Source organism: Cucurbita maxima, unplaced genomic scaffold, assembly GCF_002738345.1.
Source record: "Cucurbita maxima cultivar Rimu unplaced genomic scaffold, Cmax_1.0 Cma_Scf00031, whole genome shotgun sequence".
In the NCBI taxonomy this organism is placed as follows: domain Eukaryota; kingdom Viridiplantae; phylum Streptophyta; class Magnoliopsida; order Cucurbitales; family Cucurbitaceae; genus Cucurbita; species Cucurbita maxima.
Window position 1 is genome coordinate 1829524 of NW_019272047.1, and position 70925 is coordinate 1900448.

Here is a 70925-nt window from a genome sequence, read left to right on the forward strand (position 1 = left end):
TCTATTTGCATGGTTAAGTTTAGGGCTTGACTCTGATACCATATTAGAAATCACCGATTTACACAATGGTATTATATTGTCCACTTTCAGCATAAGCTCTCATAGGGTTGTTTTTGGCCTCCCCAAAAGGCATCATACGAATGGAGATAGTATTTCTTGATTATAAACCCATGATCATTGTCTAAATTAACATGGGACTTTCATCCAACCGTATATAAATAAGAACTGAATATGTTAGAACGATTTGTGTTGGTTCGTGGAGATACTAAAGCGTAATTGAGATGAGCATATATTACGAACAAAGTCCAAACCCAAAGGGTTAGATCAAAAACTAATGAAAGCCCAAGCTCAATGGGTTAGGTCCAAAGTCAACTAAATCTAAGCCCACACCACTTGGTCTATAAATAGAAGAGCTACCCTCCTTTCCAATGGATTTAGAAGTTGAAAATGAGAACAAAGATCAATCACTATTAAGTCACTTTTGTTCTCTAATGTTTTTTTCAACTGTAGCTTCCAAACGTTATTTCACAACGGGCCGTTAGCGAAAAAAAATGTAGAATGGGGTGAGTATAAAAATCTTAGTAAGCAGCCTACTTGGGCCTTTCTCTAAGCTCTAAGACTATTGACCTAATTCTGGAGCTACTTATCACAAACTTTGTCGGAGCCTAAGAGTTGTTCGTCAGGTTCTAGCGTTGTAAATCTACTAGATGATGTATCTCAGCTCGGGAGTACACTAATGTTTATGCTCTCATACTTGGTAAGCTTCAAAAACAATATAGTAACTCTGTGTGAACACATCTGCGTAGGTTAACTAGCAACTCTTCCACAAGAATTACCATATAGTCAACATCTAGGAGATAGGCATGCAGTTTATCCATGAGGTGCCTCACCCCCCTTTTAGAGTGAATTTACAATATAGCGAGCTTGTTTAGGGGACCCTTGACCATTTCCACACATGTTAGTGGTACTCATCATGAACTAAACTACTTATGTAATCCCTCATTCTCTATCGGGACGAGTTTCTAAAATCATTACCTAGACTCTCAACTCGTCTCAACTCACAATACTAACTCATCTAGTCGTCACGATGCTCAATCTTATTTGACCTTAGTCAAGCTGACAGTACAAGTTCCTAGAAGCCTATTGCTTGATAAGAGCACTACTGATCTGACTTAAGTCATTGACTAGTGCTGCTAAGGTACCGAAGAAAATAGGAGGTGATCGAGTTCTGTTGATATCATTCACGCTACTAGTGGCCTCATAAGCCTTCTTAAATTTCCTTGTATGTCGTAGAAGTTTACTAGGTTATTAAGATATCTATGCAATTTAAATCTCGAACTCATATTTCTAGGACACTTAGAACTAGCTCCTCGAGGCTTATCTAATTTCTAGAAACATTATAGCCTCAACCATAGATTGTCACTCACGATCATAAGGTATTTAGTATGTTGGAAAATGTTCTAAACTATGTCAACATCGAACCAGCCTAACTCTAGTACCCCGTACTTAACTTAGTGCATTCATGCATATTTCGTTAGAAGATAATCCTATCAATCACCGAAAGAAGTCTTTCAAAATGATAGGCATATTAAATCAGCTACAAATACATTCTCATCCATATAAATCAAAGAAAAAATCACACGAAAGCGTTCATAGCTCACTGAGGATTAAGATCGTCTATGATAATTTTGTGAACAAGTTTAGAAAGATTAAATATTTCGTAGTCCAATATTATCTAAACTCATTGTATAAGATACTCTCACTCATATGTCTCTACATGAATGATTTGCATCAAATCATTTTGTAACAATTAAAAAGTGTGTTGTGCCAATTTGTTATCAAATGAGACACTTAACCTTATCCATATACAATAGACCCTTTAAGTTATTACTCGAACATGATTCTCTTATATGTCAACCACGTATTGTTTGTATTGTTTAACGTTACACTAATAATTTAATTATTTATACCATGAATAATATAAAATTGCAAATAAATAATCAACATTATTAATAAAAATCAAATAATTAATTACGAGATTTTATAACATAAATTCCAACAATAGAGTAGCTCCAAATTGAGCTTATTGGAAAGTATGTTTTATTTAGAGTGCTTGGAGTGACACTTAATATGGAGCCGGTTAGAAACCATCGAGAGAGAAACTGATTAGTGAACCATATGAAACCTATTAGGGAGACTGCCATATCTATTAGATCAACCTTAGAGACGAAGACTTGATGAGGGCCCCTATTCCTCTCAACCGATTGTGCAAAGACTTAGATGAACCAATGAAATTAGTAACCAATTAGTTAAGTGTACCTAGAACCTCGAGTAACCCTGATGGATGAAGTACACTCGTAGGTTTGGAGTGACAAGGTTCAATAGATTGGACGAGTGTGATAGGGCTAGGATGACAATACCATGGAATTAGTAAACCTTAGTTCATGATATAGACACATAGCATTAAGAACAATACTTGACGAGAGCCTACAAATAAGTTGCATACTAAGCATTCTTATAATCATCTTTACTATTCTTTATTTTTCAAATGCACGGCGTTTAGATCCATGTCCTATTTATGTCTTGTATTTTGGTTGTGCATTTTTTATCAATGTTTTTAATTACACTCTTATGTCACCCCATTTTTAAAATGAAAATTTTTCCCTCAAATTAGTAAGTGATGATCCATGACACAAAGGCTTGAAAGTAGATATTGCTGGAAGTATCAATGGGACCAAATAATTCAATCGGAGTAGTTGCTGAACCATACTACATAGTTCTAGCAACAACAAACTACTTGAAAGGACGGTTTCAATATTTCCCATACGTAATCCTTTGTATAGACGTTGGGGCAGACGAACACTAAGATAGAATAGGCCCGATAATATGCCCAATGTACCTGCTGCAATATGATGAGAGGCTATTCCGCCCTGAACAAAAGGATCAAACCCTTCGACACCCCACGCAGGATTTAGTGAACCAATTCAATGGAAAGGAAAAACACATAACCTTAACCAAACCCAAACAGTGCTAAATCGACTTAAATCGGCTAAAATTGCACTGAATTATTTATAATGCCTCAAATAACTGCATTTATTTCTGAGAATTACATATAAATAAGTATAATTTTACATAATTAATTATGATTAAGATTAATTTTTATTCCTAATTTCAGCTTCTTTTTTAAGTAGTAAATCTTAATAATTATTGCCAAATAAATTATTTTAATGTAAATATTTAGTCCAAACTTATATTTCATATTATTAAATATGGTATGTGGTAGAGTAAATTATATTAAATGAAATATAATATAAATCTTAATAATAATAAGTCTAATGCTTAAATGTTACGAGATCTTAGGTTTAAAATGAATAGGTCGGAGATTTTGACATTTAACTATGAAATTGAGATATTTAATATTTAATATTTAATTTTTAATTTTTATGAAATAAGTGTATAATATTTATGGTAAATTTTGAATTGGTTAATTTCGTAAATTGTGATTGCTACACGACCACACCTTGGATTGGCAGTTAGTTTAATCATATTCCCATTTCCACCAACAAATCACACCGTTTCTTCGTAAATCCAACTGAATATTGCGTATTTTGAAATTTGAGGCGACGCAACCTGCAGATTCAAAATTTGAACGCTGCAAATTCACTGCCTGTTCATGGAGCATAATCATGAAGTCAAGGCGTAGTCGATCATGGTTCTGAATCTCCATTTTCCAACAAATCTTCATCAAACCCTTGGATTCTCGTGTCGTCTCTCTGTTGCTTCTCCGCTCAATCACCGCTACAATGTCGGAGATCCAATTCCCTTGTTCGTGAACAAGGTCGGACCTCTGAGCAATCACAGGTCGTTCGTTCGTATCCTCATTGTTTATTAATTGATTTGTACTAATCATAAACCCTTAAACTCTGAAGTAGTGATGTGTGAAGTTTGAACTGCGTTGGAGATTACGTTGATGAGTTCTTGACGATGTTCATATCCATGTGTACACTAGATTGTCCAAGTTTTAGATGAACATACGATATGGAAGTTTGGAAAAACTATTAAACTGAAGTGAGATTTTTCCTCTAGTTGTCTTATTGGATAATCATTTGAACTAGATTATCCAATAAACACGATTCTTCGATGTAAGATCTTTGTAGCTCTACCGGCGTTTCTCATTGGAACAATTTTCAAATGTTATTGGATCAAGAATTCCGTTTTGAATTTGCTCTCTCTTTTGTACCTTGCTTCCGCTCCAATCTTATTGTTTACTTCGTTTCTCATTTTTCTTGCAGCGAGACCTAACCAATACTATGAATTACCATTCTGCCGTCCAGGTTAGCCTTTTTAAAGTAACCTAAATGAAGGACTTACATGTTTCAATAGATATTAAATCTATGTGAATATAGAACACCCGAGCTAATGGTGGTCACTTTCCAATATATGCTCGTTAATTGCTATAGTTGCATCATGATTTATTCTTATTCTTTCATTAGCCCATTTAGAATTTTGAATTGTAAGAGCTTCCTATGTGGGTATTCAATTGTTTTTAAATAGATCATCATGATTTGTCTGTATCAAATAATATGTTTGAAGGTCTTCTCCTTAGCTTGCAGATCCATTAGTCCAAAAGAAAGCAACCTTAGGGGAGGCTTTAAACGGTGATAGTCTGACTGGTGCCTTGCATGTGATGAGATTTAGGGAAGATAAACATTTGGTGACTCTGTGTGAGAAGAAGCTAAATGGTGCTGAAGTTTCACTGTTCAGGGATGCCATCAGGAATGATTTTTACTTTGAAATGTACTGTGACGATCTTCCGGTGTGGGGTTTTGTTGGAAAATTTGATGAACAGAGTTAGATCTTAGACAAGCAGGGTCCAAAATATTATCTCTTCACCCATATTCGGTTTGATGCTTCCTTCAATGGGAACCAAATTGTTGAATTTAATGCTTTTAGCGACCCAAATCATGTCATTGATATAACAGATGATGTTGAACTTGATGTTAGGTTCACTTATTCCATTTTTTGGAATGAAACTTCAGCAGAGTATGGAAATAGGATGAATAAATATTCAAGGGCTTCTCTACTGCCCATCAGTCAGAAAATCCACTGGTTTTCATTCCTTAATTCAGTTGCTATAATCATTCTGTTGATGGGATTACTTACTTTACTTTTTATGCGCCGTCTGAAGAATGATTTGAGGAAGAATGTCTTGTAACTAAATTTACTTGAGTTGTACAATAAAGTTAGTTTTGTATTTCAGCTTACCTAATTTTGTTTTCATTTTAGGAGCTCTGGCGGTGATGGAGAGGATGAACGAGAGGTTGTTTGGAAATATCTTCATGGAGATGTGTTTAGATGTCCTCCAAATTTGCCCCTCTTTTCTGCGGTTTTAGGTGTCGGTACACAGCTGCTGATTATGTAAGTTAATTTGAACTATTTCTTCTATAAGCTGTTTATTTATCATGAAGTAACGGTATGCTTTAACAGAGATATTAGCTTCTTTATTATACTTTTTGATTAGACAAGGAATTTCGTCCATATTATCATCCTGGGAAGTACAATCAATTATTAGTTGCCTGTTTTGACACTCCAATGCAACTTTAGACCAATGTAATGAATAATAAAACCAACGCTGTCTTTCTAGGAAAAGTTATAGACACTAGTTTGTATAGAGCATCGATGCCGAGGACGTAATGTCGCCAAAAATGCATCAATTTTAAATAAACTTGAAGCATACATGCATTGGATGATTCAATTTGCAGTGTGAAGAGCAGATCAAGGGGTATAGAATAGGTTCAATATTGTACTCTGTTTATTTGAGATTCAAGTAGTGGCATCTTGGATACATAATATATTAGAATCAATGAAAAAACATGGCACTAAATGACTGCTGGAAAGTGGAATATAGTTCTTAAGATAACCTAAACGAGCTAGAAATTGAGGGATAATGTTAGAAACATTTTGAATTCATCCATGTTATTGAATTGCAAATGTCAACACGTGACCTAATTTTATGGTAGGAAGCTTGTCCTTCTTTAGTAACAAAGACTTGTCAACATGGTTGTTGACAATAACACGTGGGAAAGCGATATGCTGCCTTCTCATGTCATTATTGAGTTGTACATAAACTTAAACATGTCATTGACATTGTTGGTGATGAGGTCGAGATTGTTTTACCATAGGTACCGTTACACATTTAATAGAAAACAATGAAAAGGTAAATACTCAACTTTTTCTGTATGTCTTCAAATACTTAAACATTCCATCACTTATGTTGCAGTTGAAGAAAAGATTTTATGATCTCTAACTTCAAAGTTTGATTATATTGTATGTTCTATTGAATAAGCAAACAATATCTAAGAGATGCAGATCGATAAACTCCAAAGCTCCCTTCTAGTGCACGAGCAGAAGCTTAATCGTACGAGTGCGATTGAGGAGATGACAACCTTAAAGATATCCACACAGGTGAAGCTTCAAGCTCGAAAGGTAGAGGGTGAGGTAGAAGTAGAGGTTATGGAAGAGGCGGTTCAGAAAGAAGTACAGATGTTGACATATCATTAGATTTAGTCAAAGGCGATAATGGCAACAAAGGCAAGGGGCATTTTGACAAGTCTAAGGTGGAATGCTACAGATGTGGACGCCTTGGACATTACAAGAATAAATGTTATACCAGGCTGAAAAAAAGGGAAAGGAGATCAATCCAACTTTGTTGAAAAAAGAGATGAAGAAACTTTGTTGATGTCATTTAATGCAATGAAGGTTGTAGATCAAGGTGTGTGGGTCGTTGGCTCTAGATGCAGCAATCATATGACGGGTTGTAGGGAATTCTTCTTAACTCTTAATGAAAGTTTTCGTACTACTGTTTGTCTTGGCAACAATGCATGACAATGCAACAGTTCAAGTAATGTTAAAAGGAGTCGTAGATCTCAAGACTAGACATGGCTTGTAGAGTCAATTTCTAATGTGTTTTAGATTCTTGATTTGAAGGTCAATTTTCTTGGTATCGGTCCGTTGCAAAAAAAGGGTTATGTGATCACATTTCAAAATAGTGATAGGTGAGATTTATGACTCTAGAAGATGATCGAGGGCTAAGATGAAGATGACCACCAACGGTTATATCCATTGACATTAAATATCGTTACCAGAAGTTTGATGGCGAAGAAAGGAGATACCAACTGGCTTTGGCGTTTTAGGTATGGTCATCTACACTTTGAGGGGTTAAAGGCATTATCTTCAAAGAATATGGTGACTGGTTTACCAGACATCACTTCTCTCTCAGAAATATGTGAGAGCTACATGGTAGTAAAGCATGAAAGATAATCATTTCCATTCGGAAAATCAAGAAAAGCTCAAGCAATTTTGGAGTTGGTTTATTCAAACCTATGTGGTTCGATCTCTCCAGCATCAAATAGTAACAAGAAAAATTTCATGACCCTCATTGATGATTTTAGTACAAAAACATGGATTTATTTCTTGCACACCAAATCAGAAGCTCCCATGGCTTTGCTTTGGTGTTCATGAATTACAAACCTCCTCAAGAATTTTTGAAACTGAAAGAACAGTTAAGCTTTAAGAACTAATAGGGGTGGAGAGTTCTACTTGAACGAGTTTATTAAGTTTTGTGAAGAGAAGGGCATAAGGAGGCACTTGACAGCAGCATATACACCATAACAAAATGGTGTGATAGAAAGAAAGAATAGGACCATTCTTAACATTGATTCGAAGTTTGCTAAATAAAGAAGAAGTTTTGAAGGAATTCTGGCCAGAAGTTGCTATATATGGTTTGTTTACATTCTCAACCGAAGCCTTACTTTCTCTGTTAGGGATATGACTCCACAAGAAGCATGAAGCGGGAGGAAGCTTGCAGTGGATCAATTTAGATTCTTTGGTTGTATTCATATGCACATATTCTTGACGAGGGAAGAAAGAAACTTGAGGACAAAAGTTTAAAATGTGTGTTCCTTGGAGTAAGTGAGACTTTTAAAGCATATAAGCTCTATGATCCATTGACAAAGAAGGGGGTGGTGAGCCCGCAATGTGATCTTCAATGTAAAGAAGACATGGAAATGGGAAGAAAAAGTCACTGTGGATCTTGAAGAAGAACAAGTTGAAACACATATTCAACCCACTATGAGCATGGAGAGAGCTCATCACAAGCTCAACCAGAAGAATCAACCGAAGAAGAAGATCATGATTACAATCAAAGAAATTCAAGAACAAAAACGAGACTTGCTTGGATGATTGATTATGAGATGGATTATGACTCAAGTTCTGAGAGTGCTTATTTTGTATTATTTATGGATAATGATCCAATTGTCTATAAAGAAGCGGTAAAGGAGAAGAAATGGAGAGAAGCCATGGACAATGAAATAAAAAAAAATTGGAGTAAAATGGGTTTTCAAATTAAGTTGAATGAACATGGTAAGGTGGATAAATACCAGGAAAAATTACCTATATATACATATGTTGGCATTGGTCGAAGATGTAATAATATAAAATTCTCTTCTCCCAAAAGTTCTACCAAATTTCTCTACTGTCACCAATCATTGAGGTCTTTTGGGGAAGCCCAAAGCAAAGCCATGGGAGCTTATGCTCAAAGGGACAATATCGTACCTTGTGGAGGTTTGTAATTCCTAACAATGTTGGTGACAGCAAAGAAATTTGGTAGAACTTTTGAGAGAAGAGAACTTTGTATTACTAGGAGAGGATGTTAAATTGTTTTTCTACATCTTTCACCAATGTCAACGTATGTATATATATATATATATATATAGGTAATTTGGGACATTCTCCAATACCATTCCTGCTCCAACAATCATGCACCTTATTAAGTATGATTTATGTAGACACTAAAATCATGCATCTAATAAATATGAACTCATGAACCTTCATGTACATGCCAAGTCTTATTTTTTCTCCATGGATTTGATTTAACTGTCCATGACTTCTCTCCATTTCTTATTTTTTACTGCTTTTTCATAGACAATTGGGATCATTATCCATAAATAATGCTAAATAAACACTATCAGAACTTGAGTCATAATAAATCATCCAAGCGGGTCTCTTTCTTGTTCTTGAATTTCTTTGATTGTAATCCTGATCTTCTTCTTATATTGAGTCTACTTGTTGAGCTTGTGGTGAGCTCTCTCCATGCTCATAATGAAGTTGAATAGGGGTTTCTACTTGTTCTTCTTCAAGATCCACGTGAATCTGTTGATTCACAGTGACCTTTTCTTTCCATTTCGATGACATCGCGACTTACCACCACCTTTTTTGTCAATGGATCATAGAGTTTGTATGTCTTTGGAAGTCTCATTTACTCCAAGGAACATACATTTCAAACTCTTGTCCTCGAGTTTCTTCCTTCTTTCGTTATGAACCTGGGCATATGCAATGCATCCAAAGATTCTAAAATGATCCACCGTAGGCTTCCTTTCACTCCATGTTTCTTTTGGAGTCATATCTCTAACAGAGAAAGTAGGGCTCGGTTGAAAATATGAGCGGACCCATACAACAACTTCTGACCATAATTCCTTTGGAACTCTTCCCCTATTTAGCAAACTTCGAACCATGTTGAGAATGGTCTTATTCTTTCTTTAGGCCACACCATTTTGTTGTGGTGTATATGTTGTTATCAACTGCCTCTTTATGCCCTTCTCTTCACCAAACTTAGTAAACTCGTTAGAACGAGCAAAACTCTCCACCTCTATTAGTTCTTAAAGCTTTTAACTCTTCTTCCAGTTTCAGTTTTCATTATTGCACAAATATTCTTGAAGCAATTAGAAGCTTCTAATTTGGTGTGCAAGAAATAAATCCATATTTTTCTCCTAAAATCATCAATGAGAGTCTTGAAATATTTCTTGTTACCATTTGATGCTGAAGAGATCGGACCACATAAGTCTGAATGAACTGAACTCCAAAATTGTTTGAGCTCTTCTTGATTTCCCGAATTGAAATGAATCTCTTTCATACTTTGCTACCACACAACTCTCACAAGTTTTTGAAGAAGGAGTGATGTCTATAGACTAATCACCATATTTTTTGAAGACAACGTCTTTAACCCTTTAAAGTGAAGATGACCCTACCTAAAATGTCAAAGCCAGTTAGTATCTTCTTTCTTCACCTCGACAATGCTATTTAATGTCAATAGATATTACCGATTAGTGGTCATCTTCATCTTAGCAATCGATCCTCTTGAAGTTTTATATCTCACATTCATTATTTTGAAATGTGATCACGTAACCCTTTTCTGGCAACTGGCCAATACTAAGTAAGTTGACCTTCAAATCAGGAATCTAAAACATATTAGAAATCGACTCTACAAAGCCATTTCTAGTCTTGATATCTACTGCTCCTTTCCCCATCACTTGGACGGTTGCATTGTTGCCAAGACAAACAGTAGTACAAAAACTTTCATCAAGAGTTGAGAAGAATTTCCTACAACCTGTCATATGGTTGCTACATCCAGAGTCTACGACCCACACATCTTGATCTGCAACCTTCATTGCATGGAATGACATCAACTAAGTTTCCTCTCTCTTTTCTCTGCAAAGTTGGATTGATCTCCTTTGTCCTTTTTCAGCCTGGTATAACATTCGTTCTTGTAATGTCCAAGGTGTCTACATTTATAATATTTCACCATAGACTTGTCAAAATGTCCCTTGTCTTTGTTGTCATAATCGTGTCTGACTAGATTTGCTGACCTGATAACATCTCTACTTCTTTCTCGATAGCTTCTTCCACGACCTCTATTGCTTCCTTGCCCTCCACCTCTGGAGCTTGAAGCTTCACTTGGTGTGGATATCCTGATAATATCTCTACTTCTTTCTTGACCGCCTCTTCCATGACCTCTGCTTCTTCCTTACCCTCCACCTTTGGAGCTTGACGCTTCACCTGTAGATATCTTTAAGGTTGTCATCTTCTCTATTGCACTCGTGCAATTAAGCTTCTGCTCATGCACTAGCAAAGAGCTTTGAAGTTCATCAATGTGCATATCTTCAACATTGTTGGCTTCTTCAATAGAACATACAATATAACCAAACTTTGGAATAAAACATACAATATAATCTAACTTTGGAGTTAGAGATCGCAAAATTTTTTCTACAACTACAACATCAGTGATTGAATCACCATGCATCCTCATTTTATTTGCAAGACTCATAACCTTGTCAATATAATCATTCACGGTTTCTCCCTCTTGCATTTGGAGAATTTTAAATATAATCATTCACTGTTTCTCTCTCTTGCATTTGGAGAATTTTAAAGTTTCTTCTAATTGCTTGAAGTTGGTCCTGCTTTACTTTCATTGAGCCTTGTTACTTCCTCTTCATTTAATCCCAAATCTCCTTGACGTCTTCTTTTGAAGCATTGTTTCCAAGATAGTCCGATGAATGGACTGGAATAAGTAGTTCTTGACCTTAGTGATTATCAAATATTGGGATGACGGATTGAATAAAATTATCAACTTGTCTCTCTGCTGCTATTTTTACTGTTGCAAGATCGCTCTGATACCAATTGTTGGTGATAGCAGAGAAATTTGGCAAGATCGCTTTGATAACAATTGTTGGTGACAACAGAGAAATTTAGTAGAACTTTATATTACTAGGAAATGATTCTAAATTGTTTTTCTATGTCTTCTACCAATGTCAACATATGTATATATAGGTAATTTAGGATATTCTCCAATATCATTCCTAATCCAAAACCATGCACCTAATTAAGTGTGATTCATGTATAAACTAAAATCATGCCCCTAATAAATATGAACTAATTAACATGTACATGTATCTATTGATACATAGTGGCCAAAAATTAGCAGACTGAAGAAAAATAAGTTGAAAATAAGTTGGTAGTCCAGAATTACAACAGATTGCATATACAAAAAGTTTCTGGTGGACTCAGAATACCGACATATTATGTTATGTAGACTGGTAATTGTATCAGTTTCACTGTGATCATCATCTATTCTTATGATTTTATTTCACTCATTTTGTATGTAATTTTCTTCAATAGGCTTTGCAGTTTATTTCTCCTGTCGTCTCTGAGAATCCTTTATCCGTACAATCGAGGGACACTATTCACTTCTATTATTTTGATCTATTCTCTTACATCTGTGGTATCTGGATATACATCTGCTTCTTTCTACTGCCAGTTTAACGAAAATGGATGGGTAAATTTTGCTCTCTTCGTGTTAATTCTGTGATATATATTTATTTGCCATGTTCTTTCAGTTGCACATGATCTCTTAAATCCTTCTCCTTTGATATGGGGTTCCTTATTTTCAGGAGAAAAGTGTTACACTATCAGGGATTCTGTATTTGGGGCCATCATTGGTCATAGTTTCTATCCTTAATATTGTTTCTATATCTAATGGAACTACTGCAGCACTTCCTTTTGGTACCATTAGAGTGCTTTTTATGATATATACTTTTATCAGTCTCCCATTGCTTGCATTTGGTGGGATAATTGGATATTGTTTGAGATTCGAGTTTCAAGCGCCCTGTGCCACCAAGCGGAACGTTCAAGACATTCCTCCATTGGCTTGGTTCAGAAAACTCCCTTGTCAATTGTTCATTAGTGGTCTGTTGTCGTTCAGTGCCGTTGTTCTTGAACTACACCACTTGTATGCAAGCATGTGGGGGTTCAAAATTTTCACTCTTCCGAGCACTTTGTTCATCACATTCATCATCCTTATCATACTCACTGCTATCTTGAGCGTTGGTTTGACTTACATTCAGCTGTCTGCTGTCTGTTGAAGATCACCAATGGTGGTGGAGGTATCTACTATGTCCGACCTTCATGATGCATGTTTGTTCCTTTTCGAATGTTATCCGTTTTCCTCTATAAGATTCTGCCTTCTCGACTGTGCAGATCGGTGTTCTCCGGGGGCTCAACGGCCATCTTTATGTTTGGATATTGCATATACTTCTATGCCAGGTTGAATATGAATGGTTTCTTGCAGCTTTGCTTCTTTGTAGGCTACAATGCTTGTATATGTTACGCATTCTTCCTGATGCTGGGAGTTGTAAGTTTTCGCGTCGCCTTGATTTTCGTTCGTCGTATCTATGATGCTGTCAAAAGCGAATGAGTTCATCAGCCCCCATGTAACTCGAAGTTCTTCCTTTCTTGAATTGTATGGAACAAGGGAAAACAAGATTTTGCATAACTTTAGATTCATTGATATGTATATTGATATTGGTTTTGTGATATGTATATTCAATTTTGAGTTTGGTAGATATCTAACTTTTAAAATTTGAATAAATTTTAAAAACTTGCTGGTATAAGGAAAACACGTTTTATTTTGAAGTTCTTATAATTTAGTTTATTGAAAACGAAAATGCACTTGGTTGGGTAGCAACTTTCAATTATTTTAAACTAATTTTAGTCATCTTATTTTCAGAATCGCTCTCATTCAGATGTAATCTCAGTTCATTCATGTACTCTCATTTACTCGGATGTCACGTGCTAAACAGCTTTCGCCAAGATTCATTCTTGAACTACATCTCTACTGAGAGATGTACCGCTCTGATACTATTTATAATACCTCAGGCCCAGAATTTGGATCAATTGTTGAATCCGACTTCCAAATCGTAGGCACATTGGGCTGCAAAATCCTTGATATATATTCCCCTTCAAAGTTGCCAAGATGTAATTATAATCTTTTTCTTATTAGTAATTTATCATTTTATTTGTTAATTATTTTTATTTTTATAAGGGTCTAGAAAATAGTTAAATGGGCTTCTAGGCCCATGAAGGTATCCAAGCAAATTGGACGGCCCAGTTTCAACGCTCTATCTCTCACTTAGGCACGTATATATTTTCCTTTCTCTAAACCCTAATTTCTTCATCTCTTTCTTTTCCTCCGGTAAGCCGTCGCTTCTCATACTTTCCCTCTTCAAGTCACAACCTTTTAGCATTACAATAATTCTCAGTTCATGCTTTTTTGAGTTTTCCGCATTTATTCTCTGTTAGTGCTTTCTTTTTGGTCCGATTTGCAGTTTTGTTTCGTTTACTGCTCATGTTCATGTTAGTTTCTCGATTGTTTTTTGCTTTTGGTCAAGGATCTTACGTTTTTTGAACTCTGTTTGTGCACAGGACTTAAGTGTAGAGCATCTTTGCAAAGGCGAAGATTCGAATATGAGGTATTTTTTACAGCATTTTCTTTCGTTTGGATATCTGTTTTGATTTCTGATTTATGCTTGTATATGAATTTAGCTGGTTATGATGGATGGACACACGTTATTTACTTTCTTCGATTATACTGTTTTGAGTTTTTTGGTGGCTGTTCTTTGGAATAATCGATTCTGGTTAATTTAATCTACCATCTCGAGTATTGTGATGTTTTGAGAATGTTATGGATGGATCATATTTAGGAAGTAGGTTTGCATTCATGTGCTTCTTTTAAAATTTCAGCGTAGCATCGTTTTGATTATACCTAGTGTTTGGGGGTCTTATTTTGTCATCATTTCTTTCTACAGTAAGCTTCAGAGTGAGGCATTGAGAGAAGCTATCTCATCTATCTTCACTGATAGCAATGACAAAAAGAGAAATTTTACTGAGACCATTGAGCTTCAGATCGGGCTGAAGAACTATGACCCTCAAAAGGACAAGCGTTTCAGTGGTTCTGTGAAGTTGCCGCACATTCCCCGTCCCAAGATGAAGCTTTGCATGCTTGGAGATGCCTTGCACGTTGAGGAGGTAATTTTACTTCCTAAATCTTTAACAATTCTTTTTGCTACCCATAGTAATTTATTTTCTAATGTTCATAATTTGTAACTTGGCATATTTATGGTTGTCTAATCAAATTTAATTTTATCCTATCTGTTAATATGTTCTCTGTTCCTGTACTCCTACTGTTTAAGGATTTCTGGTGCGTATGAGCCTAAATACTAACGTTTCAAATGATTTGATATCAGTTCATGACCACTTTCTGTATTGTGGTTGTTTATTAAGTGGATAATTTGACGCGTATCAATTCACCGGTTCTACCTGTATTTAGTTTTCCATATGCTTAGTGTCCCTATCCTGACAGTGTTTCATTAAAATATATTTCAGGCCGAAAAGATTGGTCTAGACTATATGGATGTGGAAGGCTTGAAGAAGCTAAACAAGAACAAGAAATTGGTGAAGAAGCTTGCCAAGAAATACCATGCCTTTTTGGCATCTGAGGCTGTAATTAAGCAGATCCCACGTCTTCTGGGCCCTGGTCTCAACAAAGCAGGCAAGAACATTCCTTAAACATACTGTTTTACTGTTTTTCTTCACCAAATTCTATAATTGATAACCTCCTGAAACCTCGATCCTTGTTTATGTTTCACAGAAAGGAAGGTAGTCAAAGCTAGAACTTTTATCGGATCGTATTATATGCTAAGTCTGTTTCCTCCACCCTTTTTGCCATTCCAGGAAAGTTCCCAACATTGGTGACACACCAAGAATCGCTGGAATCGAAAGTTAACGAGACCAAGGCAATGGTCAAATTTCAACTTAAGAAGGTTCTTTGCATGGGGGTTGCCGTTGGGAATGTTGCCATGGAGGAGAAGCAAGTCTTCCAAAACGTGCAAATGAGCGTTAATTTCCTGGTTTCGTTGTTGAAAAAGAACTGGCAGAACGTAAGTTCCATCTCGGTTCTTGCATTAAACTTGAACTTGATCTGTTTCATCATTTTCACTCATGGGTTATTGCTCGTTTCTTGCAGGTTAGGTGCCTGTATCTGAAGAGCACAATGGGGAAGTCATACAGGGTTTTCTAAGCTCTGTTAGGAAACTTGTCAATCCTGTGTTCGTTCCTTTTATTGTTGAAGTTATTTTCTCGAAGAGCAGTTTTGTGAATTGAGCGTTTTTGGATATGATTCTTGAATTAAGAAACAAGGATGCGTTTTCTCCTTTAAATAGTGAACTATTGATAATGAAACTTCTATTCATACTAACCCAACCCACATCATCACGTTTGTTTACATGATTTGTTACATTTACTGCGGCTGGTGGTATTACAAGTTTTGGTATCTCTTCTGAAATCACTGACACTTTACAACAGAGTAAGGCTAGTCCCTCTTCATAATAGAGGAGTTTTAAAACTATAAGACTGACAACAATACACAACCTAGGGTGGATTGAGCGCTTCCAAATAATTGATATGAAATACAGAAGAGATACCAAAACTTGTAATACCCGTATTACAAGTTTTGGTATCTCTTCTGTATTTCATATCAATTATTTGGAAGCGCTCAATCCACCCTAGGTTGTGTATTGTTGTCAGTCTTATAGTTTTAAAACTCCTCTATTATGAAGAGGGACTAGCCTTACTCTGTTGTAAAGTGTCAGTGATTTGGTTTTGATACAAACAGTATAACAGTTTAAATTTATTGTTAGAAGATATTGTCCTTGGGTGTAGACTTATTCTTCATACTATTGATAACCGTCTAAATTTATTGCTAGTGGATATTGTCGTGTAAGCTTGAAGTAGGTTTTCATATTTAGAAAAAGAATGTAATCAAACCGTTCTAACCCACAGTACAATGGTTTCAACAAACACCATTTGAGATGAGTTCTCCAATTTTGTCACTTATTATGCAATTTGTAACTTGTAAAGTGGTATCTTCAGCAGCCACCAGTGATGACTCAACTCCAAAATAATATTCATCCTTAACTTTTTAAAAATATTATTGTTATTAGTTGGAAATCAATTTGAATTCGACTACTAAAAACTTAAAATATTCAAAAATGGTTGATGAAACGGGCCACAATATCATATAATATTGAGATACAATTTGGGGCATATGGCTATAAGTAGAAAATCTCTATATAGCCATAAGTAAAGAAACCACCCTGACTTAAACTCGAGGTAGAAAAAATTAACGATTAGTCGCATCTCTCAATAGTATATTTTGAGACATTTTAGCTTTGACGGGTGTAGATATGATTTTGGTGAACGGTCATACACACTCATATTAATAAAGACCTATCAAAGACAAAAGCATGTAAAAAAGGTTTGAAACGAGTATGCAATCATGGACAAGCATGACTGGGATATCCAACATAGCAACACACCTTAAATAAGCACGGTGACATTCAACAACCTCTAATAGACTCTGAGTACCTCAAAACAAAATATCTTCAGAATTGGTTGATGAAACGGGCCACATGGAATGATTGTCTTCAAAAGTCAGAGATGGGTAACCACGTTTATAGTTTATAGAGCGAAGGGAGGTTGATCGGTGCCTGAATTGGCTCTTGGAAGCTTGCAAATGGCACAATCTCCACTCCCTTCGCCTCCTCTTGGCCTTTCTGCACATCCCAAAAGCCAGTTTCTCTCCCTTTCTCTCCTCTTTATTTATATGCTCTTCCACATTGCCCTAATCGTCGCATCATTCAACCTCTAGGGCTGCGTTTCGTTTTGTACCTTCGCTTTCTCCGCCGCCTCCACCGCCTCCCTCTCTCTCTCCCTCTCTCTCTCCCTCTCCGTAAGCTTCTCTTTCCGTTTTCCCCCTTTTCTCTTGTTTCTTTCGCATTTTTCTCGATCATGAAATTTGTTATGTTTTTATTTGATCTCTGTGTTTTTGTTTGATAATCTATTTCTACTTTATCCCTTGCAAATCGACTAATTGCTTGCTTGAAAAGAAAGAATGAGTTTGATAGATTGGAAAGCGTATTATGTAACACCAGTAGCTTGATTGTTGTTTCGATTTTTTTAAATGTTATGAAATAGAATTTTGGAATGATTCTGAACAAATGGAGGTGAGATGTAATTACTTTATGGAGCTTCGAGTGAAGAGCAGAGAAGGCATTAGGCTGCATCTTCTCATAATGCTCCATACATCAATTTCCTCCATAAACAATGAATAGCTATACCTTTACTGCTACTCATGTTCTGTGTTTCAGAGGCATACAAAATACCAAAAAGTTTGCTGTACTGGTCACCATTTTCTTAATTTGAATAGTGGATGCCCAATTTTCAGACCATACGGTTAGAGATCCGGCTCTCGAAAATGGTATGATATTGTCCACTTTGAGAATAAGTTCTCATGGCTTTGCTTTGAGCTTTCTTGGCATCATACCAATGGAGATGTTCTCCCCTTGATTCCTTTCTCGGAGTTCTCAAACAAAGTACACCCTTTGTTTGACACTTGTTAAGTTAAGGGCATGACTTTGATATCGTTTGTTTGACACTTGAGGATTCGATTATTATGGTTAAGTTAAGGGCATGACTCTGATAACGTGTTAGGAATCACGACCCTCCACAATGTGTGATATTGTCCACTTTGAGTATAAGCTCTCGCGGCTTTGATTCTCGAAAAGGCCTCGTAACAATGGAGATATATTCCTTACTTATAAACCCATGATCATTCTCTAAATTAGCTAACGAGGGACTCCCCTCCCAATAATCTTATACAAATCCCTCCATTCCAAAGAACAATGGAGAAGAAAATGAAGAAGATAGTTCTTAAATTTTCTTTTGATCATTCATCTTGGTGCTTGCTTGATATATTGTATAGATTTTCTCCATTTGCTTGTAAGCCACACCATTTTAAATGTGATTCATGGATTTAGGACCAAAAATGTCAACCATGTCAACTGCAAAGCTTCCTTCCCGCACCATGTTCAACAGGTCGGCGCCGTGTAAAAACCAATTCAGAAGCAGCATTATTAAGTGTCCATCTTCGATCGGATCCACGAGCAACATATCAAAATCATTCGGCTTGAAATCATTGCACTCATCCAGAACCACAGCAATGGCAGTATACAAGATTAAACTTATCGAACCGTGTGGGAAAGAGCACGAGTTTGAGGCATCTGATGATACCTACATTCTTGATGCAGCTGAAGAAGCAGGAATTGACCTTCCATATTCTTGCAGGGCAGGGGCGTGTTCTACGTGCGCTGGGAAATTCGTTTCGGGTTCAGTCGATCAGTCGGACGGGTCGTTCCTGGACGATAGTCAAATGGAAGAGGGGTATTTGTTAACCTGTATTTCACACCCAACTTCAGACTGTGTGATTCTCACACACAAGGAAGGAGAACTGATCTGAGTATTATATCAGTGTTTTCTTTTTCTTTTATGAGTTTGTAGTTTTGATTTGTAATGTGAGATATTATATCAAATAAATAAAAAAAATAATAAAAAAAATGTAAAATAGTATATGTGAAAGTGATGGCTTAAAGTGACGTCGTTTATCTATTTTGTATTTTCTCTTCTTATGTTGCACGTAAAATTTTGTTGTATTATTGTACTAAATAAAAAACCTTCCTGAGTTTTTTATTTTTTATTTTTTATTTTTATAGCTAAATTTGTAACCATTTTCACTTGGAACTTTTTTTAATATAAAATCTTTTAAAATTTGATGATTTTCTAAATTAATAAAAATACTCTAAAAAAAATATCATTCAACTTTAGACGTTTAAAGGTGAAAAAAAATATATATTTTTTTCATTTTTAAGGTTTTTTGTGTTTATTTAGATCAAGTGGGTGAGTTGTGGGTCCCAAAAACTAGTATCAGTGTTAGAAGATATTCATCCGTGAAAAGCGTCCCTTATTTCAAAGAGAAGATGACGGGTTATTCACATTTCATTTGATGGTCAGAGACAAATTGAAAGCTAAGCAGTGGTAATTCTAAGGATTCCCGAGGGGAAAAATAGAGATGTCTCCTACGTTACCCGTAATATGTGGAAGTATCGACGTAATTTCATAGAGTCATTCGGTCTGAATGCTACATGAAGAACATAAGCCAGATGAAGGAACGGGAAGACCTAGGATGTAGAAGATCATAACATGAGTGATTCGGCGGATTTGAATTCCTATATTCGAAAAGTTTGATAAAGAAAGGTCATTTTCATTTGGGCCTTCATGAATGGGCTTGGGCCTCGACCAAAAGTGACAAATTCACAAATCTATAAAATATCAAAATAATCTCTGTGGGGTCTAACGATAATTCTAGGGATAATCAATGGACCACCTTAGGGCATAAACTACTTCTCCAGGTTCTCCCGTGCTCTCGAAAGGCTAGAGTAATCTGTACCAGATCTAACAACAATCCTAGGAATAATTCGAGGTTTTTTTAAAATAATTTTTTTAAAAAAAAAAAATTTAGAGGAGAATATCATAAAAAAAAAAAAAAAAAAAAAAAAAAAAAAAAGAAAGCAATGCTTTAATTGAGAACAAACACATAGGATAGGTGTGTGGCTTTTGGTTGAAGCTATAACAATAATGGAATCCAGATACATTTATGATAATGCAATATGTTCTAATTACTCATAAGTTTACCCTTTTCCTTTTTTCCTTTCCCTATCTCATTCCCCTTTCTCATGAAGCTACCCATTTTAGAACGGCCGGGTCTATGCCGGTTGGATTGAAAAAATCTTTTGGACCAACTTGAAACTCCGAACTGGTTGAGTTGGTGACTCGAGCAATCCGAATTATGTTACATTAATAACTAACTAAAGTCTTGTAAAGTTCAAATATCAAACATTTGCAACTCACAATCCATTACTAATCTCGGTTATAATGGGGAGATATTCTTAATTTTTTTATAAGTAGAGTACGATTAGGTTGGATAATAGTCTTATATTTTTTGGGTTGGTTGGGTTGACCCGACTAAAAAAATGTCAACCTGCAAAATGATCCAACTCAAATCGAAAAATAATCTAACCTAGTTCGAGCTTAATGATTTGGGTTGGGTAGTCTGAATTGGCTTGATTATTAGATTATATGAGTGCCCTTATTTTAAATTGAATTTTAAGATCTATAACTAGCATGCAACCTTTGAGTGGTTTGAATCGGTCATATTTTTAATTGGAAGTTTAAGATCTATAACAAGCCGGCAACATTCAAGTAAGCTGCACTTAAACCCTAAGAGAGTAAATTTTGATTGTAATAAGGCAACTCAACAGAGAAACTGAGCAACCCTGTTAAAGATATTTAGTAATAAATTATAGTTTACCATATATATTATATTTGATATTTTATTATAATTTGCCTTATTATCATAGGTATCTTTCCATTTATTACTATTTTCATATCCTTGTAATTTATTTGATTATAAATAAGATAACTTTCACACTATTTAGGTGTGGGGGATTATGCAAACCTTCACAAACCCAAACCACCACTATTATATATTGTCCACTTTGACTCATTACGAATCGACGTTAGTCTCACAGTTTTAAAACATGTCTAGAGATTTCTATACCCTTTTAAAGAACATTTTGTTTCGCTCTCCAACCGATGTGAGATCTCACAGCAATAAAAGAAAAGACGAGAACTCTCTTAACCGTCGTCATGTTATCTATTTCCCAAACAACATAATGGGACGGGAAAGAAAGTGGAAAGCAAGAAGAGACAAGAGTCATTTTCTTCATCATCATCTCAAGCTTTGATTGGAAATAAAAAAGTAAAAGAAAGAAAGAAAGAAAAGGAGGAAGACTTTGGAGGAAAGTGAAAATCCATATTCCCATGAGAGACCATTTCGAAGCCCTTCACAAAGTGGCTGCACAAACCTTGATTCCCACTACCCAAACAACACCTCCATTCTATGTTACTCCTTTTGTGTCCATCACTCACTTATACCATGTTTTGCAACGTCTTACGATTAGGGTTAGCGTTGTATGTCTATGTTCGTCACGAAATAGCCACACATTGAGAGCTTTCATTTGTAACATCTTGTCGTTTCCAAAATGTTCTTATCTACTTGATGCATCTGGGAACAATGTCTCAACATTATCTCGCAACGTTTCAATGTTGTTTTGATTACTATAAATACAATATTTCGACAATATTAAAGAGCCTACTTTTAAAAATATACTATAAGTGTAACAAATTAAGCAGATATTGTCCTTTTTAGACTGTCCCTTTTTAGCTTTCGCTCAAGGTTTTTAAAACGCGTATGTTAGGAGAGGTTTCCACACCCTTATAAACAATGCTTCCTTCCCTCTCCAACCCCCCTTTGGAGCTTAGCGTCCTTGCTGACACTCGTTTCTCTCTCCAATCGATGTGAGATCTCACAATGAATGCCAAAGAAATGGACGTTTTAAAGCAAGAGATTGAGATTCAACACGAGAAATTGTAGTCATTACAATGAGGTTGGAGCTTGACACATGATCTTAGTTCTTTGTTTGTGACTCTACTTTGTAATTTCGTTATAGTAGCCATTAGACCATAAAAATTACATAACTGTATGTCTTGAACTATCATACTTCGATTCTATTTATATAGTTAGGTTTTAATGTTCATTAACTCTCAACCAGAGTTTATTTTTATTTGATTGGTTGATATGATTATATTTCGAAGAAATGAACATAAATTATACGACTAATTGTAACTTTGACACGAACAGGATTAGCGTTATTTTATATTATTTTTCTCTTAATAAAAAAAAAAAAATCTATTTTTTTCCCTAGGGAAAAAATCAAATCTTTTATCCATCTCTTCTACCCTCATTTAATTTTTATTTTTGTCTTAAAAAACAAAAAGAAAATACATAAGTGATAAAATAAGAGTCAACAAAATCATATCTTTAGAACATTATTAAAAAAAGGAAAAAAAACATAAATTAATGTTGTATGGTCTTATGTGGGACCATCAAGATTATATGCCTCACCATTTTTCTTCCTTTTTTTTTTCTTTTCCATTTTAAAATATTATTGCCTTTTTTTTTTCTCCTTTATTCTAATTTCTTATTTTATAATATAATAAAACAAAATTCTCTTCTCACTAACTCCAATCATTATTTCGTTATCATATCTTTATTTTTTTTAAATTAAAATGCGTTTTAAAAAATTGTTTATTATTTGAAAAATAAATAAATAAATAAGTGGAATTGTCGGCAATGTCATGTAGATGATGTGGAAAGGCACGTTGCCGACGTGTCGCCGACTTTTCCCAACTTAAGCACAGTAGGACGGTGCCCAGCCACGTGCGTATTTATTCTGACACACGTCATCATCCGTCAGCGGATATTATTAATGAACTATCCAATTTTACGTTTAATATTTATTTGCATTGGTTTATTTATTTTTTGTGGTGGTATTTTTTAAGGCGTTTTTAAGCCTATGACTGTGTTTTAAGACAAATATGTTATGAAAGTTTAAATTAAGTATTTCTGTCTTTAATGTTCATGATATGTATATAGTGACAATCTTAAATTAAATAGAAAATTTCAAATCGTTATAGAATTTCTCGTACCATTATACCCTGTTCGATTTAAACCCAAAGTTTCGTTAATTATTTAGGTAAATATACGTTTTAATCCTTAGTATTTTGGTAAATTTTCAATTAAATTTCAATCATTCTAAAATTTATATTATATTTTAATAATAATAATAGCAGAAATTGAAATAACAAGAATTTTAAAGCAATGAAAATGCCATGAACTAACGGACGAGCAGCAACTTTAAATGTAAATGAGGCTATCTTAACTTTATTTTCATGGCCTCTACTTTGATGTTGTTCTTCATACATGGGTGTCTTACCATTATCTGAATAAGAAGTAGCACGTGACTTGAGTACTTAAAGAAATAATTAATAAGTAGCCTCATTGTTGGCGTCATGAAATGCAACCACATGCAATCATGCTGGACCTATCTTTTCATAAAACATAGTGGTCTTGGTCTCTACTTTCCCGTATGAGTGAAATTAGATGTGTAGTAATTCTCTATACACGGTTTACACACGCATACATTGACCTACCAAGGGGGCTCATATACATACCCTTAAGTCTGCCCTTTAGCTAGCGTACACTCACGCTGCTAGAAGCCATAGAAGGAAAGAACATGCATAATATTGTAGTGTACACATTTGTACAAATCATAACGGGTAAGTATTATGATGCATGTGACATAAAAAATGCATGAGGTCCCCGTAACTTTAAAACATAGCATATACTTATGATAAAACTTATACCTTCATCCTTATCATGACATAGTGTCCGTATGAGACATACCGGACTTACCAATATCTTATAAGCATAGAGTAATTATATTAACATAGTTTACATGGCGTGATATATGGAGGTTTATGCAGTAAAATCATATCATAATATAACCTATAATATAACAGAACTTGTATCATAGCATAAGGCATCCTATACCATAACATGAGTCAAACAATCCCATAAAACATGACGCATGTAGGGGAGACAAGACAAGCATCATTCATATAGTTTACAAGTTATCCAACCAACCTAACAGTAAAACCACTTAGTTGGTTGTCCCGAAGCCACTACACTCCATTGATGCTAATTTAAAGCTGTTTTTTTGAAATTTAATTTCACCCGAGAAGTTCCACCATCATAATTCTACTCAAGCCGAAGTCACTACGCTCCATTGATGCTAACTTAAATTAACTCATCTAATTGCATAAAATAATCTAAACTTAGCTCAAAATAATGTAAATTGTCAAAACAGTATTCATGCTTACCTAAAATACCTTGAAAAATGTCAGAAATTGATCCCAAAGAGTTGAAAATGGTAGGATAGGATTCAAGCATATCAAACTCAAGTCGGATTAGTCGAGAAGCCAAACTGAAGTCGTTTGAACATTGATTCTCGGGCAGATATTGTCGTCTTTGGGCTTTCCCTTTCGGGCTTTCTCTCAAGGCTATAAAACGTGTCTGCTAGGGTTCTCAAGGATTCTCTATGTAACGGCCCAGATCCACTGACAGTATTGTTCTCTTTGGGTTTTCCCTTTCGGGCTTCCCCTCCCCTCAAGACTTTAAAACGTGTCTGCTAAGGGAAGGTTTCCACACCTTTATAAATGATGTTTGTTCTTCTCCTCAACCAATGTGAGACATCACACTCTAATTGACTCCAAATCGCCAAAGTTAGATGAAACGAGACAATTGTTTCAACCCAATAAGAATACGAGACCTTCCTTTTGTGTTAGAGTCCAACTCCCCACTTTCTCAATTTAATCGATGCTGGACAATTTTCTTATTTTTTAAGTTTCGGTGGTTACAATTTTTAAATAATAAAACAAGATTAATAAATAAATTATTTTAATAAAATATTTAAAAATAGTTGTATTAAAAGAGTGCCAAGGCAGCCTAGTTGGTGAAGAGTTTGTTGGAGAAACCATAATTATTGAAGCAAGTTGTTATAATAAAGCAACATTTTTTAAAAAATTAATATAAATTTATTTATTTCATATCTTGTGATTATTTAAAAAGTTTATTGATTATATAAGCAAATCATGATTGAAAAAAGTCAAAATAAATTTATAATTAAAAAAATATTAATAATGGCTGAAGAAACTTTTGATTTTTTGTTTTACCCCTTCTTCGTTTAAAGATTTTTAATTTAAATATTCTCTTTTATCATTTTTAATTTATATATTTATTTATTATATTACATAATATTTTTAATAAAAATTTTGGAATCTCTATGCATGGGAACTCCAATTTTCGTACTATACAATAAATATCATATTAAACCATATTTGAATGTTTAATATTTGAATAAAGATTGAATAAAGGTGGTAGCGACCTAAACTTCTATATACTTAGAGTCGCTACTAACGTCTCATACTCATCTCTAATGTAGAAATATAACTCTTAAAAGAAAATATATATTTAATATAAATGTCGAAAACATTTAAAACATTTTCTCCTTTGGAAAACATAGTCATGGTCTCACGTGTTTAAATACAAAATATATAGAAAATAAAAACAAATACAAAATAATTTAAGATATTAGGAATTTAAATATGGATCTACCCTTTGCACGTGCCACAGTCTTTGCTCGCGATGCTGCTGTTCTCCGTACAAGTACACCTTGCCTGCCCATGCAAATGCAAACACATGCAATCATGATTTAGGGGCCTATCTCTAGCTCATCTAGGGGTGGCCTCCAGTCTTGGACAAATTGGATGTATAGTATTTTCCTACACACGACTCACACGTGCGAGTGTGAATCTCCAGGACGCTTGCACACCCCTTGGACCCTCTGATCAAGCTAATCTGTAGTGACGTCCGGAGGTCAAGGGAACCCCTGGTGTTATGCGCCTCATGAACACCCTCATCATCAAACTGTGCACATTTGCACTCATCATTGTATGGTGCACGTCTGCACTCATCATCTTTAGGGGAAGTATTCATATGCTTATGGACATATAATATGCATGAGGTCACTCTAACGTCCATCTTATCATCTCTTCTGACACAACTCTCTGGTTTCATCTCTTTGTTACATTAGGTAACACATACTCGTGGATATTTATATTAATATCATTTTCATGCGTTTTAGGTTGTGTCCTATGTCGATCTAACGACATGATGCAATATGCCACTCATCATCATATAACATGTTCAAGATGGAAAACATCATCATATTAAGGTATGTAGTATTTCTACAACAAGCTTGGATTTAATGTATGTAGTATTTCTCATTAGCATATTTATGATAAGTTCAACTGGATTGCATTTGCAAGCTACAAAAAGGGTGTTGAGATACTTAAAAGGTACAGTAGATTTGGGAGTCTATTATCGAAAAATGGGTAACGAAGAGTAGATAACATATACTGATAGTGATTGTATAGAAGATATAGATGACATGAAAATCACTTCTAGTTATGTGTTTTTACTCGGTGATGGAGCTATGTCTTGATGCTCCAGAAAACAACCTGTAGTTACTTTGTCCACTATTAAAGCAAAGCTTGTGGGTGCTGCCTCTTGTGCTTGTCAAGGGGTGTGGATGACGAGGGTTAGTTTCATTTCTTGCGTGATTTGACTAGAGATGGAGTTATTGAACTGAAATATGGCAGATATTATGACAAAACCAATGAAGCACGATGTGTTTGTATGTGTAGTACCACAAGTAAACTTGAAAGTATTTTTACTTGAAAGTATTTTTGCAATCAGTAATGGTTAAAGAGGGTCATATTAAACCATTTCTTTACGGTTGAAATTTGGAGTTAATTATGTAATTTTTTTTTTTTCAATTTTTAGACTAATTTTGCGTTCCAAAGTTCGAGGCTATTTTTCCAAATTCTTTTTTCTTATTTTTTTTTCAAATTTTAGAATAAACATAAATGTGTAAAAAGGTTTCTTACATCTTCATTTTTTTAAAAAAAATATTTTCTAATTTTCTAATTTTTTTAAAAAAAATTCATTAGAGCAACACATTAATTATTAGAAAAAAAAAGAAAAAAAAAGCAGTAAAGGACAAGCATGTGGGGACACTGACAGGTGTCGGGCATGGAATCTTTCTCATAAAAAAAAAAAAAAAAAAAGATAATGGAATTGGAAGAAGCCCAAAAAGCTACCTCTTTTTGTATTTCCTTTTTTCTTTTTATTTTTCATTTAATAAATTATTAATTTGGCAATATATCCAACCCTTTTCATTTTTAATTAAATATATATAATATAATCCATTTAATTCTACCATGCATGTGTTTGCATGATCATGGTATTTTTTCTTATATTTAATAATATTTTATAATACAAAATAATGTGTCTTAATCATGTCATAGACGACAAAATCAGAGATTTTATTGTATTTTTTAAGTATGATATTAATGGTTAATTTAAGAATTAACTGTATATATATATCTGCATGCTATAGTTATTCAAGTAGTTTTGTTCAAGCTATTTTGTGGAGTGATTTAAATCACAAGAACATAAACGAGTTTTCTTTATTTTAGATCTTGATCATCAAGATAATCCGTTCCAAAACTTTACCTTAGATTGATTCCTTTATAATTTTTGGGTTCTCGGATAATTTTGAAGGGTCTAGGGGAGATTTTGATTGAAGAAGAGAATCCAAAACGAACCACTTTTTCATTCAAATTGATTTTCATAACTACACTCTTTAATAACACTAACCGTTGTTATAAATTTAACGTTCAAAATCTTTTTCAAAAATAGTAACTTAATTATTAGAGTTGTGATTTATTGGTCAACGTTACTTCAAAATCTCTAAAAATTACGTAACCTGTTACCATTTTTTCATATGAACACTAAATTTGATATGTAACGTTTTTTTGTGCATGACTTCCACTTCGAAATGGGAGAAACTTGCCATTATTTTATGTGAATTTGATTATTTACATCATTATTATGTCATTATTTTCCGCGCTTTTAGAGATTTTATCCTTTTAAGCTAGAGCTCAAATTGTGTGTACGAGTTGACATTATTAACAATTTTATATAGTAATTAGTTATCTTTATTAATTATTATAACTTAAAAATATGTTAACAAATTAATAATTGGACAATTTTTAATTATATTTGTTATGATTTTCTTCTATAAAGAAATATTATATATATATATATATATGAAATACAATTAAAAAAATTAATTACAGTCCTTTAGAATTTAAATTAAAATATTAATTGTTTTATTAGGAGAAAATTTGAATATTATATTGAAAGTGAATGTATGAAAGCAGCCAGCAATGTGAAATGGAATTAAGAGTTTAATCCGTGCAAGGGGAGGAGGAAATTAACCAATTAAATATTAATTTTAATTAAATAAATTAGAAATTTTATTATTTTAAGAAATCACTAAAATAAATAATTCAAATAAATGCTGTCCGGCTGCGGCTGCACCGTCCCTCCAACAGACCACGAGCGAGAGGCAGCTTTCCACTACGAATTCCTATAAAACGCGTAGTTTTATGAAATACAACTCCCCATTTTCTCGCCGGCGATCGTTCTCTCTGCTGATTCGCGGCTGTGCCGGAGGTCGACGCGGCGGCACAGCGGTGTTTTGTCAGTTTGGCTTTATCTTTTTAGTCTTTCATGGCTAACGTCCACCGTCTCTTCCGAGTTCTGTTGCTGCTTTTCACTCTTTCTGGTTCGCTTTCTGGATCTTTTTGCTTGCCTGCTTAAGAACTTCTGTAAATGCTTTGGAACTTGTTTTTCTTCGTTTTCATTCCGTAATTAGGGAAAGAACATTGGAATTTTCGTTACTGGAGTTGTGAATATGTTATTGAATGTGATTCTGTGTTTGTTTCTTTAATTTAGTTAGTTGTAGACGACGGTGATTCTTTCTGGTTTTCTTTTTTTGTTCTTTCGGTTTCTCCTCTGGATTTTTGCCGATTAGTTGTAGGAAGTTCCATTTCGTAGCATATTCTCTGTCTTTTAGGACTTTCTCTTCTCCAGAGAATATTTGTGAAATTGAGATGATCTAATAGTTTTCAATTTTTCGATTAGGAATTTGAATTGATTTGAACTCGCTGAGATTCATTTCTCTTGTGGTACAATTTGGATTCTGAACACTCTAGCTCTGCTTTAATTCGGCGTGTGTTTCATTTCAGATTCAGTAATCCGAACTCTGAGCGTTGGAATTGGAATAAACTATGGCCAAATCGCTAATAATCTACCGTCTCCGTCGCGCGTCGTCACTCTTCTCCAAAGTCTGAACATCAGCAGAGTAAAACTGTACGATGCAGATCCTAATGTCCTGTATGCCTTCTCCAGTAGTAATGTGAACTTCATTATAGGACTTGGTAATGAATATCTCCAGAACATGACCGATCCTCAGAAAGCCCTAGCTTGGGTTCAACAGCATGTTCAAACACACATCAGTCAGACTCAAATCAGTTGCATCACTGTTGGCAATGAAGTTTTCGTTTCTAATGATTCTCAATTAAGGTCTAATCTTCTTCCTGCAATGCAATCTGTTCATAATGCTCTTGTTAATCTTGGGCTGGATAAGCAGGTTTCTGTCACCACGGCTCATTCCCTTAACATCTTAGCCAACTCTTTCCCTCCGTCGGCAGGGTCATTCAGGCCAGATCTCACTGAATACTTGCAACCAATACTCAATTTCCACTCAATGGCGAAATCTCCTTTCCTTATAAACGCATATCCTTTTTTTGCATACAAGGATAACCCTGGCCAAGTTCCCCTAGAGTATGTGCTTTTCCAGCCTAACCAAGGGATGACTGATCCCATCACAAATTTGCAATACGACAATATGCTGTATGCCCAAATCGATGCAGTTTATGCCGCCATCAAAGCATTGGGGCATACAGATATTCAAGTCCAGATTTCCGAAACCGGTTGGCCATCTCGGGGTGATCCGAACGAGGTTGGTGCTACACCAGAGAACGCTGGATTGTATAATGGCAATTTGCTAAGAAGAATACAGAGTGGACAAGGAACCCCGGCAAAACCATCAATTCCTATCGATATCTATGTTTTTGCTCTATTCAATGAGAATTTGAAGCCTGGTCCAGCATCTGAGAGAAACTATGGTCTTTATTATCCTGATGGCACACCAGTTTACAACATTGGATTGCAAGGGTATCTCCCAGAGCTGTTGTATTCATCATCCAAAAGAAATGTAAGAGCCAGTCATTATGTTTCGAAGTTCCTATTGTTGTTTCTACATTCTTGTTCAAAAATCTAACTCGTAAATAATTATTTTCAGGTTTTCTCAGTTTTCAGCTTGCTTCTGATATTCCTAGTCAGCTTAATCTACAGTTAAGATCTTCCCCATCAATTATGAAACAGTAGAGGTATACCAGAAATAGATAGAAATTCTTATTCATAGCCTGAAGAGTTTTATAGAGAAGCCGCGCATAAAGTCCCCTTCAGATGCTGCATTTAACTAACCATCTGTATTATATATTTACTTTCTATTTCATCATCAATTTGGTACATTTGAAGATTATTTTTGTAGTTTCACACAGCAATAAAGTGTTATTATTTCATTAAAAAGCTTCCTAAATATTGAGCTCCAGAAGAGCAGTTTCCTTTTTTTCTTTTTCTTCTCTTTGCAGCTCCATTTCAGTAGCTCCATTTCAGTGTTCGAGGACTATATAGGTCCTAACATGATACCATGTGAGGAATCACGACTCTCCACAATGGTACGAGGCCTTTTAAGGATGCCCAAAGCAAAGCCATGAAAGCTCAATATTGGAGATGGGGAGACGGAAGGACTAATCTTGGAGATGGACCATCTGAAATCAGTAAGGTCTCTCTTCTCTTTCCTCCAATGGGATATCCAAAACACAAGAACCTATCTTCATCATGATAAATAATGGGTGTCTGCATCAGTCATGTCTCTCTCTTATTTTACATGTGAATCTTGGGGTTAGGTTCCTGAAATCTCTTGTTGAAGCAGCCATGTATGAACATCATTTCATTTAACTAAACACATATCTGAGCAGCCCAATTTGAAACTGGTAACAGTAGCCATCTGGGGAAGGTTTTGAACAGTTTTGAGTAATCTCACACGCCTTTTCTTTTTTGATATCTCCTTGTTGGCGGGGCCTACTGATTTTACCTGTTTATTTGATGGTGTTGAATCCCATGAGGGTCAGCTTCCTTGGGGTGGCCCTCTGTTTTCCTTGCCGATAAGTTTGATTGTTAGTTTTGAATGGTTTCGATAAGGCGGTGACTGTCTTTTTCAAAAGGAAGGTGTGGGAACGGAGTTGCGTGGCTTCCAAATAAAGGAATTGGGTATATTTTTGTTGATATTTTCCATACATATTCATGAGATATCACCATTTGTCAGACTGAAAATGTTTTAATTTCTTTAGAGACGTCGAGACTTCGAATCTTGGATTGTGGCTAAAAAAATAAAGATAAAAGCAAATAAAATTGTGTATAAAAACACGATAAAATTTAAATCAGATTAAAAATTCAAAACCAAATCGAATTTCAAATAGATGTATGTTGTTTGAGTTTATTACAAATGGAGAATGGGTTTCGGATATAATTGCAAACAAAATATAAGGCCCAAAATACACTAACACTCCAGGACGACCTCCTCTATGACTGTGCGCTCTTAAACGCTTTCCCACTTCGATCGGTAGCATATGAACACCAAAGTTAATAAGGAGAAATGAGTAAGTGAAAAAATACTTGGTAAGCAACGTAGTATTTTATTGCATCCCTCACCTAATAGGTATCTATTGACTTTTCTCTTGGTTCTATGAAATTTGGGTCTAATTTCTATTGTTGGGTGAGCATCTCATGACTTAGTAAGCTTGCATTCCCAACAGTATTTAACGTATGGTATCCTAGGTTAAGGTGCTACCTTATGAAATCTGTTAAGATAGTATGACATCTAGCTAGTTTGAACATCATCATCCATAGAACGTTAGTTCACAACCCTTCACAGAGCTAATCTAATCTTTCGGTGAACTCGGGTCTAGACCTCTAATCGCTGCTCATGATCTTGGAGTGCATGGTCTATTGAAAAAGTATTGACCTAGATCAACTTATAAACCGCTCTAGTTGTAGCGCCCTAATCTTAACTTGATTCGCTCATGCATGATTGTTAAGGAGATATTCCTATCGAACACCTAAAGCACAAAAGACACATATTCTAAATATGACGTTGGTCATCTCTAGGTGCCAATGAGGTCTACTAGTTTCTTAAGGCAGTTAGGTATCTTAACGCGGACTTCTAACTCCAAGGTACTCTAATCTAACTCCTCAATTCTTTTTTAGTCGGGGAGAACTACGGTTTAGACTCTCTGACTCTCACTCACGATCCTAAGGTGCTCAATTTACGTTCTAACCTAGGTAATTGTCTAACCAACCTAATTCTAACACTCTAGTTTTAGTTTTGTGCAAATAAACGCGCTCTACAGGGAGAAAACACAATCAAGCACATAGAGGTAAACATACAAGCTCAACAAGGAGATGACATCGATCAACCACCCAGAGCATAGAATACAATATTTCATCTTCAATTATAGCATTAGGGGTATTTTGGTCATTATCCACATCGTGCATTAGGTACTTTACCAACTTTTCTTACTTGAGTTCTATCGTGCATATTCCCTTCCTTGCTCGCCCGTAAATATAAAAATCAGCATGCATCTCATAATCTCATTATAGGGGCATTTCGATAATTTTCCTTAACACACATAGAATACTTATCCAAAAAACGCCCTTTTGAAGTTCTAACCATGTTGAGAGTCAAGTCAGCTGGGTCAACAAGTCGATCGTTGGTTCGAGTTAGTTGTATGGTATTCAGGTTTTACGTAGATCTTGGGTCGAATACCTATCGGGTCAAGTTGATCTACGACATGCATCTCTTCCTAAAGTCAAAAGCACTTTTATATTCAACGCCCGACATGTGTCATCCACTAGGCAAGACGTGCTCCGTCGCCTGCCATTTGACACATGTCACGAGTCTTCTTTTCCCTAAATATTTTTTCTAGAAAATAGTTAGTTTCCGATTCCGTTTAAATTTCCGTACATTTGTGTATCTTATTACACAAAACTTGAATCAACTTGGTTCACCAACATGGTAGAGCTCTAATCCTACTTATTAAACATGATTTTCTTTCCTTGGGATTTATTACTATCCTCCACATGAAATATAAGCATTCAATTTAGACAGAAAACTCACATTTACCCTTCTTGATCGAACCTCTGTTCTTTCTCGGTTCTTGACAAAATAGGACGACCTGAACGCCTAGAATTATCCTCCATCCAGTGACGGCTTCTTGTGAAGAACTCTTAGCCAATCTTAGACTCCCGTCGTTGGTTTGTACGTTTTTGTTCTTTCCTCTTCTTCCTATCCATATCCTAGTTTCTTAAAAGGGAGATAACATCCATCAATCGTTAGGAGTACATATCACAATATCTCATCCTTCATTCTAACGTAGCGGAAAACATAGAAATAAACATGCATCGAAAATTCTTATCCTATGGGCATTTTGGTTATTTTTCATAGTATACATAACATTCTCATCCACTTTGCTCATTCCGAGTCCTATTTGTATATTTTCTAACAACCTAAGACAAGATATGCTCACATGCTACTCCGTCCTAGCGAACCCGTCCTAGCAAACCGTACAAGTATTACTTTTCTAAAGTCTGTTTGTTACTTATATGGATGACACGTGTCTTCTTGAGCTTTTCTGCATGTTATGAGCTCTAAAATTAATGAAATTTCTCTAGTAGGTTTCTAGTTCAAATAAAATTGGGGTTAGTAACAAAATTAGGACGAAAAACTGACCAGCAGTGGTCGTATGGGCAAGAAAAGAGGGGCTCACATGCCTCAGTGTAGGATGGACAAGCTAACACACACAAATTCACACACGCAGCAAGGAGGGATATGTGTGGGACGGGTCAACCATTCGGTTCATTTGGCACGTTCCTGTGTTGCATGAAGCCAAGCGAGCCTCGGTTCTGGGTTGACTGAGGCACGCGCGAGTTATTCCCGAATTCCTATTGCTGACACGTGGCCAAATTGATAATAACTTACAATTCTTGACATTCGTTGGAATTCTAACTTTCGGTTCGATTCAACTCCGGATTCTTTCACAAAACCGGTGTGAAATCCTCACTAGAGCAACATATCAAAAAATTTATAACCCAACTCTAAGAAATCTTCTCGAATCTCGGGAAAAATTGAAACAAAATTTAAAATTTTTACCTCTTGATCTCCTTCGTTTCTTAACGGAATCGGACGATCTAAGAATCTAGACTTGATATCCCCGTAACTCTGAGCAAGTCGTGAAGGGTTCATTGTCAAAAAATACCTCCTACATAACTATATCTACTTCATTCTTCAAAAGTATAATTTTAAATATAAATTAAAAAAAATTATATAAAATTTCTACATACGAATTTGTTTTGAAATTATTCCGACAAAAAAGTTGTTGTGATTGCAATGTCTATGAAACAATTATTATATAATTTGATAATGGGAATCACTTTCCGACCAGAAGGAATCAACTAATTATTATCCTTTCATTATTTTTTGATCTCATGAAATGCTTTGAAGAATAAATCAATAGCCCTACCATTCAGCTGTAGTAGAGATTGAATTTGGAATGTTGGGTCCAATTGGCTTGGTGGGTTGAATATTGGGACCAAATTAATATCTACTACTCAACTACCTTCAACGTTCCACACGTTGGAGAAGGGAACTAAACATTCTTTATGTAGAAACCTCTCTCTGGCAGACTCATTTTAAAATCGTGAGGCAGACGATAATACGTAACACGTTTTAAAACCGTGAGGATGACGATAATATATAATGGGCCAAAGTGAACGATATCTATTAACAGTGAGTTTGGGATACACAAATCATATCAGAGCCAGACATCGGACGGTGTATAGTAAGGACGGTGGCCTCGAAGGAGGGTGGATTGTGAGATCTCACATCGATTGGAGAGGGGTACGAAGCATTTCATATAAGTGTGTAGCAATCGAAGGAGGGTGGATTGTGAGATCTCACATCGATTGGAGAGGGGTACGAAGCATTTCATATAAGTGTGTAGCAACCTCTTTGTAATAAACGCATTTTAAAACTGTGTAGCTGACGGGGATATGTAATGGGCCAAAACAGATAATATATGTTAGCGATGGGCTTGAATTGCTACAAATTGTATCAGAGCCAGACATCAAACGATGTGCCCACGAGGATGCTAGCCCTAAAGGGGGTGGATTATGAGATTGGAAAGGGGAGCAAAGCATTCCTTATAAGGGTGTAGAAACTTCACTCTATCATACGCATTTTAAAACCGTGAGGGTAACGACGATACGTAATGGATCAAAGCAGACAATATATGTTAGCGATGGGCTTGAACTGTTACAAATAGTATCAGAGCTAGACATCGGGCAGTGTGCCAGCAAGGACACTAGTCTTGAAAAGGAGTGGATTGTGAGATCCCACATTAGTTGGAGAGGGGACTGAAACACTCCTTACAAGGGTTTAGAAACTTCTCTATCAAACACATTTTAAAACCGTGAGACTGACGGCGATACATAAAAGGTCAAAGCAAACCATAGAGGTTAGCGATGAGCTTGAGCTATTACAAATGGTATTAGAGCCCAACATTGGGCAGTGTGCCAGTAAGAACACTGGCCCTAAAGGGGGTGGATTGTGAAATCTCACACCGGTTGGAGAAGGAAATAAACCATTTCTTATAAGGGTGTAGAAAGTTCTCTCTATCAGATGGGTTTTAAAACCATGGGACAAAAACAACGATATGTAATGGGTCAAAGCAAACAATATATGTTAGCGGTGGGTTTAAGCTGTCACAAATGGTATCAAAGCCAGATGTCAGACAGTGTACGAACGAGGATGCTAACTCCGAAGGGGGGTGGATTGTGAGATCCCACATCAGTTGGAGATGGGAACAAAACATTTCTTATAAAAGTCTAAAAACCTTTCTTTAACAGACGCATTATAAAATTGTGAAGCTGACAACGATAACAATACATGTCGTTTACGCGCACTCTCTCAAATAAACCAACCATAGCAATACACTCCTTCATATTCTTGTACAAGCTCCAAAACTTTATTAAAATCAGTCACAAATAATCTAAACAAACCAACAAATAAAAAATTCTAATCAGCAGAATCAAAACAGAAGAAACAAAAAAGATGAAAGGAATATAATATGTGTACATGGAAGCTCTCTCATGCCAACATAAACAGCAGCTTCCCTGAATGTACAGCTTCTACCATTTCAAGTAAACAACAAATGAAGAGATGATACTACACATAATTCAAGCCATAAAGACATATATATTCATCACCTTTGAGGGCTTCAACTGTATGACACAAGAAATGGGAGGATAGTTGACATGAAATCTTCGTATGTAAGCGTTGCCGAACCCGTGTAATGCTTATCCTTCTCCTTGAATTTCTCGGTCAACCCCTGCAATTTTTCAAGCATTGGTTTAGAAATGATATTACATTTGAAAGCATGTGCTCTCACGAACAATATGATACTAAAACTACTGGTAACCATGAACAAAACACTTGTAGTTTTACTTAAAGAGCGGTACTCCTTGGCATTGGTTCACACATATAAAGTGATATTCGACTACTTCGACAAGATCGATCTATAGTATTATATGGTCGAGTAAACGTGATGATATTGGGAATTAGGGAGTAATAAAAGGACTGCAATCTCACCTTTACTATCATGCCACACCTGCAATGAAAAAGAAGACAATACCAGAAATGTAAGCATCAAAGGCTTTTGGGCATATAAAAAGCGATAAGTATTTAACGATTTGACACACTTACTCGACAAAACTGTCGAAATTATATTCAACTCGACGACCACTTCGATCATCGTATAGTGAAATTAGAAGTTGAAGGACTGAAGAAGGAACTGCATAGCCAAGACCATAGAGTGCATCCCTCATTTCCAGTGCATCAATTCTCCCACTTCTATCTCTATCATACCTCTCAAAGGTGCCCTGCAAATTGCGTATTCATTCTCAGTCTTAGAGGGCACAATATTGATAATCATGAAGAAATAAATCACCAAAAAAGAAAGAAAGAAAAGTAACCAAGTTTTGAACTAAGATATCATATAAGTTTCGAGAACTCTTTGGGGATAAACCACATACATGGGTGGTGCACCTAAAAAGGGAAAATTGTGCGGAAGTAGATGGACCTACCTGATCTGAGTGCATACTCTTATTTAGAGTGTTCCGAAATCTAAGAAAAAGAATTGAACTAATAGGTGCTGGGTGAGCCGGAGATTCTTATTAGTGAAAGATATCTATTTACCGAGTGAAAGAATAAATAGGGACAAGCAAGAAGGTTCAGGAGAATGCATCTTGCTTGAGTATTGATCTTTTATAGTGAAGGGAGAGTAGTACGTACATTAGGGGAATGTATGAGTCAATGAGGCGGGCCACAACCGAAAGTAGTAAGCTATTCAAGGCATGGTAGATGTTCTTCAAAAAGAAAGCGGACTCGCACGAATCGCGTCTAAGCTGACTACTACGACTAAATGTGCATCTAGCACAGTTTTAGCTTCAACATATTGAATGAACTGAAATGTTTCTCTGGTATTTAATCCTATCATAGTTTTAATTCAAATAGTCATCACAAGCTATTGATCAGCAATTCTATATCCACAAAACAGCTCACAATGAAACTTGAAACCAATCATTTACTTTCAAGTCGGAAGTTCTAATTTCATTACCACCATCTGTGGGTGCGCTGTTGGGAGGGGAGAGGAGTCCCACATCAGCTAATTAAGGGGTTGATCATGAGTTTATAAGTAAGGAATATAATATGATATGAGGCCTTTTGGATAAACCAAAAGTAAAGTCATGAGAGATTATGCTCAAAGTGAACAATATCATATCATTATGGAGGTTCATGATTCTAAACAAAGTATCAGAGTCATGCCCTTAACTTAACCATGTCAACAGAATCCTCAAATGACGAACAAAGAAGTTGTGAACCTCCAAGGTGTAGACTCAAGTGTCGAACAAACGGTGTACTTTGTTCGAGGGCTCTAGAGAAGGAGTCAAGTCTCGATTAAGGGGAGGCTGTTTGTGGGCTCTATGGTGTATTTTGTTCGAGGGGAGGATGAGTCCCACGTCGGTTAATTAAGGGGTTGATTATGAGTTTATAAGTAAAAAGAATACTATCTCCATTGATATAAGGTTTTTTCGAAAAACCAAAAGTAAAGCCATGAGAGCTTATGCTCAAAGTAGACAATATCATACGGGTGTAGAAGTTCATGATTCCTAACATACAAAATGAAGAAGAGAGTAATCGCATTACTTACACGCCATTGGCCAAGACAGTTCCACAAAGCTGTAAACTCATTAGGCCCTGCAACAGCCAATTCAAACACACGTTAAATGAAAAGGCACCACCAAACTTAGTCGATGTTTGAATATTTTAAGAACAAGTTGAATATAATTGGCAAATACTTTATGTTCATGGTCGACATTCCTTTAAAGGAGAGAGGACAAGAACACAAAACAGAACATTTCACTTCCAAGAAAGGCAACCAAAAGGAGAGACATATACAGATTAATGCCTAATGAACGATTATAACTTATTATGATTGCAAAATTTATTAGAAACCCAATATTGCACCAATTATCCACAAAATACCAAGAGGATTAAATTAGAGAAAAAACAAGAAGAAACTCACCCATTCTGGAGGAATCGATCGGATTTCGGAACAAGAAAATGAGCAAACGAACGGTTCTAAGACTAAACCTCTGGTAGCCAGAAGAAAGGGCTTCCTGCAATTCATTCTCATCGATGAATCCACTTCGATCCTTATCCACCATTTGAAAGCTCCTAATCACCTCAGGGCTTGTCCCTGGCGGAAAGCCATAAGACCCATATGAAGAAACCCCACCATAATTAGACCCATAAGGCTGCGGCTGGTGCTGTTGGGAGTAATACGGCGAAGCTGTCCCGTGAGAATTGCCATGGCCGTAGGTTTCCGGTTCGGACGGTGCTGATGGCGCCGATGGGGCATGGGAATGGGAATGGGAATTGGAATTGGAATAGGAAGTGAATCTACCAAAGAAAGACGCCATTGATGGCCAAAAAAGAGAGGAAATGGGTAATAAAATTGAATCAGGGAAGGATTCGAATCTGGGATCTCTCTTTCAAGGATGAAATCTGAAACGGTGGCAGGAAAAGCGAGTTGTGATGCTTATCCGATGAGAATCTGGGTGGGATTTAAAATGAAAACAGGGGAACAAAGAGGAAGGAAAGGGGAAATTGCAGAGGAATTATGGAATACGCGGTTGCTTAGGTTCTTGGATTGAAGATGATACCGCGGATTTTGGGTATGGTTTTGCGATCATTTATTTCAAATGTTCGTCTTAGTAACCGACGGAAATAGAATTCTAAGGATTCTATACGCAACGCTGATGGCTTCCGCGGATTTTGGACGATTCAATTTTAAATTGTTCGTCTCTTTTTTTTTTTTTTTATGTTATTTTACAGTCTCCTTTAATAAAAAAAAAAAAAAACTTAAATTTTTAAATATTTTATTAATATCTTTAAATTAAAAAAAATATACGAAATCATTAATATTTTGTTTTAAAAGTATCGTACAAATATCTCCAAACATTCAAACAAGAGTTTAAAAAATAGTAAGTAACTTTCAAAAGTTTCGTTAATATGCTTAAAAAAATTGAACTTTTTTTTAAATTATAAAAAACATAAATTTTCAAGAGATGTCGCTTCGTCAACGTTTGTCTATGTATTGATTTAAATAATCGTGGTGTTAATGCTACTTTTAAAATTTCATGAGTATTTTTTAAATAAAATACTAACTATAAGAGTATTTTTTAATTTTCGAAAAAATTAAAAGATATTAATAAAACTTATTAAAGTTAAATGGTATTTTTTTAAAAGTTCAAAAATATTTTTGAAACACATTACTAAGATTTAACGGTATTACTAATCTTCCCTATAAATGTTATAAATATATTTGTATATTGTGTATTTTTTTTAGATATAAATTATTATTATTATTATTATTTAAGGTCGATATAAAAAATATATTTAAAGTACTCTTAAAAACTAAATTTTAACATTAAAAACATGGAGATGGAAAAAGCAAGTAGTGTACAACTCAACTTCTCAACTGCTATTATAATAATAATAATAATAATAATAATAGTCAAAAGCGTTGTTTAATTATTAATTAATTATTTGTCAAATTAGACAGCTTTGCCATGTCATGATCTTATATGGAATTTCATAAATTAACTTTGAATTAATTGCTTAATTTGAATTCCATATATTGTTTAAATTATTTTGAAATTGATTTTGGATGAGACAAAATTGTTGGATTGAATTGGCTTATAAATTTTCAAATTTGGAATTGAAAACGTATTTTAGAAAGTTGAAGGTTCGTAAATAACTCGTATAGTTTTCACACTATTATAAGCCTTTAATTTTAGTATCAACTTTGTTAATTAAGTCATACACCTTTAAGTATTGAATTTTGAGCCTCCTAACTTTGTCTAACTACTTTGTCACAAGTTAGATGAATCAAGTTGTGGACCGATGGTATAAAAATAAAAAAAGGTTATGACCTGAGGAAAGTTGTTATGACAACTAAAGGAGGGTTCGACATTCGAGCATGTTGTGTGACAAGTTCTTAGTATGTGATAGAGTTGTTCATTGAAAGTGCTCATTCATATAGATCCCTCTATTGCAAACCGCAACCGATGATATATGAATCAAGTTATGACAAAATTGTTCAATTTAGGGCTACTACTTTGCTAGTCGCAAAGTAAGGAGGACAGCAACCTTCTCTTTCATAGTATAGTTGTGACACCAGGAGTGTCACAACCTACCCTATTCATAGTATGATTGTGACACCAACCTACTCTCTTTCGTAGTATGATTATGACACCAAGCAAAGAGAAATAGCTCGACTATATTTGTTTAATCTTAGAACACCCCCAACCTAATCTTCTAAGTAGAAGAATTCATTTCAACAAACGTTCTCTCTTTACAAGCAGTACATATTAAGAAACGACATAAAGAACAATTATTTTAAATTAACAGTCATCAAAGAAAATTTCAGCAAATAATCTGGTTAAAGTCTTTAGCAATCTTTATCTCTCCCAAGTTGAGACATAAATTGATTGGTTCATGTAAGTAAACGACCCATGAAGTTCAAAACTATATCCTCAGGAAATGAACTCATAGACCTGTAATGGAAAAAGGAACCTGCATTTATAGATTTAAACAGCTCAATGTTTCCAAGCAAATCAATTATTCCATAAGAATAAAATTCCCCTATCAACTTATCTATAAAAAAAGATAGAAGAAGAACTAGTTACTTTTCCAGTCAACTGAATATTTCAACAATCCGAATACAGCAACTTATCTATAAACAGTTCTAACTAGTCTCACATCTATATTTTTTTTTTTTGTTCAGACGAGAAAATTATGGCTTTCATAAAGATACAGCAATAAGTAGTATGCACCTGAAAATGATCTTTTGTAGTGTCCACCACAATGAGGATCTTCAATTCTATGCCGTGAGGAAAAACAAATTTGCTGCAAACATTCATCATATAGATACCTCAATTGCGGATTCCAAGAGTGGCTGAAATACCTGGACATTTTAAACATGTATTGCTGCTTTTGATTGCCATGGAAGATGAACTTCAAGCAATGCAATCTATTTCAGATATTCCAAAACGCCCTGCTTGACATCTTCGAGAAAGGAAATGAAACCCATGACACTAGTCAGGCCGCTTCCATCGACATCCTGTTCCTCAATAAGATAGTTTTCAAAAGCTGTAGCATCATCCCGACCTCCACGAATAAATATGAGTCTTGGGGTGATGCATCTCTCTTGTTTTAGTTCGTTAATTGTAGTTCTTAACAAACCTGAAAATCAGCACGACAAAGTTAAAAAAAAAGACATCAACTGAACTTTGAGGTAACATCCATTTCATATGAAGGTAAATAATTATCTTACAATCTTGAGGAGGAGGAAATGGAAGTGTAGGGTCTGCGGTGGAAGAATAGAACACAATTAGAGTAGTGAATGCGTCTAGGAAAAATATCGGACTGCCGCTCGTAATCAGTGCAGCACGACTCAACGAGTGTCGTGGATATGCTTGAATGTCGGGAGTAGAATATGATGCCAATACAGGATACACGGCACAATGTAGGGAACTTGGTTCAAGTGCACTGCGCCAGTAAAAGACACATGAATTACACGGCAACGTCACATTGAGAAACCGAGGGAGAGAAGACTAATATATATATGAAAAATGATATTCTTATGGCTTTTTTGCTAACCACAAAATTATCAAGCTGCATCAAATTTCTAAATCAGTGCATACCCCACCAAAGAAATAGTATAACTGAATCAAGTGTAGGTTAAGAAAATATATACACCTAAGACATCAAATTAACATTATCGTGTATATCAAATTAAGTAGCATGATCAATAATAATTTAAAAAGGAGGCTAAGGAGATTTCATTTTATGGTAAAAAGTTCATTCACCTCAGTCATTTTGCAAGAAAAAAAAAAGATAACGGAGGATCGGTTGAATTTCAAGTAGTCAGTTTCACCAATAAGATCTGAAGACTTACTTCCCATTTAGAATTGCACAAAAAAGACTATATATCTCAAAGAGGTCTACATAAAATTCTTGGAAAACGCCAACAATTACTTTCTTATTTATCAAAGATAGATAAAATGCAAATGGCAATCTTCTAAATAAAATGTTCACAAATTACCTGAAAAGGCATTGCAGGTAGATCCGATAGTCGGGGTGGATACCTTCCTCGTGAAGACGAAGGAGAGGGTTCCTAAGTAATGCAAATACCAAGCGAGGTAGAGATTGAAGTTGCGGACACTGAGAGAACGCAACGTCGACCAGAGAAGTTCCTGAAGCTCCATTTTTGTAATGAACGAGTTTATAAGCATCATTGTATTGGGCAGTAAGAATTACAAGCCAATCATGAAGTAGAGCCCTGCCCTCTCGAACACCTTGCTCCAAAGAAGCTAATATAACCTTGAGAAATAGAAGTATGGTTAAGACAACATAAATGTCATTGACACAATGCAGATAGCTAGTAGCAAATACGCATATGCGTAAGAGATAAGAGTGCTCTGTAATCTGTAAAAATCAGTCAACAGGGAAGTAATTAGGTGAGCATGAATGAGCACTAGAAATAGCCAACTCCGAATCCTTATCTCACTTTGCATTAATATTTTGCGAGCATTCTTAAAAATATTTTGATATGTGCCTTGTCTTGGAGAATTTATAAATAGGAATGCAATGTAATTACATAAGAATTCAATAATTCTCTCTTGTTATACTCTATTGCACTCAAAATTTAATTAGTTTCATAAATTGAAGCTTTTAGATTAGAAAACTTTATTTACTAAAATTGTGCCCATTCCATTATCCAAAAGAAACCTACTTAGTAGTTCGGGTATCAAGGAGGCCTTGGAGAGAAGGTAGAGTGCTAATTTGATTCTCCTTTCCTACTACTAAGGAGGCGTGTGCTATTGCTACTACTTTTGCACCACTTTACTATTGCTGAGATTTTAGCTAACAATGTGTTAAACTCCTTGTCTTGCTCAATGTTAACTACTACATATTAATTTATATTTAATTAAATTTTCCTTTTTAATTACAATAGTTCTAAGAAGCACAGACTCCCTTATACATGAGTGTTCGAACCAACTTGCACAATCTCACAAGTCTCATGAGACAATCATCTGACTCTACAACATTTAGTTGCCAAATTAACTTGTAGCTTTTTATTATTTACGGGCTCTTATTGACTACTAGGCTAACCCATGATGATTCATAGACTCTTCAATTAGAGTAAATGTATACACTACACTCTTCTCTCTATAAAAATCAAAAAACAAAAATCTCTCTAAAGTCTCCGTTCTCTCTAACATTGATTTTATAAGATGTTTTGAAAACCGAGCAACCTAGCATCCCACTAATTCGAAGATACCCGAACAAAGAAGATATGAAGATTTATTCTTATTAAACTCACCCAAAAGTTTGAGCACACAACTTTGGATAGATGTTACTCAGACACCATGATCCTTTGCCAATGGGGCAGCCCTGGGGGCAACATGGGTTCTCTAGGATTATTAGTACAGTTCCAAACAAGTGGTCTTCCACCAAGATAGTAAATAAATTATATTCTTTTGCTGTAGTGATACGTTTATCCATTGAAGTCCTGACTAAAATATTCATATTGTTTGTCTGTTTACCATGACTGTAAAGAAATTCAGCATGCTCCCATGATAATCACTTTGTTAGATATATTATAGCAGATTGCTTTGTTGGTACAGCTATATTTGAAAGGATTTATCTTTTGAATGAGCAATGAGAGAACCACCTCAGGCTCATTACTGCCATAAAGCTCGTTAAGATTTTGAGCAGATTGTTGGTACAGATAAATTGGAAAGGACTTACCTTATGGACAAGCAATGAGAGAACCACCTCAGGCTCAACACTATCGTAAAGCTCGTTAAAATTTTGAGCAGTACCGAACTGTATAGTTCGTATCCTCAGTCTTCGTTTAAGGGAATGTTCGGTTCTGCATAAACAATTCATCATGCGTCAAGTTAGTCACAATAACTTGTCCTATAAGCAACTAACAAGAGAAGAGTATATTAATGGCAACATAAATTATGAAACACTGATTTCAGACAAAAAGAATCCGGAGGGAATGTTTTTTTCTCATAGGAAGTTTCTTACTCTCTTCATGAAAGGAACTAAGTTAGAGACTATGAGAACCTTCAATGAAATTGAAACTGGAATAGAAAAGAAACTGGATTGACAAAAAAACATTTTCTATGATCATTTTAATCTTCCTACTTCATTAAGGAGGAAATTAATTGAAAATAAAGCCTAGAAAGTGACATGGATTTTAAGCATTCGTAAACCAAGACGAGTGGGTTTGTTGCAATGAGAGCAAGAAAAGTATCAGAGCAATTCTTTCTGGACGCATTATACATGTCATCACAGTGATTAAAATCCCTCAACCATGTCACAAACAAGAGAAAACTAATGAAATGTGTGAACGCTTTTAGTATGAGAATGAAAGCTGTAATGTCGTGACCTAACTGTTAATGTTAAAAACGTTAAGAAGAACCAATCCAAGAAAATGTAAACTCGTAATTGAGGACTGGACAAACTGTCAAATTGATATTAATACATTGATAAATATATTATTGACATTCAACACTTGAATGAGGCATCAAAAACACAAGAGAATCAACCTATTGAACACAAACACATGTTAGACGATGTTTAGATTTTGGAGCATTTAAAATAAGAAAAACTTCAATGAAAGTCTTCTGTATCTTTGGATGTACCTACTAGATGAAACAGAACTAGAAAGCTCCTCAGGAGGCACAACAACTGTATATTGGAAAGCAATCTGCACAATAGGGAGCCCAGGAGCATGCCTGCAAAAGATCATCGTATGATGATTAGTAGTATAAAGCTGGTAAGCAAACACCATATAAGTATTTAACGGGGTGGATTTATAAATTTAAAATATTTTACAAGAACAGAAAGTCGGCAAAATTCAATGTGGTCAGAGACTAAACCAACTTATTTGCAAGGAGATGAAAAGAACTTGAACAGAGTCAAAAAATTTTGATTTTATGGACATTTTTTCATAAAACTAGACTGTCCTTAAGGATGATACAAGTATTAAGTAAAGCTGTTTGGCGAAGGAAACAGCAAAAAAATCAAAAGAAAATATAAAGTTGTACACGGCAGATACAAGAGTCAAGGTGAAAAAATATCCTCCAATAACAAATGAACCACTCCCCTTCCCTCTTCCCATTTATTAACTATCAAGAACAGAGAGTAAAAGGAAAGAACATGGAAGTATATACAGATAAACTGAACCCAACTTCAAACTTCATGAGCAAGACCACCTGTTCACATAAGGATTTGTTCTCTTGAAAAATTCTCCAACCTTTTTGGAGTAAAGGCAACATCCTCTCTGAAAATTTCCTACCCTTGACCTCCATAGTGAAGGAAAGAAAGGATTTGTAATTGGTTTGATTGATGTTCCAACATAATATTATGGGCATTGGTTATGCTTTCTTTCTGAAATTATGAGCTAAGTTTTATGTTGTTGAATTGAAGTTCTTTTCAATGGTTAGGTCATGAACTTTCCTTTTGTTGGACTTGTTCTTTTGTATGCCCTTATATTCATTTATTCGCTCAATAAAAGATCAGTTTCTTATAAAAAAATAACAAAAATAAAAAAAGTTCCAAAACACACTTACAAAACAATAATCAAACAAAGCAGGTTCAAGCTCAGTGCTCTTTTTCTGCTCTTTTCATTTAAGTTTGTCCATAACTATAAATGTGAATGCATCTACAACTAGCTAGATTATGGTGTCGGAAAGCAACCATCACTGACTGTGAGAGGTATTTCTTAGCATTTAATATCAAGAAGATTACAAAAAACGCATCATACTATGTTATAAATTGTTTTGAAGCTTGTCAACAAGGGAAAATAATTCCACAAATACTACAATAGTAGTTCTGTACCTTGAAAATCCAACATTATTTGCGAATTCAAAGTCATACGCATATGTTGCATAAGAATCGCAACAGATTATGTGTTGAACATTCTCATATTGTGGATCCGGGAAAAAATGACCATACTGCAGAATAGTTAAGAAAATTAGTATGATATAAAATATTTGAAGGGTTAGCCTAAAAAGTTATATGTAATTCAAACAAAATTTCAAACTCACTGAACGGCCAGGCTTGAATTCAGTAGAAGTTCTTAATCGCAATACACAACCAAATGCATAAGGCCGACTTAACATCCGATACCTGCAATAGAATTCTGTCATTAAACAATCTCCTAAATGATAGCAATTTCAGAATGCAGGTTTGTATGGGTTTCAAATATTAGTATCTGTATTAACATATATTTATTCTAGTAGATGATAAAAACAATCTATCGTGCACTATGTATTTTACTCGGAAAATCATTAGTACATGTCATTAGTTCACAAGTGCATTATTAATCCTATATGCAATTTAAACCGATTTATAACTAAAAGCATATAGGCTATAAAGTCCTGGATGTTTTATTTCTTTTTAATTTAAGTGAGAAAAAAACTGCTATATACTTACATATCCTGAGGAAGAGTTGAGTCATCTGTACTTGAATAGAAGCATAGCGAGCCACCACTTTCAATGCTAAGAAATTTTAAGGATGCCAAATCTGTGTATTCATTTGTAATCGCAAATATGTCGACACAAACTCCTGCTTGGACAGCAACTGCAGCCTGGAACAAGTGAATTAATACTTACAATCTTGAAAAGCAATGAAAAAGATCAGAGCAACGATTCATTATCCATATTACCAACTCCCTATAAAATGGGGTCTGCTCAGGAAGTAAAGCACGGTCTGCATCCTCTCCTTTACTAGCATATTGCTCCCCATATCGCCTCGTGTCAAGTTGACCAGCTCCATAATCAGAAGGGCCAGACAGGAAAGCAAAAATTCTAGCTGAAGTAAAGAAGACAACACCATACATTAGAATTTGTGTCCTTTGATTGAAAGAAAAATAGGCATTGCTCAATGCCACTTCTTTGAGAACAGAGAAATTATTAGGTGAGCCTTCCCCTGCTTACCTAATGCAAATATGCTCCCATATTCTGATCCGAGGTAATTAAGGAGTGCTTCCATAGCCACACCAAAACCTCTTCCACCTATCAATATACCATCTATTCCTTGACCTGCTGCTGTAGTTCTCTCCCATGACGTGGTTGGTCGAAGAGTTTCGAGAGCAGCCTCAATGCGATCCTTACAGGTTTCTACCTGCAATTAGATTATTAAATTACAGGTTCATCCAATCATGATGCATGGAAGGTGATGATAACCAGCTTCTGCTCGATAATTGACAAAACAATCAATTATATAAAGTACAAAGGTAGACAAAATGACATCTTTGACATACCGGTGCCAAAAACTGCAACAAAGGCATTACATCTTCAAGTTCAATTGGCAGGGTGCCCTCCGTATCAGGGGGAATGAAGACATTCTTCACAATGGGTATAGGACCTTGAACATCGTATAGACCTAATTTGTGGCTGAAGGTAGCAAGACCAAAAAGTGAACCAGGCCCAAGAGCTACAAGGAATATTAAAATAGCACAGAGATAAAAGGACTTAAAAAGAATTACAGATTTACAAGAAAATAGGGTTTTAATCCAACACTTGAATACCTTCTAAAGCTGCCAGTAATGCACTTTTGGTGAGCTCCAAAAATTCTTCTGAAGCTGCAGTTGAAAACCAAATAAAATAATATGGAAAGGGTGAAGAGAATAACAAGGGGAAAAAGGAGAGAAAGAAATAAGGATGAAGGTGAGATTAGTTGAGGTGTCTACAAGTTGACCCAATCACTCGACAATTAGGCATTTCCGAATGCATTTCCTTTTCAATCATTTATCCATCCTATTTAACCAGATTCATCATGTGAAAATAAAAACTTTTAATCTTCACTTCAAAGCAGAAAGTACTAGAAATGAAATAAACAGACTAGAAAAATTAGTAGGAAAAAAATTACGATATTGCTATATTCTGTAACAAAGTATAGTTGTATCTCCTCCAAAAATAGACTGAATGATTAATAAGTAAGCAGATAGTTTTTCTAATAACAGTCTATGATCAACTAATGATTTGCTCTTGGAATGTATGTGTCTAGTGTTGCAGTAATGCTTATCTAGGGTGTGTTGCCCGTGACCGCATGCCCATTCCAAACTTTTTTACCTTGCTTTTATTGTATTCTTCGTTCTAGAATAGTTATTTATTTTCCTTGTAATTTTGAGAGCGTATGACTCCTCACCAATTTTGATGTCTACACCTGCAAGAGGCTATTTGCTTCAAACTGTACTATTGGGTAGACATCAAATCTTCCTACCCAAGTTACATGCTACCAATGTTGTTACCTCTTATTGATTGTTAGCTTCTAACATTTGCTTTCTCAAGTTATTTTCAAAACATTTTCCGAAAACTTTCTCTAACATTGTTTTTTAAAAACGGTTTTCCAAGAACAAGGCAGAAGCTAAATTATCGGCCGTTTGTACTTCCAGTTATCCAAGTTTTAAGGGTTGACTTACTTGAAGGCGAACGTAAGTCTTGAAAAAGTTCGATTGTACCAATTAGTATCAGAGCCAAGTCAGCTCCTAAAAATGAAATCAGTAAACATGTCGACGATTAAGTAGTTGAGAAAGTCTCATGTTGACCAGTTGGTCAAAGATCAAAGAGCCTTGCTCTATCTGGAGGAAGACCATGACAATTTTCAATTTTTGGAATCTCACCTGGATTAGATTGCCACCAAAGCAACAAAATTGATGTGGTAACTGGTTGCTTAGACGGGATGGTCGCCAAGAATTGATGTTTAAGGTTAAGCCCTAAAAACGGTGGCTTTGAGCATGGGGATAGAGTGACAAGCTCTATTGTCTGCATGGAGGAACATGTCAAAGGTTTAGACAACTCTGAAAAAGTGATAGTTCAAATGGTCTCGAGACTTTTTTGAAGATGTAAAAGTTGTCTTTGATATGGTTAGAGCCACAATAATGGATTTGACCGCCAGACCAAACCTCATCGTGAGAGTAGTAGGAAACCGAACCCCGACACAGAACACGATCTAGTTTAACAAGATAAGGGTCCAGAGTCTAAGCTCTTCTGTGGGGTTAGAGATGCTAAGGCTCTAGAGAACTTTATCTTTGACCTCGAACAATACTTTCAAGCCACAAATATCGTGACAGAAGAAGCAAAGGTCACGTTAACAAAAATGCATCTAATTGACAAAGCAAAGTTGTGGTGGAGATCAAGGAAAATGGATATTCAAGACGATTGATGTACCATAGACACCTGGGAGAGATTAAAACAAGAACTTCATACTAAGAAGATCAAGATATTAACGAGACAGAAAATGAGGGAATTGAAACATACTATGAATGTTTGAGACTACATCAAGTAGTTTTTTAAGTTTATGTTAGATATTCGTGATATGCCCTAAAAAGACAAAGTCTCTTCTTTGTCAGTGGGCCGAAGCAGTGGACGAAGTCCAAACTATATAAACAACAAATTCAAAACCTTTCACTGCCTACGCAGCAACAGAGCATTTCTTTGACTTTAGTAGCGATCAATCCCAAAATGTGAAACGAGATCAAACTTCCTCAAGTGAAGGTAATAGTAATAACCAATCCAGTTTGCCCAAAAGTGGGGGATGACAGACTTGGAATTGGAGGGAGAGACCATAAATCCTTCCAACAGAGATGGAAATTCGTGGGGGGGACTGCACAACTAGAATTATTACAACCGAGGACCCCATCTTCCTTTCTCAGATTAGCCAATTACTATCAGCAATTCTTCGAAAGATTCTCAAAACATGTTGGGTCCTCGAAAAAGTTATTGAGGAAAGACAACAACTGGAGTTGGAGTCCAGAATGTCAACCTATAAGAACCTGAAGAAAGCCATGATGAAAGGTCTGATACTCAAAATTGCTGATGAAACGAGACCCTTCGATATTCCACTTCTTCCATCAGCCCAAGTGTTGTTATGCAACTAATTTTTTAACTAATATATATATATATACACCTTTTAGGTCATTAGAACAAATGTTTTTAATAAACAATATATTTAAAAAAGCAATACAATTAATTAAAAACAAGGATTTCTAATAGAATAATTTCAAAGAAAATTCCTAGAAAAATATCTTTAGCAATCTAAATCAATAATAGGTGAAAATGAAAATGAAATTTGCTTTGATGGGAATAAATCTTTATTATTTAAATTTAGAAAAAAAAAATTGATTTCTAATATAGCTCTTATTGTCGAGCACAACAAAAAAAATATGTAGAAAAAAACAGCCCGCATAAACACAAACTTTAGAGTTCCATGTTAAACAACTTTGCACCTCAAATACCGCCTTCCTAAACTCATACCAAACAAACACCCCAAACATAGACTTCCTTGGTCGATACTGAACAACTCAATACCCTAAATACATGTTATTTAACTCCACAGACTATACAACTTCAAACTTAATAACTCAACTTGGCACCCCAAACACACCTTAAGATACGAAAATAAACTAAAGAAAAAGTATATCTAAAAACCACAGATATGAAATGGACATGAGACTCAGAAACAACACAACCTAGATACGATGACACATCATTTTTAAAAACCTAAGAAACTAACACAACAAAAACATGTTTATAAGAATACATTTTTTTAAATGTATCAATTTTATACGAGAAGAAAATTCAAGTCAACAAGTTTAAACATTTATGTGCTTCAAAAGATGAGCCATTTCATCCTCAAAAATTTATTCTAACAAATGTTGGATCTATATTCACTTTGTACAATTATCTAATACGTGTCAAACTAGTGTTAGAGTGTCCAAATTTTACACACATGTTAGGCACACATTACTCAAACTAAAGTGTTTATGCTTCTTAAAGAACTGTTATTCAATAAACACAACTATCTATCTTCAAATTAAAATCCATATTGATGTAAATTGGGCAAGGAGTATCATAATTAGAAGATCTAACTACTCTTGCCGAAAAGAACTCGGTTAAATGATGTAAAAATTTATGGAAATAACTATTTACTTGAGTTTGTTCTGGCACGATGTTTTCAGGATTTTAAAAAGTTTGAGTAGTTTAGCTCCTTCCAATACGGCCCTTAGTTCCAAGACAAAGTCCCAACCGAAGTTGGTCGTTTGTGAAATTTTATGGGACATGTGCGGAGATAGAGAAAACTTTCGAACATGGGCTACATTTTAGCTTGAATTTTCAGGTATGGTTCAATTAGTTTCTTCCATTCACCGATATGGGCATAATGTAATGGATAAGACACCTATTACCTTCCATAAGGATGAAAATCCAATCCCCTGTCCCATGTTTGTTGAACTCAATTTGCTTCTTCTTTATAAGAACTCTAACGTCTTCCTTTTGATGAAGATAAAACACCTATTACCTTCTATAAAGATGATGGCCCCACCCATGTTTGTTGAACTCAACTGGCTTCTTCCTTACTTCCTCTTGTAGTGGCAACATTTTTTCTATTGAAACCAACTAGAGCATCTTTGTGCAAGTTCCATTGGCATTTTGCCGCTTTTAGTTTTACTTTTCACTCGGATTGTCTAGTCTCCTTTCCTCCCAGAATAGAAAAGAAAAATCCCACCTAGGACTTGAGGGACTCTATTATTTGGTGCCTTCTAATTGGGCTTCTCTTTGTAGTGTTTTTTGCTATTAAACTGATAAAAACACATTTAACTCCGGTAATCAAATCAACTAAACTATAGTTTAATTGCTTAAGTACTACTATCATAGAAATTGATGAAAACACGTATTGTATCTTCAAATTGTAATGTTTTTTGGTAATTTCCAACTTCTATGATAATAGGACAATGAAGAAACTCGTTTAAAATGTTTGTCTTCTTTCCAGCACCTGCCTCCTATCAAATAAAGATGGATACAACTATTTGGATCAGAGGCATCTAAGTGGGTTAGTACTAATCTTACATGACAGATCAATGGCTGCAACATATACTGGACGAGCTTGCATCGCTTCCCCTCCTGAGCCTTCATCTTTAAAAGGGGAAAAATAGATCAATGTCAAAGAAGGTAAACCCCAGAAAGAAAAGAGGCAAATACAACTATACACAAAACAAAAGAAAAAATGCATGTTATATCAATCAATAGGATCATTAGCAGTTTAGTACCAGAGGGAAATATGGTAAGAAAGAAGGCTAAAATTTCTGCAGAATACCGTGTACATGAAAACAATTACAACAGCATATTCATCTATGACCCCATGAAATGAACAAAAAATGACAAGATTCATAGTTTCAATCCTCTTTCCAAAATCCCACAATTAGAAGGTGAAAAAGGAATTGAAAGGGCGAATTCAAATCAAAAACGAAGAACAGAAGGACTCACCGGGCAGCTCGAGATCTATGAAAGAGGACATCATCTCGGGGCAGGATTCAGGGTTGGAGAATCGAGCAATCGCCTTGGAAGAGAGGCCATTGAGGGTGCCGCAGAGGGCACACGTCCAGGCCCAATGCTCGAGGTCGCAATAGGAGTTGAAGTAGGCCCAGCAATGCTCGCAGCGGGGGAGAAGGTGAGCGTCGGATCCGTAGGCAGGAGGGCGGCCATTCTCGTCCTTGGAGGCGAAGGGAGTGACGGAAACTCCCCATGGAAGGCCGGAATTCTCCTGAGCATCAGCATCAATTGGGAAACGAGAGACTGTAGCTCTAACAGCCATAGCCTCCGAGTTTTTAGCTCTCTCCGCTGAAAACGAGAGCCCAGTAGGAGAAAACGCTGCCGGTCGTCGGAGATTGTATGTTAGAAGAAATAAAATAAAATTTAAAAAAAAAAACAATAATTAAAAAGAATAAAAAGATGATGTGGCGTTCCACATAAGATGGACCAATTGTAACGCGCCTTGTCGATGCATAATTGATGACGTGGTATTCTAGATCGTTGTTCTTAAAATTATTTTGTTTAAAAATAGATCATACAAGTAGTACAAATAAATATATTATTTTAAGATAATAAAGATAAAATCATTTAAAGTTTGAATTTATTTTTCTAATTGAAAATTCATTAATATAATATAAATAAATATATATAAAAAAGAAAAGGTCGAGACATATGATTTGTATACATTGTGACCTTAAATACTCTATGTAATTCAGACGTTCAAGATCTATAGTGATATTATGTTAGAAAAAAAGACTGAAAAATTTACCTATATATTGTGGATATTAGGTAAAATGTCGATAAAATAACAATAAATATCGATAAAATATTGTAAATATTGAAAGAAATATGTCAGAAATATTAATACTCTTTCTTAATCTAAATTATATTTTTTTTTTTCATCTTTTATGAATAACGCACGCATGGATAAATACTAACAATAATAAATTCAATTAATAAATAATTATAAGCACAATTTTAAAGTTATTATTATAAATATGTGCATTCCACGTGGATATTAAGAAGTAAAACTAAAATGGTATAGAAAACAATTATGACGTCAAAAATAGAATTTGTGAAATGTTTTGTTTTTTTGGGAGTTCAAAAATAGATTTCTGTTTTGAACAAACAAAAATGTAAAAATAGATTTATCAATAAATCTTTTTAATTACTTTAATTTCTACCAAATTGCAAATTGATTTACTAAACTAACAATAAACAAGACTTATAAATAGCAAATGACGTGTAATATCACTATCAGCTTAGAACCAGAACAATATCTGAAATAAGTTGCTTAATCATGCCATAAATGGTGGACGAAAAGATTGTACCGTACATGTATAGATGTAGGGAGGTTTTATTGTGTTTATTTTTAAGGTTTTATGATAGACACGAGAGTTACAACCTTTCAATTGACTATATGTTAGGTGTATTGTCAATGATGTAAATAGTTATTCATTTTCTTATTGAAGATTCTTGGAAGGGAGTGTCACATTGGCTAATTTAGGGTTTGAGAAAGCTCAAAATAAATTCATGAGAGCTCATGCTCAAAGTGGACAATATCATACCATTGTGGAGACTCGTTATTCTTAACATGGTTTCAGAGTCGTACCCTTAATTTAACCATATCAATAGAATCTTCAAATGTCGAACAAAGAAGTTGTGAGTCTCGAAGGTGTAATAAAAAATGACTCAAGTGTCGAACAAAGGGTGTACTTTGTTCAAGGACTTCATAGAAGAAGTCGGACCTCGATTAAGTGGAAGGTGTACTTTGTTCAAGGACTCTCTATTGATGGCACTCACAGACCCAACTTGGCTATGACATGCAAGACTTGGGCACGTGAGCTTTCAGGCGCTCAAAATGATGGGAAAGAAGAAGATGAGGGGCTACCCAAAATCATACACCCAAACCAGCTATGTGAAAGTTTTCTAGTCTCCAAACAAGCAAGATTGTCGTTCCCTATTCAAGCCAATTTTTGTGTTGAGCTACCACTGCAACTGGTTCATGTAGATTTGTGTGGTCTGATCACCCCATCATTGATTGGGGGTAACAAATATTTTCTCTTACTTGTTGACGATTATAGTCGTTGAATGTAGGTGTACATGCTCAGAGAAAAAGGAGAGGCATTATGTGCGTTAAAGAAGTTCAAAAGACTTGAAAATGATTCTAATCACAAGCTAAAAACCTTGCACATCGATTGAGGTAGCGAGTTCTTATCCCAAAACTTTTCAAAGTTTTTCGAAGAGAAATGTATCAAGCATCAACTCATCGCATCATACACTCCACAACAAAACATTATGCTCGAACGAGGAAACCACAACATAGTGAACACTGCAAGAAGCTTACTCAAGAACATGCAACTCTCGATGATTTTCTAGGGTGAGGCAATACGACATGAGGTTTATCTTCTAAACTATTTACCGATAAAGTCGTTGGACACTCGCATCCCTACGAAGCATGGTTCGACAAGACACCTCACTTCGAGTACCTCAGAGTCTCCAGTTGTACAACACATGTTAAGACTGCAAAGCTTATATCAAAAAACTTGATGTAGAAGCCAAATACGGTGTAGTTTGGCATAGAGGATGAGACCAAGGCACAAAGGTTGTATAATCCAAAACATGAGAAAATTCATGTAAGTAGAGATGTCATATTCGAAGAAGAGAAGAAGTGGAATTAGTGCAATGTTGACTATAACAAGCAGACTGTTACAGAGTTCACTGCATTGTAAGAAGAGGGAGACATAACAGACCAAGAAAGTGCACCAACAACGACATCAAAAAAATCTACACATATCATCACTGATGACACAGAAATGCATGATGAATTCTCTAGAACAAGAGAGCTCAGGCGAGAACACAAGAGGATCCACAATAGAGGGTGGACCAAAGAAGTTTCGTTCTCTTGCTAAAATTTATGCATATACACTTGAGAAGAATTAGATCCCGACAAGTTAGTGTTGCTCGCGGCCGAGGAGTTGACAACTTGCCGAGGAGTTGACAACTTGCTGAGGAGGTGACAACTTACCATGGGGCAGCAATTGAGACCATGTAGCATGAGGCCATGCAAAAAGAATTTGAAGCCAATAAGAAAAACAAGACATGGACATTGACTAACTTATCGCCCAAACACAAGCCCATTGATTTGAAGTGGGTGTTTAAGTTGAAGAAAAATAGTATAGAAAATGTCATCAAACTTAAAGCAAGGCTCAGGGCGAAGGGATACATGGAGCGACAAGGAGATGATTTTGAGGATGTTTTCGTGCATGTGGCTAGACTGGACACTATAAAGTTGATTCTTGTCCTTGCAGCTCAATACGGGTGGGAGACCCATCACTCGGACGTCAAATTAGCTTTCCTAAATGGTGATCTCCAAGATTAAGTGTATGTTGCCTAATTTGAAGGGTTCGTCATCAAAATCGAAAAGCACAAAGTGTACAAGTTGTCAAAGGCCCTCTACGATTTACGGCAAGTGCTGAGGGCATGGAACATACGTCTAGACAAGAAATTAAAGACTTTAAACTTCATGAAGTGCTCGCAAGAACAAGTAGTGTATACAAGAAACAATGGAGTTGAAACACTCATAGTTGGCGTGTACGTTAATGACCTGATCGTCACTAGTACAAGTGTGGAAGACGTCTAAGAGTTCAAACAGCAAATGATAAAAGAATTTGAGATAAATGATCTCGGGTTACTCACATACTATCTCGGTATGAAGTGGACCAAAGGAAAGATTGCATTATGCTAAAGCAATCTGCTTAGCAAAACTATTGTAGTAATTTGACCAAGTATCCCATGGAAGCAAAGTTACTATAGCTCCTAATTTTCTAAACATAATTAGTGACGTCACCCGTAGCGATTCGAGTTTCTGAAAAATAAAATAAAATAAAACCCTATAATACATTATTGGAAAATGTCTTGAGATTCATTTTTATATTTTATGTCCCACCTTTTACCTCCCTTAAAAAGATTTTACTCCCAAAGTTACTTTGGGAGAACGGAAAAATCAAGAGCGTCTTGAGGTGTTGGTTCACTGGGTATTTTGAGGGCCTCTCGGAACGTAGGGGTTGCTGTTTTCGGAGGAAGAGTTTGAACGGAAGTAAGGTATTGACGTCGAGGACGCTGTGAGATCTGCGAGAACGGAGGAGACTGCATCATCGTCGTCGACGCGGATCGATTAGGGTTTTTGTTGTTTATCGGGTAAGGAAGACAAGTTGTTGGATTCGGTCGGGCATCCTCGTATACCCGCAACCCAATAGCCCTCTGTTTCAACCCCTCGCTCTAGCCCACATCCCAAGTGAACGCGGGCCGCGTGCACATTCGACCCAACATCGCGGCTCCAGTTTCGGCCTCTCAGCTCGGCTCCGTCAATTCCCATGGCTCGGCCTTGCGGCTTAGTTGGTTTGCTCGGTGGCTCGGCTTATCGGCTTATCGGCTCGATATCACTATAATATATCGATTCCAAGGTTTTTGGCCCTCCCGAACCCGTTTCTGCCCTTATTTTTATTTTTATCATCTGAGATAAATATAGTTCTTAACCGTCAAAGACAGATTGTATTGGGAATTTATTTTTATAAATAACCTGAGATTTAGCTAGGGTATATTATGAAAGGTTCCTAAATTTTTATGTGGTTATTATAAGACATAATTGACTCGTTAGAATTAACTTGTTGTGAGTGACTTTGGCCAAGGCCACCAAGGTAAGTGACCTCACTATTGTAGTTAGCTTACTATGTGTTGTATGATGGTGCATGCCTGTGGCCTCTGCATGCACCATATTTTATGTGATATGACTATATGATGTATGGATTATGTGACTATTTACGCTATGAAAAGTTATGGATGATGTTGACTATTGATTGTTTATGCAATGAAAAGATAGTTGATCTGCTAGTATTATATGCCATGAAAATGTTGATCGATGCCATGGATACACGTAGTATTATCGAGTCATGTCATGAAATGCTTATGGAACTAGAATGTATTTTTATTTTAATGTTATGTAATATGTCATGTAATGTAAGTTATGTGATATGTCATGTAATGTAAGAAACGTAGATGTGATGTTAGCAATGCTTATGTAATGTCATGTTAGGTATGTTAAGGGACCTCATGTATAAATGTATGTCACTTGCATTGGAATACTTTCCCTTTATGTTACGAAAGAATGAAATACGATATTTATGTTCGTCATGATATCATGCGGGCTCTTTTATGTTCTATGATGTCCAACAACATGTAATACGTTGTGCCCGACCAAGTCAGGCCTAGGGGATACGTATACGAGCCCGCCTGGTGGGTCCATGTGCACGTACATGGGCCGTGTGTGAAGGAGTTCCACGCATCCAACCCTACCCGGGATAGAAAAACGCCCAAGGCCATGTGCAATTTACGAAAAGTTAGGTCCCGTTCATATGTTGCATGTGTTTGCATTTCTAACCCCAACAGTGGGATGACTTACTGAGTATTTCATAAAATACTCAAGCCACGTGCTACCTACATTTTTCAGGTAAAGGCAAGGCGTTAATGTACAATTGACGGTGGAGCTGAGGACACCATGGAAATGGACGAGGGGCATTTTTAGTAGTTTATGTTTAGTTGACGGTTTAAAGTTAAAGCATTGAACGTTGTTTTATTTATATTTGTTTTGCATTCAGTTACCGAAGTTTTTATTTTGAGAGATAGGTTTGTTTGGATTTTTGGACTTTTATGAAGGGTTTTGTTGTGTATTCCAAGGTGATTTATGATGAATTTCCGCGTAGTTATGTATGCATGAGTAATGTCACTAACTAGGTTTAGAAAATTATGGGGGTTACATCACCCATGCATACATAACGCATGACGCGGAAGCTCATCATAAATAACCTTGAAAAACACAACAGAGTCTTTCATAAAGGTCCAAAAATCCAAACAAACATATCTCCGAAAATAAAACCTTCAATAACTGAATTCAAAAACTCTAAATAAAAACAATGTTCAATGCTTTAGCTTAAAAACAAGTAAATAAACTTAACCTACTAATAATGTCCCCTCTTCAACTTTCATGGTGTCCTCAGCTCCATCGTCAACCGTACATTGGCGCCTCACCTTTACTTGAAAAATGTAGGTAGCAGGTGGCTTGAGTATTTTTTGAAATATTTAGTAAGTCACCCCACTATTGGGGTTAGAAATGCAAACACATGCAACATATGAGCGGGGCCTATCTTTTCGGAAACTTTACATGGTCTTGGCTGCTTTTCTATTCTGGGTAGGGTTGGATGTGTGATACTCCTTCACACACGACCCATGTACGCGCACATGGACCCACTAGACGGGCTCGTAAACGTATCCCCTGGGCCTAGCTTGGTCGGGCACAACGTATTACATGTCACCAGACACCACAGAACAGAAAAGACCCGCATGATATCATGGCGAACATAAATATCGTATTTCATTCTTTCATAACATAAAGGGGAAGAATCCCGATGCAAGTGACATACATATATGCATGAGGTTCCTTAACATACCTAACATGACATTACATAAACATTGCTAACATCACATGGCATATCACATAACCTACAATACATGGAAAATTACATAACATGAAAATACATTTTAGTTCCATAAGCATTTCATGACATGACTCGATAGTATTACGTTTATACATGACATTGATCAACATTTTCATGACATACATTACTAACATATCATTCATAACTTCACATAACATAACCAGACAACAGACAACATAATCCATATGACACATAGTCATAACACACAAAATATGGTGCATGCAGGGGCCACAAGGCACGCACTATCATACATCACACAATAAGCTAACTCCAACAGTAAGGTCACTTACCTCGATGGCCTTGGCCGAAATTACTCACAACAAGTTAATTCCAATGGTTAATTAGGTCGTATAAGAACCACATAAAAATTTAGGAACCTTTCATAACATACCCTAACTAAACCTCATGCTATTTATCAAAATAAGCCCCCAACACAGTATGTCTTTGACGGTTAGAAACCATAATGACCTCAAGTTGTAAAAATAAGAGCGGAAATAGCTTCAAAATGGCTGAAAACCTAGGAATCGATATATTATAGAGGTACTTAGTTGATAAGCTAAGCTGACCAACTAAGCCGCTAAGCCGAGCCGCGGTAATTGACGGATCCAAGCCGGGGAGCCGCGACTAACGCCTAATTTGGGTGGTGCGAGCCCGCGGGTACACAGACGCCGAAACCCGACCCCATCCAATCCCTCTTCTTCCTTACCCGAAAGACACAAAAACCCTAGATGCGATTTTCCCTTTTCAATTATGACAAGACTTCGACGCTTACGCTCATCCCTGCTGTCGTTTCGCCTGCCACTCCTCATTGTGCAATGCCCACGATGTTACTCCCCTTCTACCCAAAAATCCTCACTAAAAACTTGAAGTCTTGCATATGTCTCACGATTTTCCTCTTCAAAACCCGTATGTTTTCTCTCATAGACGCAACAATCTAATTTTGAGGGAAGGGAACGATTGATTAGGTATTATAGAGTTTTAGAATAAGAAAACTTAGAGATATATGAATGTTTCTATTAGGCAATAAATGTCTCGTCGGAAATTTCGTGATTTTCGGGGAGATTTCGTGAGACCATTTAATTATTTATTTTAATTTATTTTTTCAGAAACTCGAATCGTTACCGTTACAACTGGAAAAAGATGCTGAAGGAACCTTGGAGAATTCCACTAAGTATATGCGCATCGTCGGAAGTCTGGGGGTACTTGACTCATACCCGTCCCGACCTTTCATATGTTGTTGGAATGGTGAGTAGGTACATGGAAAAACCCACTATGATGCCTCATCAAGCGATTAAGCACATTCTCCGCTATGTGAAGGGAACCACAAGCTATGGACTGAAGTATCAAAGAGGGCGATGTCTTGAAGAACTAGTCGGCTTTACAAATAGTGATTTAGCTGGAGACATGATGATAGAAAAAGCACCAAAGGAATGACATTTTATCTCAACGAAAATTTGATCTTTTGGCAATCTCAGAAGCAGCTAATTATGGCACTATTTTTCTGTAAGGTCAAGTTCATGACAGCAACTGTCATCGTGCCAAGCATTTTGGTTGAGAAACTTGTTAAGTGAAGTGATCGGAAGTGAGCTAAAGCTGATAACTCTCTACGTCAACAACAAATCTGTGATTGCATTGATGAAGAATCTGGTATTTCACGTACGCAGAAAACACATTGACACTCACTTCCATTTCATTCATTAGTGTGTCGAGAAGAGACAGATCATTGTGGAGTTCATATGCACCAGAGAACAATGTGCATATATTTTCACCAAGGCCATACACATGGGTTAAGTTTGAAGCAAATGCAATAATTGGTGGGAGTGAGAATCTCAAACAAAGTCAAACTTACGAGGGAGATTGTGAGCCAATAAGCTTAACTTAGTAAATAAGTTACTAACTTATGGAGCAACTTTAGGAGAATTGCCAGTAGCTGTCAAATTGTGGACAAGTTTAGTGACTTAATTAGGAAGATTGTGAGTGGTTTTTAACTTGAGAAGTTCAAGAAACTTGTTAGTGCTTTCTCCACTATAGATAAGTGTTTAAGGTTCTTCTACTTAAAAGATTTCTTCCCTCAAGTTGTTATTTTTACTTCAGTTGTTTGTTCTAACATATTTCGATCATAGGTCACATCCAAACAAAGGCTAGGGCGCTAGGGCTAGAACGGTATTCATGTTGTCCTAGGTCAATATGTTTCTAATAGACCAAGCACACTAGGATTGTACACAGTGATTAGAGATCTGGACCTGAGTGCACCTAGAGGTTGCTTTAGCCTCGAATAGATAACTCTATCCTATAAACGTTAAATAAGATTTAAATCACTTGAACGATTTAAGAACCTAGTAAACCTCCACAACACCCAATAAATTTTAAGAGAACTTATGAGACCACTAGCCACATGAACACTATCAATATAGGGAATCACTACTATGTGAAAAAACAGGACAAAGTCCATAAACCTACCTTCAGGAGGGATGAGGGACAACATGAATAGGTGACACAAGGAACTGCTATTGTGTATGGATGTAAACCTGCCTTGAAAAGGACAAGAGACTACATAATTAGAGAACATGAGGAACCATTACTTTGTGTAGAAATGGGGTCAAAGCCCGTAAACCTACTTTGCAAGGGGACGGGACTACATGAGCCGGCGACATGAGAAACTGCTACTTTGTGCATATGTAAACTCATCTTAAGAGGAGATGATGTACTACATAAATAGATAACATGAGGATCCACTATTATGTGTAGAACAAACCCGCCTTAGGAGGAGACGAGAGACTACAAGAGTAGAAGATACCAAGAAAGATGTCACTATCATATGTGGTAACAGTCAAGAGATTTCTGAACTAGGCCCGAACTTCTTTGAGCCTTAAGAAAAGCTCGTGGTAACTTACTAGGTTAAGGATGCGATGAGAGCTTACAAGTAGGTTGTTTACTGAGTATTTTTATCCTCACACTTTTTTTTTTTAAGGATCATGATTTACCTGTTGAGGTGGATGAGTGCTTGGAAGCTATGTTGTCATATAGGGGAGTCGACGCGAAGCATTAGTTTAATATGTACTTTATGAGTTGTCATTTGTAACATTTTGTATCTCTCTCGGTTCCCTGTTTTTGTATTGAATTATGGATTTTGACTATGGTTTTATATGTTTTTAATTCACCAAAATTTTGTCGTACTTTTGTATTTTTTTTTTTGTTTTGTCTTTTAGTTACCGTTTGAAATTTGAAGCCTAAAAAATCTAGTCGTGAAAGATTGGTATTGGAGCAATCGGGTTTCAGGTCTATAGATTTTTTTTTTTTTAGGGTGGAGAGTCATAAACCTCTATGGCTCAACTCGGGATGACCAAGTTATCTGAACCTAAATTATATATTAAGTTTAATGAGATTGTTCCTTAAGAGCCTTCCGTTTATGATGGTTACTATTACACTTTCTAAATGGAATGACGTGCTAGGATATGCAGTAACCAAAGCTTTTTACTTCCGGCAGATTATGGCTCCAAAAAAAAGAGGCAACGACTGACTAACCGGGCCCATGAGGGACAAGAGGAGGACCATAGTTGGCACTGTTGTGAACAAAACGGACCTCAGGAAGTTGTTAAAGAGCAGCCACAGGAGGGTGACGAAGTGAGGCCTCAAGTGCCAACGTCTTGGAGAGGGAAGAGAAAGGTCGCGACCGACACCGCACCACTCAGAGACCCGAAGCTGAACCGACTGGGGTCCAAGAGATACTAGAGACATTCATGAGGTCCACTCTAGAGACCAGGGCACAGACAAGCCATATGCGGTTGACTTTGGGGGCTAGTTAGACATCAAAAATCATAAGAAAAATTTTAAAAGAAAGGTTTTGACTTGTTACTCTGTTTGGTTGGTTGTTTGTGGGCGTGTAATGTGATGCAAGGCGATGCTGGCGGCAATGAGGGCGAGGGGCATGCAATGGCTCGCTACACGGAAGGAATTATATGAAAGTACTTTAAGAAAACATATGAGATGGTTGGGCAAGGAGCTACCTGCGAGGACGACTAAGCAAGGAGATGTTTGCACCCGGGAGTGTGAGGGCAATTGAGTAAGAGGCGTGGCATGTCGTCGGTGAGAAGTCGTGTCATGATTGTTGTCTGCACTTTTGCAGGTGTTTGAGGTCAATATGACTACTATGATATTTCCATACCCTTTTTTACCATTTTCGACTCTTTGAAAGCCGTTTTTAGCACTTTTGTAAGTGTTTGAGGTCAATATGACTACTATTTAGCCTAAATTATTCGAAGCTAAGTTAATATAATTTTCATGCAATTAGATGAGCCAAATTTCTTAGTAAAATTCTAAATTATGAGTGTGGAACTCCTTAGGTTGAATTAGATTTCAAGGAGCATAGTGACACTGACTTAGACCAACCAAATAAGTGGTTCACTGTTTGACGCCCATGGGCTTGATTGAATGACTTGTATGTTGATTGAATGACACGTACCCTGTGGCTTCTGTACATATCATATTTTATGATGTTATGGTGTATGATGTATGTTATGTTATGTGATAGTTTATGCAATGATATGAACTATGCTTGGATATGAATGTTAGAAGATGCATGAACCTCCATATGTCATGTCACGTATATAATGTTAGTGTTCACACTATGCTAATGAGACATTGATAAGTCATATATGTTAACCACGAAAGATATGTCCAATGTATGTATGCATGTTTCATAAGAATGTCATGCTATGAAAATAATGGAGATATGATTTGCATCATATACAAGATGATTTGAAATTATGGGAGCTCATGCATTTTGTATGTCATGTGCAACGGGATACTTTCCAGTTATGATTAGTATAAATGCATACACCACGATATATGTACCCCATGATATTACGTGCGCTCTTTTCCCCCCGTGACTTCCAATATAAGTGTGCGCTAGCCCATAGTCAATCCCATGAGGTACATATATGAACTCGTCTGGTAAGTCTATGTGCATGTGTGAGCCATGGGCAGAGAAATACTACACATCTAACCTTGTCTCAATTGGGAAAGTAGATACTAAACCATGATGCTTTATGAAAGGATTCTACCCAAATAGTAGTGCCACTTATTGAGTATTCTTAAATACTCAAGTCACGCATAGATGACGACGTCATTGTAGGCCATGGAAACAAAGTCAGAATAGTTACCTATGTATTACAAATCACCGGTCACAAACACCCTAAATTTCTCAAAATATGAAAGGATTCTACCCAAATAGTAGTGCCACTTATTGAGTATTCTTAAATACTCAAGTCACGCATAGATGACGACGTCATTGTAGGCCATGGAAACAAAGTCAGAATAGTTACCTATGTATTACAAATCACCGGTCACAAACACCCTAAATTTCTCAAAATTTGTAACACAAAAGGAGAATATAATAATAAGTAGGGGTGTACATGGTCGGGTTGTCAATTTTTTTTTGTTCGGGTTGGTTGGATTGGTAACCCAACCCAACCCTCTATTTTCGGGTTGGGTCTGGGTTGTCAAATTTCGAGTTGGGTCCGGGTTGTCAAATTTTGGGTTGGGTCCGCATTTATTGAGAATTGATTCATGAAACTAAAAGACAACTAAATACCGAGATCATTCTCAAAATAACTTAATATATAAATTGTCGAACTCAAGCGTGAGGGTCTCTAAACTGGCCTCAGTACCACTCTTGCAAGCCCTTTAATACAAAAGATTTCTTAATATATTTTATATATTTTTATTTGACTTTTGAATGTTTTACCCACGTACTTGAAACCGAACCGATTCCGTTTGGGTTCAGAAAAATGAACCTAACCCTACTCGAAATGCTAATCCAACCCAACCCAACCTTTATAGTTTGGGTTGGGTTGGTTCGGGTCATCGGGTTGTCGGGTTGAATGTAGACCCCTACTAGTAAGTAAATTAAATGTTTGGGTGGTTAGATATATATTATTTAAGGAAATGTACAAAAATCACATAAAAATAATTAATATTATACAATTTATAGACTGATAATTATATATTTTAAAAAAAAAAAGCTAAATAATTATCCAATTTTAAAGACGTATTGGAGATATAAAATTATAATTTAATGGATTGGTCAAATTGATGAAATGAATTAGAATAAAATTAGGGGTTGTAATTTTGTTTATACCTTTTCCAAGCTTGAACGAGTTCCGATTCATTTCTTGGATCGAACGGCTTTGAGAGGTTTGATCTCCGCTCGTTTCGCCTTCGGGAATTTTACATCAACAAATCCCCATTCCGCTTCCTCCAAATCAATTTCCACCGCTTTCTTCCTAAAACTCTCTCTCTACCTCTCCTTCTTTCGGTAAGTAATCTTCTTCGAACAAGCTTGCATAGTTGTTATATGTTTTCTCGGTAATTGTTATCTTTGCTTGCTTCTTGTTAGGAAACGCGATCTGTTGAAATGGCAGCAGCGAGAACGGCCGCAAGGATTTTTTCTCGAAGGTTCTCCGGCAGCGGGAAGATTCTCAGCGAGGAAGAAAAGGCTGCTGAGAATATCTACATCAAGGTCCCCATCTGTAGCTCTGACCTGTGATTTTTGCGTTTTGCGAATGTTTTTTATCTGCTTTTCTGATTTTGTAAGGATCGTGTTGGTTCTTTCTTAGATTATATGCAATGAAATGAATTAAAAAGTATGGTGGATTTGGTTGTTGCAGACGTACAGCTTGCTTGTTTTAAGAATTTTTTAGTTTCTGGATGAATCGAACTCTATCCTGTCAAATTAGCCTACTATTTCTTTTCTATTTTTAGATTGCTCATTATTCGTTTTTGTTTGAATTAAGATCGTATCGTTTGGTTTTAGAAACGGCTTACAAATTTGTTTAGGTATTGGAGGAGTTGTTGTTTTATAGTCAATTCAAAAGGTTTGAAATCTCGCAGTAATATGCATAGAAGAAGAGAACGTACGATAATGTTTTATTTGATCAACTAGTTATGTCTTTCATTTTGAATAATTAGGCCTTAAGATATTTTATTAGGTTAGAATTATCTTCTTATTAGGTTTTCTTAGTTTTAGGTTTTTTTTATCGTTTCCTGTTTCATAAATTGTTATATTTGATTGATGAAAATGATAAAGCTTGGAGAATTTACTCGTGGGAAATGTACATGGTATTTCCTTTTAAGTTGTTTATTAATGGCGGTCTAGACTCCCTCTAACAAGTGTACCGTCCTTTTCAATTTCTACTCCAGTGTTCAATTATTGTTTCTAATTTACTGGTCTCCAGGATAGATGGTATTATTGAAGTAGAGGATTGGTTTTTTGATATTGCCATATAGGTTCATGACTTTATAATCAAAGCTTTCTTTGTGTTGAGTTCTATAGTTCTTCATTTTGTCTGTAAATAATTGAAAGTTTTTCCAGTTAGTTGTACTTTATTGTTCTTAATGATAGTTTTTTTGTCAATATATATAACTGAAGTTTTTAATGTCGGACGTCTGTCTAATCTGAAACATGAAATTGCAAAGTCTTGGAGATTTTTCAATGTCAAGAGTTTGTATATGTACGAGTGAACATGCCACCTTCACCATCTGCTTGCTATTATAGTGTCTTTAGTACTTGTTCTCATTGTTTGATTTTGATTTTGCAGAAAACTGAACAAGAGAAACTTGAGAAGCTTGCACGCAAGGTATGTTGTAGTTCCTTATAAAATTAATTTGAGAACTTGGTGATTGAAATTATTCGGTTCTTGGATAATTTAGCTCTTACAAACGAAATTTTTGTAGTCTTTTTACCATTATAAAACTATGATATGATCTTATAGAAGTGACTTGAGATGTTTTATTCTATTGATGAGGGTTGTCAAGAAAATAGATTATCATTTCTTTTGGGTGAAGAGAGCCACTGATTGTGGTTTGGAAGTATCCTATCCTTACCATAAGCTATTTTCATGGTTACATGATGTTATATGAACCACTTTTTCAACAAATTAATATTTGGAAGATGAGTTGGAAAGACGTTGAGTGCTAAAGCAACTTGATTACAGTAAATGGAAGCTAAATCCACCGTGGTCATTCATACTCGGTGTTTTATAAGTTGGGGACATCCTATAAAATTTGGTGGTGGTTCTCGATTTGGACTAGCTTTTATGTATCTATCAGATGATACTGATCGTACATTGATATTTTTTATTTTCTTCAATGGATGTTTACTCTGAATCAAAGCTGTGATCTCAAAGACATAAATTTACAATTAACCCTTTGAGTCTTTGACCATTTGGCCAATAGAGACTAGTTTTTCTTTTAAGAGCTCAGATTCCTTGGAGAGATTTTAAGCTGTCTGATGTTGTTGCCTGTTTTCTTTCTAGAATTTCATCTTTCTTTGAAGTTTATGTGAATTCCAATCACATCGTATTCATTTAGTTCCGTTATAATATTTACTCTCTCCACTTGTTATGGTGAACTCTTGTACTTGGACATCTAGATTTGTAGTAAAATAACTATCCTGGCTGCAAATGGCTAATGTATTCAGGGACCGAAACCAGAAGAAAAGCCGGTAGAGTCTGTAGCCGAGTCGATTCCAAGTGGGTCAGCCTCCTCAGCGTCAGGAGCATCAACAGAGAAGATATCTAGTGACAAATACCGCAATTATGCTGTTGTAGCCGGAACTGTGACTATTTTTGGTGCTCTTGGCTGGTATCTCAAATCTAAAAAGAAGCCAGAGGAAGTCCATGACTGAGATAGCTAACAGCATGTAGTTTATCCATATCATCAGGATCTGGAGGGAGGGAGGGAGGAGTTTGAGTGTTCTCTTTTCCTCTGCTGAATAATCCAGAAATCGAGATGCATGTGGCTCTTGGTTTATGAATGCAATTCTGTTCAGATTTACGTTTCTCTCAGGATAATGGTTTCTTTTCACCCTTATTTCTTTCTCTTGAAAATTAACAGTGAGTTAGAGACAAAAATATGGTCTAATTGGGTTTCATTATCACATTCTCTCCAACAATATTGAGAAAATAAATCCTCATAAAGCGGTTGTATCTTTCGATCCCATCCCAACTCTGGCGTTGTAAAGGCTTGAATGGATGGATATTATATCCTTGAGAATATCGTTGAAAATTGAAGTACTATATTTTGTTATGCATATGAATGCTACTGAATATCGTTTGATGGGATTAATGGATTATTCGAAATTAATTCATGTACAAGTTGATGGAAAAACTAATAGCTACTGAAATATGTGCATAGATTATAAGTTTTAGTATTATGATAAGTAAACCGTTTTATTTTATGGCTCATACACTATTCTTGTGTTTTATGGTTCATACACTATTCTTGGATCAAGATGACAAGACGAGATGCGATGTTGCATGTGTAGAGGCAAGTCAGATGTCTCGCAGGCGATTGAAGATGCACGCGCAGGCGGCGATTGGCAACCTAGCCAAGGCGAAAAATATATATGGGGCTTAATTCCCTTTCGTGAGCGTGTCAAGATCACGACGCTGCACGGTAAAAAATGTTGGTCCTGAATGATGTTGATATGATATTCAATGTCAATGAATAGAAGTAGTGCGGAAAATTTTCTCAATCTCAATCCCAAGTAGTATTAAGTTAATTTTTCCTATGATATGTATTTCGAATCGGTAGGTATCATAACAAACACAATAGATATGTAAAGTTGTAAAGTGTGTTCGTACTCATTACTTCACACTTTGAAGCTTTTTCCTGAGGGTTTATGGTCTGAATTTATAAGAACTTATTTGCCCTCTAATCCCAAATTTAAGTTGATGGGGGCATCTGGTCACTTGACTGGTCACTAAAAAAAAAATATTAATTTTTGTGGCATATTATTCATAATATACTTCTCAATAAATAAAAAATAAATAAAAATATAATTAGTTAAAATTATTTAATAAATTAATTTAATAAAAAATAAACTAACTAACCATACTTAATTATCTATATCTAAATCTAAAGTTAATTGATGCAATAAAATTGTTATAATGAATTATGATAACTAAATAAAAATATTATTCCTACCAAATTATTTATATAAATATATCTCATTTAATATAATTTAATATATATATATATATATTTCATTGTTTTTAATATTTATAATTAAAAAGTGTTAGGATGAAAATCCTATCTCAGTTATAATCAAATAATACTATCTCTACTGTTATTAGACCTTCTGGGGAATCCTAACAAAGCTGTGAATGTTTATGTTCAAAGTGGATAATATCATATGATTATAGTGTCTCAAAGTGAACAATATCATACTGTTATAAAATTCAAAGTGAACAATATCATACAAGGTAAAAAACAAAAAGTTTATATAATTTTATTAAATTTTTTTATTTAATAATAATTATTATGGTATTGAGCTGGAGTCGGTTAGAGTGATGGATTCACTTGAAAAAAATGGATGATGAAAAGTTGGAAAGGAATAATGCCGCTGCCTAAATTTGAAGCCTACTTTCTCAGCAGCCTTACAACTCTCAATTCGCCTCTTTATACCAACGATTTGGTGAAGAAAAAGGGAGACATCGTTGCTTTTTTTTCTCCGCTGCCCTCGATTTCATCAAACTACAGAACAATCCCAACTCACTGACCTCCTAAGAACCGCAAATGGCGGCGGCAAGAAGAGAGGTTACGGTTTCAGCCCTGCAATTCGCTTGCACAGACGACGTCTCTACTAATGTCGCCACCGCTGAAAGGTTTTACTCTTTTCTCAATGGTTTTTTTACTTCGGATTTCTGTTGCGTACATGAATTTCTTGATTAAGTTCATTAATCTATCCTGGGTGTTTGATTTTGTGTAATCTTAATTCTTGTTGGTACCATCGTTTCACGTCCCTGTAACTGTGTTGCTCACGTTGTTTCAATTTGTTTCTGGTTATTACTGTATTTACGAACTGAGATATGGGCTGTTTTCTTGCTGTTCTGAGGATTATCTTATCATGACCTAGAAAATATCAGTTTCTATTTGATTGTAGGGGTTTTATGCTGTAGGTGTTGTGTATTTGCAAATTGGTTTTAGAATTTTTCTGCATCACTTTCTTTGGCGATGAATACTAAAACATGTGAGCTAATCAGATTTCTCCTGTAGACTCTTTCTTGCTGCGATTGGGGTTTCAGAGTAAATTCAATAATCATATTTTTTGATTTTTATGCTCCTGTTCGAAAGATTGCTGTTTCGAGTTGATAAGTATGTGTTTGAAGATGCA

At 35.7% G+C, this 70925-nt stretch overlaps 7 protein-coding genes and 1 pseudogene across 10 annotated transcripts in view; 6 read left to right on the forward strand and 2 right to left on the reverse strand.

The window, feature by feature from the left end:
- Positions 1-3542: 3542 nt before the first annotated feature.
- On the forward strand, positions 3543-13101 carry LOC111466621 (annotated as a pseudogene).
- Positions 13102-13924: 823 nt separating this feature from the next.
- On the forward strand, positions 13925-15925 carry LOC111466620 (60S ribosomal protein L10a). Its single transcript, XM_023111352.1, has 6 exons — positions 13925-13966; positions 14095-14141; positions 14478-14697; positions 15055-15220; positions 15403-15608; positions 15695-15925. The coding sequence occupies exons 2-6, from the start codon at positions 14137-14139 to the stop codon at positions 15746-15748; spliced, it is 651 nt and encodes a 216-aa protein (XP_022967120.1). The 5' UTR covers positions 13925-13966; positions 14095-14136; the 3' UTR covers positions 15749-15925.
- A 1228-nt stretch (positions 15926-17153) lies between these two features.
- On the forward strand, positions 17154-19160 carry LOC111466612 (ferredoxin). Of its 2 annotated transcripts, none has more exons than XM_023111342.1 (2): positions 17154-17458; positions 18546-19160. In XM_023111342.1, exon 2 carries the CDS (start codon positions 18554-18556, stop codon positions 19022-19024), a length of 471 nt encoding a protein of 156 aa, XP_022967110.1. In that variant the 5' UTR covers positions 17154-17458; positions 18546-18553; the 3' UTR covers positions 19025-19160. The 2 variants fall into 2 exon arrangements, with proteins under 2 accessions (XP_022967110.1, XP_022967109.1); XM_023111341.1 differs by having other exon boundaries at positions 17160-17433; positions 18545-19160.
- Positions 19161-28536: 9376 nt separating this feature from the next.
- LOC111466594 (glucan endo-1,3-beta-glucosidase 14) lies at positions 28537-31410 on the forward strand. Its single transcript, XM_023111319.1, has 3 exons — positions 28537-28778; positions 29242-30272; positions 30360-31410. The coding sequence occupies exons 1-3, from the start codon at positions 28724-28726 to the stop codon at positions 30414-30416; spliced, it is 1143 nt and encodes a 380-aa protein (XP_022967087.1). The 5' UTR covers positions 28537-28723; the 3' UTR covers positions 30417-31410.
- A 4736-nt stretch (positions 31411-36146) lies between these two features.
- LOC111466605 (probable calcium-binding protein CML48) lies at positions 36147-39521 on the reverse strand. Its single transcript, XM_023111333.1, has 5 exons — positions 38824-39521; positions 38449-38495; positions 36942-37117; positions 36828-36846; positions 36147-36567 (listed from the first exon to the last, which is right to left on the reverse strand). Exons 1-5 carry the CDS (start codon positions 39218-39220, stop codon positions 36457-36459), a joined length of 750 nt encoding a protein of 249 aa, XP_022967101.1. The 5' UTR covers positions 39221-39521; the 3' UTR covers positions 36147-36456.
- A 1705-nt stretch (positions 39522-41226) lies between these two features.
- Positions 41227-53564, reverse strand: LOC111466573 (protein transport protein sec24). Of its 3 annotated transcripts, none has more exons than XR_002714399.1 (15): positions 53151-53564; positions 52734-52799; positions 48416-48469; positions 48149-48321; positions 47823-48009; positions 47552-47697; positions 47319-47473; positions 46931-47012; positions 46722-46837; positions 45524-45616; positions 44619-44742; positions 42910-43187; positions 42139-42353; positions 41639-42047; positions 41227-41378 (listed from the first exon to the last, which is right to left on the reverse strand). XR_002714399.1 is itself a non-coding variant. In XM_023111291.1 (14 exons), the coding sequence occupies exons 1-14, from the start codon at positions 53476-53478 to the stop codon at positions 41836-41838; spliced, it is 2229 nt and encodes a 742-aa protein (XP_022967059.1). In that variant the 5' UTR covers positions 53479-53564; the 3' UTR covers positions 41406-41835. The 3 variants fall into 3 exon arrangements, 1 of the variants encoding a protein (XP_022967059.1); XR_002714400.1 differs by having other exon boundaries at positions 41231-41359; XM_023111291.1 differs by lacking the exon at positions 41227-41378 and having other exon boundaries at positions 41406-42047.
- Positions 53565-65857: 12293 nt separating this feature from the next.
- LOC111466619 (uncharacterized protein At2g27730, mitochondrial) lies at positions 65858-68687 on the forward strand. The gene is made up of 4 exons (XM_023111351.1): positions 65858-66065; positions 66147-66269; positions 67348-67386; positions 68229-68687. Exons 2-4 carry the CDS (start codon positions 66165-66167, stop codon positions 68433-68435), a joined length of 351 nt encoding a protein of 116 aa, XP_022967119.1. The 5' UTR covers positions 65858-66065; positions 66147-66164; the 3' UTR covers positions 68436-68687.
- Positions 68688-70129: 1442 nt separating this feature from the next.
- LOC111466602 (N-carbamoylputrescine amidase) overlaps positions 70130-70925 on the forward strand; it is a 15016-nt gene continuing 14220 nt past the window's right edge. Inside the window, exon 1 of the mRNA XM_023111329.1 lies at positions 70130-70416. Coding sequence (XP_022967097.1) covers positions 70328-70416 — 89 coding nt within the window. The 5' untranslated portion in view covers positions 70130-70327. The remainder of the gene's footprint in view (positions 70417-70925) is intronic.

Excerpts from the sequence above, each read along its gene's own strand:
- LOC111466605 (XM_023111333.1), bottom strand. The coding sequence starts at position 39,220 with ATGGCGTCTTTCTTTGGTAGATTCACTTCCTATTCCAATTCCAATTCC. Across the intron at positions 38,496-38,823 it reads GATCGATTCCTCCAGAATGG|GGCCTAATGAGTTTACAGCT; the intron begins GTGAGTTTCTTC and ends TGGCTGTTGCAG. Across the intron at positions 37,118-38,448 it reads ACTGTCTTGGCCAATGGCGT|GGCACCTTTGAGAGGTATGA; the intron begins GTAAGTAATGCG and ends CGCAATTTGCAG.
- LOC111466612 (XM_023111342.1), top strand. The coding sequence starts at position 18,554 with ATGTCAACCATGTCAACTGCAAAGCTTCCTTCCCGCACCATGTTCAAC.
- LOC111466573 (XM_023111291.1), bottom strand. The coding sequence starts at position 53,478 with ATGGCTGTTAGAGCTACAGTCTCTCGTTTCCCAATTGATGCTGATGCT. Across the intron at positions 47,698-47,822 it reads TGGGAGCATATTTGCATTAG|CTAGAATTTTTGCTTTCCTG; the intron begins GTAAGCAGGGGA and ends TCTTTACTTCAG. Across the intron at positions 42,354-42,909 it reads TACCTGCAATGCCTTTTCAG|TGCACTTGAACCAAGTTCCC; the intron begins GTAATTTGTGAA and ends TTACTGGCGCAG.
- LOC111466619 (XM_023111351.1), top strand. The coding sequence starts at position 66,165 with ATGGCAGCAGCGAGAACGGCCGCAAGGATTTTTTCTCGAAGGTTCTCC. Across the intron at positions 66,270-67,347 it reads CTGAGAATATCTACATCAAG|AAAACTGAACAAGAGAAACT; the intron begins GTCCCCATCTGT and ends TTGATTTTGCAG. Across the intron at positions 67,387-68,228 it reads TTGAGAAGCTTGCACGCAAG|GGACCGAAACCAGAAGAAAA; the intron begins GTATGTTGTAGT and ends TAATGTATTCAG.
- LOC111466620 (XM_023111352.1), top strand. Across the intron at positions 14,698-15,054 it reads ATGCCTTGCACGTTGAGGAG|GCCGAAAAGATTGGTCTAGA; the intron begins GTAATTTTACTT and ends AATATATTTCAG. Across the intron at positions 15,221-15,402 it reads CCCTGGTCTCAACAAAGCAG|GAAAGTTCCCAACATTGGTG; the intron begins GCAAGAACATTC and ends TTGCCATTCCAG.
- LOC111466594 (XM_023111319.1), top strand. The coding sequence starts at position 28,724 with ATGGCTAACGTCCACCGTCTCTTCCGAGTTCTGTTGCTGCTTTTCACT. Across the intron at positions 28,779-29,241 it reads GCTGCTTTTCACTCTTTCTG|ATTCAGTAATCCGAACTCTG; the intron begins GTTCGCTTTCTG and ends GTTTCATTTCAG. Across the intron at positions 30,273-30,359 it reads ATTCATCATCCAAAAGAAAT|GTTTTCTCAGTTTTCAGCTT; the intron begins GTAAGAGCCAGT and ends AATTATTTTCAG.